This window comes from Gasterosteus aculeatus, chromosome 5, assembly GCF_964276395.1.
Source record: "Gasterosteus aculeatus chromosome 5, fGasAcu3.hap1.1, whole genome shotgun sequence".
Classification (NCBI taxonomy): Eukaryota; Metazoa; Chordata; class Actinopteri; order Perciformes; family Gasterosteidae; genus Gasterosteus; species Gasterosteus aculeatus.
The window spans coordinates 8,596,516-8,665,389 of record NC_135692.1 but is presented as its reverse complement, the minus strand read 5'-3'; the positions used below and the strand labels follow the sequence as shown (position 1 = coordinate 8,665,389).

At 44.9% G+C, this 68,874-nt stretch overlaps 7 protein-coding genes across 9 annotated transcripts in view; 5 read left to right on the top strand and 2 right to left on the bottom strand.

Annotated features, from left to right (window-relative positions):
- g6pc1a.2 (glucose-6-phosphatase catalytic subunit 1a, tandem duplicate 2) overlaps window positions 1-1,312 on the bottom strand; it is a 3,233-nt gene extending 1,921 nt beyond the window's left edge. Inside the window, exons 1-2 of the mRNA XM_040176461.2 lie at window positions 665-1,312; window positions 466-575 (exon numbers count right to left, since the gene is read on the bottom strand). Coding sequence (XP_040032395.2) covers window positions 466-575; window positions 665-894 — 340 coding nt within the window. The 5' untranslated portion in view covers window positions 895-1,312. The remainder of the gene's footprint in view (window positions 1-465; window positions 576-664) is intronic.
- Window positions 1,313-1,786: 474 nt separating this feature from the next.
- g6pc1a.1 (glucose-6-phosphatase catalytic subunit 1a, tandem duplicate 1) lies at window positions 1,787-4,300 on the top strand. The gene is made up of 5 exons (XM_040176460.2): window positions 1,787-2,082; window positions 2,171-2,280; window positions 2,904-3,009; window positions 3,091-3,206; window positions 3,355-4,300. The coding sequence occupies exons 1-5, from the start codon at window positions 1,787-1,789 to the stop codon at window positions 3,861-3,863; spliced, it is 1,137 nt and encodes a 378-aa protein (XP_040032394.2). The 3' UTR covers window positions 3,864-4,300.
- A 1,456-nt stretch (window positions 4,301-5,756) lies between these two features.
- psme3 (proteasome activator subunit 3) lies at window positions 5,757-9,906 on the bottom strand. Its single transcript, XM_040176462.2, has 10 exons — window positions 9,749-9,906; window positions 8,844-8,876; window positions 8,697-8,759; window positions 7,934-8,038; window positions 7,791-7,839; window positions 7,548-7,666; window positions 7,285-7,421; window positions 7,004-7,058; window positions 6,633-6,719; window positions 5,757-6,544 (listed from the first exon to the last, which is right to left on the bottom strand). The coding sequence occupies exons 1-10, from the start codon at window positions 9,788-9,790 to the stop codon at window positions 6,464-6,466; spliced, it is 771 nt and encodes a 256-aa protein (XP_040032396.1). The 5' UTR covers window positions 9,791-9,906; the 3' UTR covers window positions 5,757-6,463.
- A 129-nt stretch (window positions 9,907-10,035) lies between these two features.
- nbr1a (NBR1 autophagy cargo receptor a) lies at window positions 10,036-21,710 on the top strand. Its single transcript, XM_078103095.1, has 22 exons — window positions 10,036-10,177; window positions 10,479-10,541; window positions 11,074-11,092; window positions 11,224-11,246; window positions 11,549-11,731; window positions 11,951-12,028; window positions 12,113-12,336; window positions 12,810-12,929; window positions 13,234-13,515; window positions 13,838-13,997; window positions 14,442-14,690; window positions 16,019-16,165; window positions 16,268-16,343; window positions 16,514-16,624; window positions 16,738-16,908; window positions 17,005-17,160; window positions 18,085-18,227; window positions 18,366-18,829; window positions 19,004-19,089; window positions 19,277-19,364; window positions 19,579-19,678; window positions 20,112-21,710. Exons 1-22 carry the CDS (start codon window positions 10,076-10,078, stop codon window positions 20,298-20,300), a joined length of 3,234 nt encoding a protein of 1,077 aa, XP_077959221.1. The 5' UTR covers window positions 10,036-10,075; the 3' UTR covers window positions 20,301-21,710.
- On the top strand, window positions 21,710-30,818 carry tmem106a (transmembrane protein 106A). Of its 2 annotated transcripts, none has more exons than XM_040176893.2 (9): window positions 21,710-21,952; window positions 22,271-22,437; window positions 23,868-24,053; window positions 24,752-24,812; window positions 28,383-28,536; window positions 29,221-29,361; window positions 29,460-29,503; window positions 29,593-29,646; window positions 30,050-30,818. In XM_040176893.2, the coding sequence occupies exons 3-9, from the start codon at window positions 23,954-23,956 to the stop codon at window positions 30,156-30,158; spliced, it is 663 nt and encodes a 220-aa protein (XP_040032827.2). In that variant the 5' UTR covers window positions 21,710-21,952; window positions 22,271-22,437; window positions 23,868-23,953; the 3' UTR covers window positions 30,159-30,818. The 2 variants fall into 2 exon arrangements, with proteins under 2 accessions (XP_040032827.2, XP_077959220.1); XM_078103094.1 differs by having other exon boundaries at window positions 21,795-21,964.
- A 1,144-nt stretch (window positions 30,819-31,962) lies between these two features.
- On the top strand, window positions 31,963-34,414 carry arl4d (ADP-ribosylation factor-like 4D). 2 transcript variants are annotated; one of them, XM_040177335.2, is made up of 2 exons: window positions 31,963-32,171; window positions 33,018-34,414. In XM_040177335.2, the coding sequence occupies exon 2, from the start codon at window positions 33,147-33,149 to the stop codon at window positions 33,750-33,752; it is 606 nt and encodes a 201-aa protein (XP_040033269.1). In that variant the 5' UTR covers window positions 31,963-32,171; window positions 33,018-33,146; the 3' UTR covers window positions 33,753-34,414. The 2 variants fall into 2 exon arrangements, with proteins under 2 accessions (XP_040033269.1, XP_040033270.1); XM_040177336.2 differs by having other exon boundaries at window positions 32,036-32,175.
- A 15,359-nt stretch (window positions 34,415-49,773) lies between these two features.
- dusp3a (dual specificity phosphatase 3a) lies at window positions 49,774-59,082 on the top strand. The gene is made up of 3 exons (XM_078103093.1): window positions 49,774-50,152; window positions 56,210-56,442; window positions 58,281-59,082. The coding sequence occupies exons 1-3, from the start codon at window positions 49,977-49,979 to the stop codon at window positions 58,508-58,510; spliced, it is 639 nt and encodes a 212-aa protein (XP_077959219.1). The 5' UTR covers window positions 49,774-49,976; the 3' UTR covers window positions 58,511-59,082.
- Window positions 59,083-68,874: the final 9,792 nt, after the last annotated feature.

Below are 68,874 nucleotides of genomic sequence, written 5' to 3'. Positions count from 1 at the left end.
TACAAAACAAAATGCATGACGAAAAAAACTGTCTGGTTGGTTTCAGCTGTGTGTAAATTGTTAGAAGTTACATCAAATTTTAAATCCCTCAAATAGTCCAAAAAGGTTCATTATTTCTATTTCACGATAAAGCAGAGATTTAAGGGGAAAAAGGAACACAGTAGAGCTTTGTTTTTTCTTTCTTCCAAACTACCCAAATGTAAAGAAGGTACATAAAACGGTATATGATGTACTCTGAAGTCCTTACAATGATTAAATACTACTAAAACGTTTACACTCGTATTCCTTTATTTTTGAATGCAGGACTTTTACATTGTTCCACTGTTATCTAATGTTTTCGCTGCATCTTCCATCGCTGCTAACTGCCCGTGAGCCTCAGGTGTGGAAACAGGTTCAAAGGGGTTTACTTTGTGCCCACTTAAGTAGATTTATATGCCACCTGTGGGCCCATGTACGGCGTCTCACCTGGGCCGGTCTCACAGGTCATCGGGTACTGCTCGATGTGCGGGCGATCCCCGTCGGCGTAGTGAGCCGTCTCGTGGACCCACCAGTAAGGCCTCTCGCCGAACAGAATCCTGGAGAAGACCACGGAAACGTGCACTCCAGTTAGAGCTTTTCCATTATCGCCGATCCTTCCGCGGCTTCGGCCATTCAGCACACTCACCATTTGAACACCAGGTTGAGCCAGTCTCCGATCACGGCCACCCAGATGAGCTTGATGCCCACCGACGAGCGCAGATGAAACCACAGCGGGAAGAAGATGAAGAAGGTGTTCCTGAGGTCCGCCGCCCAGGACACCCAGAGGAACAAGCCCTGGGTGTCCGCGTAGTTGGTCTGCAGGTAGCGGGTGCTGCTCACCCCGAAACCCTGCGCGGCGTCCATGACGGCGTTCATCTTTAAAGAGAGAGAGAGAGAGAAACAGGGAGAGGGAGATCTCGGGCCTGGTGCCGCGCGACAAGAAAACAAGAGTGCTGCTTATCAGTGACACAGCTGGTTGGTTTTATACCCGAGGGACCCACCACCCAAACGCATGCTCACGCTGAGCTTTGGACCTTGCACATGTGCAATAAAACACCGGGAGTCATGAGAGTTTGGCCGGTTTGTCGCACAAACATGTTGAAAACACGGGTAGGAAAACAAGATGTGAATCGGCGTCTTTGTCCGGCGGACTGTGAGCGCAGAGGAAGTCAGTTGACCAACAAACCAAAACAGATTGGGATAAGGAATAACATTTGCTTTTCCCTGAACGGCGAAACGTATTTTTAAACAGCAGCTATGTCCCCTCTCTCTCAGTGCCTCCTTTTTCTCATGCATGAGTTATGTAATTGTGTTGTTTTGATGATTTGGTGGCGTTCGTTACATAAGGAGATCAATGATTAGATTAGCTTTGGAGACGCTGATAAAACAGACAAGTTACTGCTCTGTTGTGAGAAAAACAGCTTTGGCCGGGACGTCCCCAGAAGACCAGCTCATATTTGATCTCGCTTTGGGGACAGAATGTCGTCACAGGCCACACTGTCCCTGCGAGATTAGCCGGAATAATTGTGAGCCAAGATCAATGGATTTCACAAGTTGGAGCTCAGAACTGAAGCTCAGATTCCACTGATCAGATGATAATAATCATTTTTTTTTCCTAGAAGTCTCTCGTCTGTCAAAAGATGGCGGCAGCTGATTTCCGTAACGATGGATTTTAGCACAGTGGGCCTCAGGGGGGTGTAAAGGTTGAGGAACGTGTCCGCAACGCCACAAAGGCAAACAAATATGCTACAGCCTTGAGTAAAGTCCGATGGGGATCACACAGACGGGACTGGCTGGCCTGGGAGAGCTCGGCAGCAGAGGAACGGACCCGGAGGTTTGTGATATCATGGATCTCCTCCACAGCTGGGGGGTCGAGCTGGCGGTCCACCTGCAGGCCGCGTACGGCCGCTACGAGGGCCTCTTCGGCCTGGCCTCCACGGTGGCCGACCTGCACACCGCGTTCTTCTGCTTCTTCCCGGTCTGGTTCCACCTGCGGAGGGACGCGGCGCTCAGGCTCATCTGGGTGGCCGTCCTCGGCGACTGGCTCAACCTGGTGCTGAAATGGTAAAGACCAAAAAAACAAAAAGGCTGTTCGTCAAAAAGAAGAGTTGTTGTTTTTAGGGGTGTGTTTTCTCGGTGTTTCCGTCGGCAGGGTTCTGTTTGGGGAGCGGCCGTACTGGTGGGTCCACGAGACACGGTTTTACGGAGCGGAACCGGCCCCGTCGCTGCAGCAGTTCCCCATCACGTGTGAGACTGGACCAGGTACGGTTCATGGCTGCAGTGGATCACATGCCGAAGACGTGATTGATCCTGTTGTTATCTGTTCAGATCATTTGACGAGTGCTTGTGGCTTTTTTTGAATGAAGGTTATAAACTTCATCAATTTGCACTTGTGGAGATAAGCATCTTTTAAATTGGGGTGTAAATGCACAGTGTTTCCTTCTCTGTGTGGGATGTGGCTAAGTCCATTTAATGGAGTACTACACTTAAGTTCAAAGTTCAAATTTTACTCCACTGTGTTTCAGAGGGGAATATCAAATAATAACAAACTGTATCAATCAGCATCAATCTGCCAAGTTATATTTATTCATGTAGCACCTCTCAAACAAATAGATATTCTGGAATGGGGCCATTAATTTAAAAAAATGAATACATAACATGAACGAATACCACACTCAATAAATAGATAATGGTATAACAGTTTGAATATAGCAAAACAAAGTGAGACATAAAATACCTATAAAGAATAAATGCAATAAAGAAATATTGCATGAAATCAGACTTGATAATAAGCAATAAACTATAAAGCTATAAACTACCTGATAGCTGTAGCTGCTTGCTGGTTACCTCTGCAGAAGAAGGCTGATGTCTTAGGTCTGTTGCAGGAAGCCCTTCGGGTCATGCCATGGGGGCAGCCGGGGTCTGGTATGTGATGGTGACAGCGCTGCTCGCCATGGCAACAGAGAAGCGATGCCCTCCGCTGCTGTACAGGTGAGTCTGTGGGGAAAAGCCGTCATTCATCGCTGTGAAACATCGAGAGCAAAACTGTCATCGGTGTCTGCTCTCTGTCAGACTCCTGCAGGTAGGCATGTGGGTGCTTATGGGCCTGGTGGTGGTGGTGGTCTGCATGTCCAGGGTCTACATGGCCGCCCACTTCCCACACCAGGTGGTTGCCGGCGCCATTACAGGTCAGTCGGGGGTGAAGATGGATATTTATGTTGCGCATTTGGCTCCAATATCAGGGATGAGGTCGGGGTTATATATGCAATAAATAACATCAATCCCCGTAAAGCTGTTCCGGAGCTTCTGTCTGACTCCTCTCTGTTTTCATGTCAGGTGTTCTCGTCGCCGAGGCTGTCTCGAAGGAGAAATGGATCCTCAGCGCCGGCATGAAGAAGTACTTCCACACCACCCTCTTCCTGACCGCCTTCGCCGTCGGCTTCTACCTGGTCCTCAGGTCCGTGGGCGTGGAGCTGCTGTGGACCCTGGACAAAGCCCAGAAGTGGTGCGCGAGGCCCGAGTGGGTCCACCTGGACTCCACGCCCTTCGCCAGCCTCCTGCGCAACATGGGCACCCTGATGGGCCTGGGCCTGGGCCTCCACTCGCCCCTCCACGCCCAGAATGAGAAGAAGGAAACAAGCAGCGGCTTCAAGATGGGATGTATCATTGTCTCCTTGTTCCTGCTGCAGCTGTTGGATGGATGGACATTTTCTCATGAAAACCTCATGACTTTCTACCTCCTGTCGTTTGGTAAAAGCGCAGTTGCACTTTTCATCCCGACCGCGCTGGTTCCCTGCGTGCTCCACTGGATTTGCAAAGGAAAGAGAGAAGACAAGAACTTCTGATTTCACGAGTCAATTATGGGTTTAATTGTCTGTAGTGAGACATTTAAAGTTTCAGGAAAATGTGCCTGGAGTTATTGTGCTGGGCTGGATATCGGTCCTTTAAAAGGAATATGTACTGTAGTTGGGTTCAGGAAGCAGCTTATTGAGGCTGGTTCTGTCCAGAGTTCCTGTGATATCGCCAAACTTATATACATATGTGGAAGTTGATTTGTGATTCTTTAAGAGAGTTTGTGTTGGGAGTATTTTTAAATTGCCCTTTTTACAAATTGGTCTTTGCACGTATTAAAGACAGAAAACACAAGGTTTCAGAACACAAGCTGCAAGGATGACCCCTAAAAACTGGATATGAGTCAGATACTTTGCACCGAAGGACCCAAAATGTGTCAATGTCATTGTATGTTTGCTTTGTTTCGAGAATAAAGTATTGTTTAACACACGCTGCAGAGATTTAAGTATTTTGTAAAAGACATAAAATAGGTCGGTAAATACCCCTGTGGTGAATGTTTGGAGCATGTACGTATCTTTAAAAACGTCCCAAGGAGACAACTAAACTCTAGTGGTGTCATGTGACCTTTATAGCCTAAGGTTAAGCTTTCTACTTATGTCATGAATCCTGCTGCCACGCTTGACCTGTGTGGCACTTCAGGAAGCCTCAGATGCGTTGATTCTGTCACTTAATCACGTCTGTCTTTTCTGGTTTGCATTGGGGTTTTTAAAATTAAAAACTGTTTGCTTTCTGCAATGATTTAGATTACTAGATTTTTTTTCCAAAGGCGTGCTCAACTGTCTGTTTTCTCCAAATGTTCCGAACAGGAACACCCATCAAACATTAACCAGAGCACGCTCCCGTCACTCACAGCGACGCAGCCTCCCACCACGGCTTTCAAGAGAGACGGCACGCGGGCCAAAGGTCAGGAACACAACACATGCGTCACTTAAGGCGGCGCATTCTTCAGGGCACACATGAAAGCATGCTCATGACACCTGCAACGCTTCTGATTATTTCAGAAATTGAGTGTAATTGTTTGTTTTCGAATTATTTCATTCTTTTTTTCACATAAAAATGTAATTTTTACATGCACATTAAACATATTTTTGTCTACTTTTAGAGACGACCGTGCGGTCAATCAAAGTGGGAACGGTCACCATCGATGACGTAACATTTCCCAACTGCTGACCCCACGTCTCCTCTTTATCTCACAGGGCTCTCTGCGCTTATCTCGTGGAGCCGTATCTATGTGGTGCTGCTCTATGACGTCAGGCAGCATCGAGGGAGAGTAGGACATACGGGGGGGGGGGGGGGGGGTGAAATCTCACTATACAACTGCTGCAGGGACATTATGCAACGTTAAGCTGTTTACACAAGTTTACATATTTGTCCGTGGTTCTTTTTCTCGATCTAATTTTATCACCACGTTTTCCTCTGGAAAAAAACATTTTACATTCTGAGAAAGTGGCACGTTAGTGCTTCTTAAATGTTCTCGGATGTTCACACAAATACGTTTGGGGTCGCTAGAAAAAGGTTCTGCTGTGGTGCCGTCGGTCTGTCAAAAGTCTGCACGGATATCGAGGTGATCGTTTGGACTGGTTGAGCTTACAGGCAACAAAACCAATGACATTTTTATTTCATAGATCTATTCTAGCTTGTTTTTAGAATATTGTAGGTTATTATCGGTATTTCTTAATTGCTCTACAGAAGTTCAAAGATAAGATTTAATATATAGATAAGATATGATTTTTCTGGGGGTTTAACATTTGAAACGTTCCTATTTGTTCGTCTTTCTATACTACAGATACACAAAGACCATTTAGTACAGAAACATCTGCCCTCAAACACGTCAATATTCCTTTGATTAGCGAGTTTGAGTTTATGTACTGAATGACAGGTCGACGTTTTCAAATAATAGGAATTTTAATGCCTAAACACAATTGTACATAATGAATGCGTAAATCAACATCTGGATATTTGCATGAAAACACAAGCAACTTCTATCCAATATCCAAAAATGCCAGAAATAAATTCATTATCAAAAAGGTATTTTTTGAACAGAATGAATGAGGCGCTTTGGTGACTTACACATTTTCACTGAAAACGAGTAAGTCGCTGGATCTAAAAGCGTCTTGGTATTCATATGCAAGGACAACATTGTGTATGTATAGTAAAAACTAAGCGACGTTCCTCAAGATGAACGACTAATCTAAACATCCAGCGAAGTGGGAATGAAACAAACCACTTGACTGGATTATTGTCAAACAACTATAAAACAAACAATTTCACAGAGATCTCACGAAATGTTTAATTCAAAATAAATACTACATAGCGCTTATTAGACGCATGTGCGATCTATCTCGACATTTCCTTTAAAGGGGTTTTTAAAACGAGAAACACATTCATTTAAAACAAAACAAACATTATTGTACTGGGGGCCGGGTTGATTGTTCTGACGTTGGCGAATGTCTAGTTGTGGTCCGGAGGAAGCGGACCGGGCTGCTGCAGCTTAGAGGACACGGCGAGGGTGATGGAGTGACGAGGGGGTGATGGGGTGACGAGGGGGTGATGGGATGGGGTGGGGTTGGGGGGGTGAAGGCTGAGATAAGGATCAGTACAACGCGTCGGTGTTACTGCTTCGAGGTCTCTTGATCTTCTCGATGTTCTTCAGGATCATGTCGTGTAACGTTACCTTAACGGAGGAATAAAAGCGCATCGTAATCATGAGGAAATTACGGCTAAAGAAAGTTCATACTATGATTAAACATTTGATAACTTACGTATTGATTTCTGAGCTCAGAAACTATGATTTTCAGACTGATGTATTCCTTCTCATCAATCTCCGTCACTGTGCGCCGATAGTCCTCCTGATGAATTTCAAAAAATCAATGTCAGAAATGGATTCACTTAAATCTGCAGTGTGTTCTTTCTGCCTCTTGGAGTCTCTCAATCACAACAATAACAAAGCACCGGTGGCTCATCGGAGAAGTTGTAATTATTGTTAATACGTGGAGCTTTTTTCTCATTCTTTTTCAATTTGAGAGCTTGATTAGTAATTTTGTTATTATTTTTAGTAGCGACACATTTGTATTCTGTATTTTGTTCACAAAAGTATTTTCTACTTGATTCTTTTCAAATCATTTTCACTTACCACATGTGGATATTTAGCTATTTTAGAAACCAGCTTTGCCCTTGTGATGTAGTATCTAGAAGTAAAGAAGAAAAAGTTATATTCAAAAATCAAAATTTTAAATCCCTCGTTTCATTGTGCTTTGGTCAAAAAATTTTGTTTTACAGTTTCGAGAAGCTCCTTCGTATCCAAGAAAAATGTGTATTTCTTGCTGAAATATGAGTGGTGATAACCAGCCCTATAAGCTCTCTATTGTGCCTCATACTTTATTAATATATAAAATGGTTAAGACCTCTTCATACCTTGATATCTGGTCGAGGTAAGATGCTGCCTCTCCTTCAACTGTTCTGAGTTCAGCTACTGTCTCCTCCTGGATTGACACACCAAAGTTGTTGCCATCTTCTATCCTCGGGATGAGCAGCTGAACCCACATTTTGACCTGCAGAGGAGCAGAAGAACAACAAACGCCATTGTTCACCATACATTTATACATTATCTCACGCATCTGCAGGTGTAACGCCTGAAAGTAAAATAGCATCGGCGGATTGTGGAAGACGTTACTTACCGTGTTACACTTCTCTATTAATGTCCTGATCTCTGGTTTGACCTTCTCAATGAGATCAACGAGGCTTCCGTTGCTCTTCATCATCCCACCAGGCATGACAAAGACCTTGGTGCCGGTCACTTAGTGAAGAAGGTAAAGCAAATAGTAAGCACCAAGTATGTCAAAAGGAGCCAGGAGTCACGGCTATATCGAATCCGCCAATGAGTAGTAAGGAGGGTTCTACGTAAAAACCCTTTCACTCACCCTTGTCCTCTCCTCCTCCATCCTCGAGCTTTCTCTTTTTGGCATTTTGCTGTGAAACCAGATGAAAACAGGCTCAGACGACGCGTCCGCGGTATTCATCATAAACATTGAGGATTCAATTCAGCTGTACGATGGAGCCTCACCGCTTCTAGTCCGTCACTCAGGTTTGACAGCAAAATTGGGTCTGGCACCGTCAGGTTGATCTCCGAGTGGATCTCCTTCAGGTCAGCGACGTTTATGATTGGATCCTGAAAAACATCCAGGATATTAGCTGAACATTTAGAATTTACACATGAAACTCTTTCCTTTGAGAATATTAATAGAATAACTATAAACTGAAACTATCTATAAAAAGGTTTCTCAGGTAATTTATTTCATTGTAAGAGACTATAAAAGTCCATCCATCCATCCATCCATTGTCAAACCGCTTATCCTGCACACAGGGTCGCGGGGGGGCTGGAGTCCATCCCAGCCAACTTCGGGCGATAGACGATAGACAGGGGGCGATAGACAGGGTACATCCTGGATTGGTCGCCAGCCAATCGCAGGGCTACACAGAGACAGACAACCATTCACACTCACATTCACACATCTACGGGCAATTTAAAGTCCCCAATTAACCTGATCCCCAGAGCATGTCTTTGGACTGTGGGAGGAAGCCGGAGAACCCGGAGAGAACCCACGCAGACACGGGGAGAACATGCAGACTCCACACAGAAAGGCCACTGGGCGGAATCGAACCCAGGACCTTCTTGCTGTGAGGCGACAGTGCTAACCACCGCGCCACCGTGCCGCCCTATAAATAATGTCTGTACTATAAAAGTACAGACATTATTTATCAGACAGCACTTATTTATATATTTGAGACCATACATGTGTATTTAGACAGATGACCCCGTAACTGACCTTTAAGAAGTGATCAAGCTCCAGCAACTTCTTTGGGAAAAAACTCGCAACTAAATCTTCTGCCTAAAAGAAATGAAAATATTGAGTGGCTTGAAAAATAACAGTTGTGTGTGTGGCCACAATGTATTTGATTTGAGGAATACTTACTTCTGAAGTGATACGTTCCCTGAAAGCATCCACCTGCAAACGCAAAATACGTGCAACGATCAGACCAGTTACAACAGTCCATCTGTAAATGCACTCATTTAACGCTTTCTAAACGCAATCATATACTAACGTTAAAGTGGGTTTATTTAGTAGTGCTAGAAAATAACTGAGTAACATCTACACAAGTAAACTGAGTACTTCCTTTCTCTGTAACCTTATACTTGTATTCCACTGCTAATGGGCAAATATCAAACTTTTTACACCACAGTGTGTCTGATAGCTTCAGAAATTTTCCAGATTACGAGAACCATAAATATCTACAGCTTGGACGTACACAATGATGCAGCAGTAGTATTAATCCATAAATGTAATTTATTAGTGATACTAAACTTTATAGCCATTTTCATTAGGTACCGTTATGCAGTACTTTTAGTGGCATCGAAAATTGTTCAGTGAGTTAACTAGTGCTTTTATTTAAAGTAGCGTTAAAGTACATTAACATTACTTATGGTAATTCCCCATGGACTCTATACATGTAACGAGAATACGTGTTAGGAGCTTTATCATCAGGATCCGGGTGTAATAACGGTCGCAGGATGAATCGGCTAACGAGGTGCTAGGGCGGTTTTTGGGGGACATTGGTTCTTCCAATACGACTGTTATTTTTACACAAGACGTTGTAACGTTAAACTTCCCGTTACACCCACGTGACGCTTCGGGTTACTGTGCAGACGCACCTGCCGGCGCGTTTCACGCTGTTTCACGCGGCCGCACAAGCCGGTTCACCACCGTTAGCTAATGTTAGTTCACATCATGCTACAAAAACGTGGCTAGCGTGTTAGCAGGCAAAATGGCAACAGTGCTCCTTTTAACCTCAACCGGGGTTTCCAAAACAGAAACCTTACCTTGGTTTTAATTTCATTGTCCACCTTTAGAAGTGAAGACATCTTATGTGATCAAATAGGCGAAGAAAGGATTGTTCCAACAGTGTGGCTTATTTTAGCTGTCAGCCACACTTTGTGAGCTTAAAGATGACGTCGTTTACACGCGACAGGGAGAGGGAGGGGGAGGAGGAGATATAACCGATCCGACTGCGCACGCGCCGTGACGTCATCGTATTTTTCTAGACGCAGCTGACGATGTAAACAAGAAAAGACAGTCGAGGGCAGCGGGGATCAAATAGGCCGGCGTCACCGCAAATGACATCCGTTACCTGCGCATAAACGGCCGACATGGGGCTGCCTGTTACAATCAAAGTGAACTTCCGGGGCAACGTGAAGAGGTTTCTGGCTCAGGATCTGGACAAGCTGGAGTGGGAGTCCGTTGAAGCCTGGGTGAGCTGCCGCTAGCCGAGGGGCTAAACGCTGGCGCAGTTTGGTGAGAAGCAGGCCCGGACGTGGCCTGCACGCGTAAACAATAGAGCCGCCGCGCGACGCTCGCATGCTGTGGCGACGCCATGTACGCGACGTAGGGATCCTTTTGAGGATTCGGCAAACGCGACAGGGCCACAGTTTGCGATACTGTTCGTTCGTACAGTCGCTTTTTCCTCCGCGTGCCCGCAATGTGTGTTTTTGTATCACGCGCGAGCGGGACAAAAGTTCACGTCTGATATTAACTGTGGATTTGATATTTCAGATCAAAGCGTCTTTTGGAATCAACCACTTTCAAGTCAAATACTTCGATGAGGACAACGAGGAGGTAAGGGAGTGTGTTCAAATGTGTGTGCGTGTCTACCAATGGTTGGAATGTGACAAAGTACGTGTTGTGTACAATGTTTTAAAAATACACGTACTTTTTACACGTACATTTTTGTGTAAAGTGTGTTATTAGAGATGGATTTAATCATCAGTGTGTGTGTATATATATATATATATATATATATATATATATATATATATATATATATATATTATACACACAAAGACATCTATATTTACGTTTTGTGAACATACCAGAGTTGGCTAATGAGCGCCACAGAACAACACAAATATACAATACATTAAAAATAGCAGATATGTTTTATCTAAAACGTTGCACTTCTTCTCTATTATACGCAATCATTAACCATAATCCAGTAATATAATATGTGATATTATTCTAAATCTTACCATTCTTCACAATGAAGGAAAAATATCAGTACTATTTTAGTAAAAGTAATTCTTCCACAGTGTGTTTTGACATTTATTGCAAAATAATGGGGTTAATTAACTCATTCTCTCTCTTATTTCAGATTTGTATAAACAGTCAAGGTGAGGATACCACTTTGTTTATTATCACTGTTATAGCTGCTTAGAGAAAAAAAAGGAAAAAACACTGTGCAATACTTACAATAAAACAATGATCACCAAGAAACTCACTGTTGCATTTGTTTTCATTTCAGATGAATATGAAGAAGCCATCAAGGTACTGTGACACTTTCTAAATAGTTAAGACTAGATTAAACCCAACCGCACATAACAATATCACTACACAGGTGCAAATAGCAAGAATACGGGAAATGTTAAACGTTTAAGTGACATTAGTAAAAGTCAGTTATTAATTTAGATAGGAAACAAAACACTCTGTAAGCACAATACAAAATATATCTTTATACATCATGTTTACATGATGCATCCTGTGTGGGTCCTTTAGTACAAATGTGTACTTGTTCTGGTGTGGCTGCCTCCACATTTGTGTCGGTGTTTGACGCCCGCTTTCCCCCTCAGAGTGCCGAGAAGCAGGGGAACCAGTTGCACATGAACGTGTACAAGATGAAAGGTCAGGCCTGCGGAGGCCCGCCGAAGACTGAGGTGAAGGAGCTGAAGGGAGACCTGCGCCCTGCTCCACCTTATCCATCACGGGTCAAAACGGTGGACAAGGGCACACAGGTCACCCCAGAGAGAGAAGCTGTAAGGAACCACGCCAATTCTATTCTCCTTCTTCTTCCTCCTATAACCTCTCTTAGCATTCTGCTAGTATTTTGAATGCATTGGCTTAACTATGTAGTTACAGCCTCAAATCAAAGAGGACAGTTCACTGTTATTTTTACAGCAGTTGTTTTCTCAATTTGTGTGTAATTATTCAAAAGGTGCATGTTTTTGATGCCAGCCTGATGTGTTTGGACACAGGTCACAGTGAAGGACAACAAGGGGAACAAGCCAGAAGATGAACCACCTCCGATGTGGTTTAGGTCATACATGGATAAGGCAAGATTTAGAATGATATGTTTTTAGTTTGTGCACAATTCGGCCGCGTTTGGCTTCTAATAACATAAACTCTGGTTCTCATAGTTTAAAGATGAGGTGGTGAAAGAGGTGGTGGAGAGGATGTGCAGTGACTTCTCCGGCCAGTGTTGCACCCACAAGTCTTCTGACGGGCCCCTTGAGGCCAGCGCGGCGAGCAGCGGCCCTACAGGGCCCCGGCCAGGCCCCGCCACCTCAACTGGATCCCTCGGCTACACCCCAAACTGCAGCAGCTGCAACAAACTCACCTCGGAAGGGGCGTACAAGTGCAGGTAGAAACACGGCGGAATTCAATGGGAAAGGATCCAATGGAAGCGACGGGGCTTATATCAAATTCAGGGGGTTGACGGGCGGTTCAGAAGTGTGACGCTAATTCAATGTGAACCAGCATTCTCTCTGTCGACCATCAGGTTGTGTAGAAGTAAGGAAATGACTCCTCTCTTGATTTATTTCCTCAGTAAACATGAGTTTATGGTCTCAATCTCTAGTTTCAAGTCTTCTGACATACAGCGTGAGGATTATTTGGTAAATTGAGGTCCATTTAGAGTCAAACATACATATATATATATATATATATATATATATATATATATATATATATATATATATATTACACACATACATACAGTCTATGATAACAATTTGACCTGCGTGTCCTTCTTATGAGTTCGTTATCTGTTTATGTTCTTTGTCCTTTGAGCCGCCTCCTCAGCGTCACGCCTCACACAGCGTGTTTCCCTTCCAGTGTGTGCCCGTCCTGCATCCTGTGTGAGATGTGCAGACACAGCCATGACCCCAGCCACAACCTTGTGAGAACCAAGACACCTCTCTCCATCCCTGAGCATGGAATGTCGGGAGAGTTGAGGTAAACACCCCCCCCCCCCCCCACCCTCCAAGAACCGAGGATCAATCTCCCAACTTCTTGAAACTATAAGACATTTGTACTTTGCATCAGTGCCACCACCCCCCTCCCCCCCCTTCGTTTTGCTGTCACGTCTGCATAAAATGGAGCAAAACATAAATAAGAATAGATGCAAAGAAGGACTGCAGATATGTTTTAGAAGCTAGATTACTGTAATGCTGAATCATGCGTGTGTACCTGTTTTGTTCTTGGAAAATAAACTTTTGATAGTCAACAAATAGGTGTTCCTGATGACATTTCAAACCAGGTTCCCAAGGCGAGGAGACAGGACAGTGCGCAAGGCCGAGCGACAGCGCCTCAAAGCTGAAAGGAGGCAGCTAAGAGCTGAAGTGAAGGAAATCAAGAAGAAACTGAGACTGGAGAAGAGGGGGCTGCAGTGGAGCGGGCCCTCCACCTCAGGCAGAGGCAACCTGAGTAACGTGGCCTCCGCGTCCACGCAGGTCCCGGCAATGTCCCCCCCCGCCGCCTCAGAAACAGCCTCAGGTCCCGCCCCCGCCCCGGTCCCCGATCCCCAGGCCTCCAGTCCAGAGTAAGCGCCTCCTCGGAAGGGCGTCCGACAGTGCTGGGTACCTCGGACCCAGCATGGATGCAATAAAGTCTTTTTGTTTTTGTTTTTTTCAAGAAAAAGAAATCAAAAATATGCCATCTTTGTAATCTAGTCTGTATGAGTGTGTCGCTGGCTGCTCTGGGGTGGTGGAAAATGTTGGAACTACCTCAATGTGAAAACTGCTGCTGCAGCTGCTGCTTTAGAAAAAAAATGCTTTTCAGCTGCAAAAAATCTGGGGTCCTGCTTTTGGCTGTTATAAGAAACCAGGGCTATTTTCAACAATGCTCTGTACACTTGAAACTAGGGGTCCCGGGGTCTCGAACACGTCCTTGGTTTCCACTATGGCCGCCTTGTTTCTGGATGAAAATCTGCCGGACGGCACCCGTCTGGAGCCCGGAACCAAGTTCATCAAGTACTGGAAGATGAGGAACTCAGGCACTATCAGCTGGACCGCAGAGACCAAGGTACCCCCTCCCACCCGCCGAGAGGACAGCTCCACACTCTCTCTGCCGCCATCCCCCATCCCTCCCCCCTTACCCCCCCACTCCCCTGCTTCACTTCCACTCTGAGTCCCCACTCAGCTCATTGCCTACTTCTTCTCCTCTAACGCCAGCTACGATGTCTTACGCGGCCTAATACAACTAATGCCGCTTCTCTCCGGGATGTTTGTCATTTGAGTTCAGCTGCGTTTTGGTTTCAAGTCTTCGTCTTCATTCAAATGTGTGAGTGTATGATTTTGTGTGTGTGTGTGTGTGCGTGCGCGCGTGTTGATGTCCCTTGCCTCAAGCGATTTATTACTTTCCTGCCGTGTTATTTTGTCTGCACGTCTGTATTCCTACTTTTTTTTTTGTGTTTTGTGTGTGTGTGTGTGTGTGTGTGTGCGCGCGTGTGTGTGTACGTGCACCCAGCTAGTGTTCATGTGGGGAAACCTCGGCCTGGCGTCAGGGGACAGGAGGGAGGTGCCGGTCCCCTTGCTGCTGCCGGGACAAGTGGGCGTGGTCAGCGTGGCCTTCGCCGCTCCCGTGACGGAGGGGACGTACACCTCCCACTGGCGGCTGGCGCACTGCGGCTGTCAGTTCGGCCCGCGCGTCTGGTGCAGCATCGTGGTCGACGCCGGCGACGGCCGCGAGGCACTCGGGCATCAGAGCGAACGACCGGCAAGTCTTGATACCCGACGACACCCAGTACAGCCGCAGCGAGAGCCGCGACCGACTGCATCACAGCTTCATTACTGTTATTATTATTATTATTATTATTATTAAGTAGACTCACTCAAGTTCTGGACGCAAGTATAACCTGATCATTTTTATGCCGCTTTTATACTTCTACATTTCATCACGTACTGGTCAAAAAGAACTATTTAACCATCAACACACGGTGCACAACAGTCAAATCAACTCATTTATCTCTCGCTATAATGCAGAGGCAGAATTAAGGTTCATGCGACTTGAACTGGGTTTATTTAGCAGTGGTGGAAAGTTACCAAGGACATTTACACGAGTACTGTAGCTAAGCAGAAATTGGAGGTATGTACTACTTGATCTTTTCGCTTTCATTGAACTCTATACTTTTACTTTTACTCAAAGGGAGTTCTTTTTTTCCTTTACTTAGCAGAATAATATTTAACTTTACATAAGATTATTAAAATGTTTTCTTTTTTTAAAGTAGTTCTAAATGCAGAGACACATTGACTGTTCAAGTTGTGTTGGCTGTATAGAGACAAAGCTCACTACACCGGCCCCTTGATGAGCATCGATGGTTCAAGTAATCATCAAAATGACATCTGGCAACTTAAATTATGTCGAAACGTACAAATGAAAAGTAGAGCAGAAAGTAATTTTCATCATCCACTCAAGTATATAATTAAAAACTGTCTGAGGGGCTGAACTGAAAAAGTGAAATAATCCTGAATGTGCTTTAAACTGGGTGGAAGACTTTTGATACTCAAACGTTCCAGATGAGTTGAGTTTTTCTGCTCAATCATCTCGCAGCCCTACAGATTTATCTGTTGACCCCTTAAAATATACTGACCTCTTGCTTTAAAACCAGTGGACGACCAGCTGCAGCCGTCAAATTCTGCTCAGGAGACATTTAGTACATGACGAGTAGTCATTTTATACTTTGAGTACATCCTTTCTGCTGATTCCAGTTTTTAAAAATATTTCTATTGAAAGCATTTTCTGCAAAACCTTTTTTTAACATTGTATGGTCACTTGTAAGATAAGGATCAGAGTACTTCTTCCACCATGAATACTTACTTTAAAGTATCTAAATACCACGTGAAGATGGTAGCATTAGTTAGTCTGTGTGCTTCCTTGTTCCAGCGTAACAAAGGAAACATTTCATGTAAACTTGGATGTTTTGGGTTTGAAGAAATACTGCAATCCTTAAAGGGCCGCTTGTGTGTTACGCTTTAAATCATAACGGTGGATCTCCTTTCTGAGCGCTACTCATGATGCCATTCTTGTGTGCGCCGCAAAAGGAGGAGGAGGAGGAGGTGGGGGAGGAGAAGAAGGAGGTGGTGGTGGTGAAGGAGCAGGAGGGCAGCGCCCAGGACAGCGGCCCAGGTCTGCCGGTAGACCTGAACCACGAGGACTACTACTTCCCCTCCGTGGACCTGCTGACCGCACAGGTGCACGCTCGCAGATGTCGGGCTTCCCGGCACACGCAGAACTCGGCCAGTGCTCCCGAGGAACTGATCAGCGGTCATACTGCCTGTCTTCTGTTGTTTTAGGATCTGCTGTCGTTCGAATTGCTGGATATAAATATTGTGCAAGAGCTGGAGAAGGTTCCAAACAACACACCTGAGGGTAAGTGATACATCAGGCTTTAAACACCGGGAAGGAATTAGGCTGCAGGAACCTGCTGTTTAATCATTTTGCATCTGCCATGGATTATATAGGAAAGATTAATGCTACACACAAATAAAGATGAGCCCTTTCTGTGGTTCAAACACTGTGCGTGTCCACCTTCTTTTTAGACCTGACTCCCTGCATATCCCCTCTGCCCCATGATGCACCAGTTTTGGAGAAGGACATCACTGCGCGGATTAGAGAAGAAGCCGAGGTCACGGGGGTCAGGAATCTTTTTGGTAAGACCGCCTGAGGGTGCAGTGAGTGATACAACCGGCCAGATGTGAAGTGAGCTGCTGTTGGTCAAAGAAATGCCACCTAAATAAATCTACATATTTGATATGTTGTCTAGGAGTCAAAGTGAGGCAGCAGAGTGTGCCTGAGGGCCAGGAGGAGGACCGCGAGGAGGAGATCAGTGGAGCCCAGTTCCTCTGCGAGACGGTCATCCGCTCGCTGGCCTTGGAGGAGGCCCCCGATCACAGACCCCCTCGCAGGGCCCAGCACAGCCCCCACAAACCACAGGGTGAGGAGCCCCTAAACCTTTACGTTAGTACAGCACGGTGCGTTGTGATGGAAAGGTTGCAGTACGATGAGCTACGTCTTTTTTATGAATTTCCAGTGGTTTCCCGGGGCACCAGCTTCTGCTTCGAGAGGGCCTTCGAGGCTGAGAAGATGGAGACGGTGCAAGAAGGAAGCGAGGAGATCTGCGCCGTTAGACTTGAAAGTTCAGCTCCGCCTCTCGGCCGGGTCACCCAGGGAGATGAGATCAGGCCAGGTCAGAGGACCCTTCCAGGATGCTACTCTACCAGGATTTAAAAAAAAAATATTTCTCCATTTTTACCATTTTTTTTAACCATTTTTACCAGTATTTATTTCTGTTTTGTTGAACGAAACATATTTGAGAAAAACAGGCTTGACCTAAATCAGGGTTCCCGCGGGTCCTTAAAAAGTCTTAATGTCTTCAATTAAAATTCGGGTAATTAAGGTCTTAAATTGTCTTAAATTTCATGTAAAGTTGCTGTAGGTATTATTTTTTTTGCCGGTGCGCTTAATGACGCCGAGAAAGCACAGTGGCGCATCGTAAAACATCTAATAGTTGATTAATTTAGTATTGTGCGAAACGAGTCTCCGCAATTTAAAAGCTGTTTACGGTACGTCGGCTACAGACGCTGACGTCAGGCTGCGTGTCGCCATTACACGGTTGTCGGTGTGAGGATTGAAAACAACAATGAGGCAATGTGTAAACTATGCAAAAAGACCTTTTCATTAGGGACCACGGGGCTGAAAGCCGTCGAGTCGCACATGAAAGCACCAGCGATACGTTGCAGCAGCTAGCCATAGCGGGGCCAGGTTAATCCCTGCATTGTTTGCAGCACGACGTTACAAGTTCAGACGCCACCTCTCAAGTCGGCTGTAACAAGTGTGTGTTAAACAAGTTTTGATTTCCATTGTAGGAGGCAATAAATTGCGTATTCCAAAAAAATTGTGACATTTTGGGGTCTTAAATTATATTTTTTGAGGTCTTAAAAAGCATTCAATTTTACTTTTGAAATGGTGCAAGAACCCTGTAAATCGCTTCGTGAGAATCGTGGGAACCTCGATTGCGGTTGATTAAGTTACACTAACCTTTTGTGTCAATGAGTTGATTGCAGCTACCCCTGCAATTTTTCAATGTGCATTTTCTTGTTTTGACCTTCAGTTCTTCTGCTGGAACCAGCAAATGAAGACCTGCACATCAGTTCAGATCATGACATCGAGGAGGAAGAGGTCCTGGTCCCTGAGGACATGCACGACATGGAGCACAAAGAAGATGGTGGAACCAAAGGAGAAGAATGGGAGGAGGTGAAGTTTCAAACCCTTTATATACTAACTGGATAATACATTTATCAAGCAGCGATGAATGTTAGTTCCCCTCCACGGCAAAGATTGCTGATCGTGCTCCCGTAACGACGTCCACCATCTCCTCCTCATGTGTCTCAGGTCAGCAGCCAGACCTCCTCTGTCTCTTCTTGCGACGATTACATCATCGTCCTCCCGGATTGCTTCGACACCAGCCGGCCTCTGGGCGAGTCCATGTACAGCTCCGCCATGTCGCAGCCCGACGCCGACGCAGCCGAGGTGACCTCAGCCGACCTGGACGAGGAACAGCAGGACGAGGTGGAGGAGGAGGAGGAGGAGGAAGAGGAAGAGGAGGAGGAGGAGGAGGAGGAGTCAGTCTCCCAGGAGGCACCGCTGCGAGGGAGGCAGCAGGAGGCGGTCGACGCCAAGGATTCAGCTGCGGACTCGTGGCCTCCGCTTGTCCCGCCGAGCCACAGCAGCGTGAACCAGATGCTGTGTGCCTCCCAGACGCTGGACGCCGTGACGCTCACACCGGAAGTGGTTCCACCGCCGCCGCCGCCGCTGCCCGACCTCCCGCGACCCCCACCGGCCCTCTACTCACCCAGGTGAGATCCTCGAAGGGTCCCCGTGCATGGCGGAAAATATATGTATAATCACAAAATACAAAAAACATTTCAACCCGTCACTGCTTTGCTTTCAAAAGAGATTTACATCCTCTTTGATTCGCTGGATCTCCCCACTGCAACCGGCAAACGGGTTATTGTCATTATTCATTTCAGGTCTGAGGCACTGTACCTGTCTGAGGACCCCAGTCCTCCAGCCCGTGATCCATATGAGCCACACCAGCCAAGGGTCCACCTAAATGGTGAGTATCATCAGCAGCATTATTATGTCTGTTGTTTTTTCAGGTGCTACATAAAGGAAACGCATTTAGCCCCTTGTAGGGAGACAGGAAGTGAGATAGCATGCAGGATTTCTTCAATCTGCAGAATGCCCTGTTTCTCCTCCTCTCATATTACGCGTGTTTGTGTTATTTCCCCTTTTCTCTGCAGTGTCATCCGGTCTGTCCAGATCAGCGGGCTCAGCATCCAGTGCCTTTGAGACATATAACCCCAGACCCAGCAACGCTTTGCAGCCGAGGTGCATTACAGCAAGTGAAATGAACTTCCTGCTTTAGTGTCTCCTTCAGTTCCATCATCTTTTAATGCGGCAACCTGATCCGATATTACTCTAACAAAGAGTTTGTGTAACCAGCGCCAAGACATGCGTGTGAAATCATGTCTGTGCGTTTGGTTTTAAAAGAAGACATCCTGTTGCGTAACACCTAATAACCACATCCCTGTCTTTATACAAGGGGACAAGGAGGCATCACGGAGGGACTCGTCAAGGGGGCCCTCTCTGTGGCAGCGTCCGCGTACAAGGCTCTCTTCACTGGACCGAACTGCTCCATACAGGTACGTCCCACGGAAACCCTCCCTTCTGCACGTTAGAAACAGATCTAAAAAAAAAAATGCTGTTATATCGGCAAGTCAGGCTGGACGTCAGGCTGGAAAACATTAAAATCTATTTGGTTTGTACATATGTATTTACTATATATTTTTATTGCAATTAAGTCTATGCATTTCTGTATATAGTTTAAGAAGTAGTTTAGTTAAAGAAAATGCATACAGCGTGAATACATTTTCATCCATATGAATTCATTTATAAAGAGCGCTTCACTTCCTGCTGCTTTTAGAACCAGTTCCCTTTAAGACAATAAAAAGAAACGCGTCATGAAACCGTAAAGCCGGTTTCCAGTCCGACTGGTTTTGGTGAATTGGAAACATCTTCAACACAAAAGGCAAACATGCATCGACGTCATCATCACCCCCCCCCCTCCCTTTCCAGCGAGGCATCGACCCGGCCACCAGGCAGGACCCCTCCCTGATGGCCATGCTGCTTGAGATGGGCTTCAGAGACCAGCGGCTCAACCAGCAGCTGCTGAGGAAGCACGGCTACAGCCTGCTGCACACCGTCAACGAGCTGGTGCAGATGACCGAGGACGGCCACAACAAGGCGCTCAACGCGCTGCACTGAGGGGAGTAGTGGGGGGGGGGGGCATAATCTAAAGAGAACATTTACGTTAAAAACCTGCGCATCTCTCACCCTTTTCCAGTGTTTAGCTTTAGGTTTAATAATATGAAGGAGAGACAAAGAATTTATCGGTGCAACTGATTTACCAAAAGGGGGGGGGGGGCTGCTCTGTTTGGACCAAGAGTACAAAAGGAAATTAACAAAAGTTACAGAAAAGAACGAATGAATGGCTTCTTCTGCCTTTTTTTTTTTTTTAATTAGCTTTCACATTTTGACAAAAATGAACCACACCCACACAGCGCGCACACACACACACACACACACATACATGTAAATTAGTGTGAATAGTGGTTGAACCTGGGGGCCTCGGAGCCCTTTGTGTGGCAGCCGGAGCTACAAGTGTGTGCGTCTCAGCTCTTCATCTCCGTGTTCGTGTGGCTGTCGTTGCAGCTTCCCCTCGGCGCTGATATTAAAAAAAAAAATAATAATAACCGATTCTTCTGACAGGGCTTTGCTAGATTCTCCTCACAAATAGAGCAATGAAATATCAATATTGTTGAATGTCATGAAAAAAAAAAAAAAGGTTCCGAGCAGCCAGCTCTCCTCGTTGAGCTACTGGAGCCGCTTCGGGTGTCGAGGGGGGTCGGCAGCGAGAACAAACTAATATTTAAAAGGCGTTTCTTTTGATTTATCGTAGTGAAATCTACCCTTAACAATGCAATCTTTTTCTGTATCAGAGTACTGTTATTTTAGACGTTGACATGTGGAATGTATTCAAAAACCGTCCGAGCGGATCACCGCTTTCGGGACTTTCGGGATGTTTTCTACTGCTTTCTAGGAGACACCTGCATGACAGGTAGAGGCTGTAGAGGCTGTAGAGGTGAGTCGTGTTCTCGTGGTCTTAGCACAGTCGTGGTAGAAGATGTCCGCTTGGCGTCGCATCGCTCAACGCCCCCCCCCCCCCCCTTGCCCTCTCCCCCCGCCTGCATCTTCATTGTCTTCATTCAACTGAGAATCATTTACACACTAACCCAATCCGAGACGTCACAAACTAAACTACACATTCTTCACCCTCACAGTGAAACCAAGTCTTTTGATTTCATTAAACTGCCTTTATGATCATTACTTTACAGAAATATACACGTGGTGATTTGACATTTGTGGTGTGAGTGTGCAGATTCCAGTTAGTGTCTAGTTCTTTTTTTCTTTTCTTTTTTATTACTGGTGTGTTTGTGCGGTTGAGGATTATTTATAACCATGTTTTCCTCTGTTGCTTGTTCATCCTTTTTAAAGAATCATGCGCTAGAGAATAATTCTGAATATATATTACTATGCTTGTCCAATTATTCCTCTGGCAGAGTCTATACATTAAATTCCCTTCTATTGTCAATCCGCCAATAAACTATTTGCACAGCTCTGTCTCGCCTCTTCTCTGTTCTGTTAACGACAAATGTCACACTTCACACACGCGCCTTTATATGCGGTACAGCCTGTACCAGGTCGACTGAGTGGTGTCTAAAGTACACAGGTTGCACACCTTACGCTGCTGGCTGTGCTGCATTTTTCACGACGTTTGGTTACATTTTTTTATTTTTAACAACCCCGGCAAACGCTGAGGCTTTATTGCTCATCTGGACACTTCTAAGAAGAAGCACGTAAGTAAAAGTGTAAGTATTATAATCTAAGAATACTCTATTCTAAAGGTGCTTAATTGAAAATATTCCCAGAGTAAAAATAGGAATACCTTGATCAAACTATAATTTGTAAAGGCTATATTGGAGCATTTATTCAATGTGGAACACATTTCACGTGCTTTATTCCCGTATGCTTGACTCCTCTTCAGTTCTCCATAATTACAGTACAAATAAAATGCCTGATTAAGTGCACGAATACCATTCGGACATTTAAGCATCCTTTCATTGATTGCTGTGTCCGATCATCTGCGTGCTGATATCCAACTCCGTCACATCTAGTCGCGTCGGTGCTGCAGAAGGAAAGTTGCAGCTCTTCAGCCCAGAGAAACAGGAAGTGCGCCTCCCACCGCGTCTGCTGGCGGACCCTCGAGTTCGCATCGGCGCTAATTCCGCGTTTGTACCGTCGGATCGGAAAGAAGCTTCCGGTGCGGATGGTTCGCTTTTCGGTGAGTGAATTCTGCTGCGAGCGTGTTGCTGTTGTTGTTGTTGTTGTTGTTGTTGTTTGTGTCGCCGGATGTAAACATGTCGTCTGTGTCCACGCTGCTTGGAGAAGAAAGGGGGAAGGTTTGAGATCTAAAAGCTGATCGATGGTTACAATCCGCGGTTCAGATACTTCAATAAAGACCTGCAGCAGATGTCGCTCCGGTTAAAGTCCTTATAAAGCAGAAAGAAAGACCCGTTGTTCTGTTATTCTTATGTGGTTAAACTTTATTCCTGCATCGGTGTTAATGCGGCACTTTGTTACAGTAGCTGGTCTGAACTGCTAGTTTGATAACTCAATAATAATACATCATATTTAAAGAAATGTGTTTAGCTGCCATGATTAAATAAACAATAACTCCAATGTTCACGGTGGCTGCTGTAAACGCTCTTTTCCTTCATTTATTTGTTCTACTGAGTTCATCTCAGGTTTCATGAGCTCACGTTGTTGTGAAAGCAGAATGATTCAGTGCTTCTATTGGAAGAAAATACTCATTTCATCCAGAAGAGGCCAGACAACAGTGTTAAAGGAGAATATCCTGTATGTTTTTAAGAGAATATAGTTATAATTGTGTTAGTAGCCTAAACTCTTTCTAAGTTATTCAGAGAATCTAAATGTAAGGGAACAGCATTTTGAGAAAATCTTTAAATGCATCTTCTAATCTTGTGAAATGAAGTGTTGAAATCTATGACTGAGCACTTTTAGTCAAGTGCATAACCTTAGTACAAATGCAATGTACTTTATTAAGTTTCCCTACTATATGCTTCTACTTCAATACATTTCAGAGGTAAATATTGTCCTTTTCACTCTACTTCATCTATTTGGAACATGAATTGCGGTGCCACACAGTCGTATCCACATAAGTAAACTACTGTAATACTCGCAGGCAGAAGTGAAGAAGTGTAACATTATATAATAACTTTAACTTTAAAATGACTCATTCTTTTTAATGATACTTTTACTGAATTTACATTTTAAAATCAGGACTTTCAAGGGTAACGGAGTATAAACAATGACATTTCTACTTTTACTTAATGTAAAGACTTGTGCACTTCTTCCGGTTAGTCATCACACGTTCAGATGCAACAGAGCCACAAAACAAAGTAACTGGAGGTGTCTCCTCACACTGTGTGGACTTTGCTCACACCTCAACATGAAGCACAAGACTTTTATATGCCATTTAAAGGTTGTTGTAGAGCAGTCCTGTCTACTCGAGGTCGTTTGATCAAAAAAGAAATGCTCTACTGTGTTTTAATTGTTTTTCAACTTCAAGAATTCTTCGTCATACGTCAACGTGCAATATTTAAGGACATCTCTGCAGTGCTGCACAAGGTCTATACTCTAATTAGGCTGTTTGATGCATTTTACATTTCCTGTCCCGTTTTGGTTCTGCAGACGGGACTTTTCCTTTGGATGAAAGTATCATGGTTTCACCAGCGTAACGCAGCTGAAGCACAGAGGGACCAGATCTGACCTACGGGATGGAGACCGCGAGGACGCTGAATACGCCGTACGGCGCCATTAACAGACAATCGGCAGACAACTGCCCAACGTGTCGAGGCATCGGGACAATTCCCAGAGGTTTGTTGGGGGGTTTGTTGCATTAAAAAAATTATCTTAAGATTGCATTTTTAAGCAGCTTTAACGCCTTACCAAAAGGCAACTGATCAAAATCTTGTTTAAGCTATCGTGTAGAAAATGCAACATGACAAACTGACAATATGACGCATACACAATATGTTTAAACGTCAGTTGAATGCAAGTTTGATATGTAACAGGCTTAAGAACTTAAATGAGGTAAGAAAAAGCTAAATACGGGGTTTTGGTCACGGTTTGGGTTCATGTCCTGTTTTATTTTGTAGTTTCTTGCCTCTCCCTCGGTAACGTCACTTCCTGCCTTGTCCTGTCATCCCCTGTGATTGTCTGTCATGTCATGATTGTTTCCACCTGTGTCCAATCACCTGCACCTCCCTAGTGTATTTAAGCCATGTGTGACTGTTGACACTTGTCGTGTCATTGTTCAATGTTGGAAGTCCCTGTCCTCGTCCTCATTCCTGGTTCCTGTCTCCGTTTTTGCCCCTTGGCCTTTTGCTTTTGAAAACCCTTTTTGACTATTAAAGTCCCTTTTGGTTCCCAAAAAACTCTGCGTCTGAGTCCCACCTTCCCGGCCTTCCACGCACCCTGACAGGTTTATATCTGTACATATAGTTTATCTCTCTGAATTGTAAAAAAACAAAACTCCGGAAGGAGATCATTCTTCTCTTTTTCTGTATCGACAGTCCACGACCAGCTGGTGGCTGTAATACCGTGTAACGATGCGAGGCTGAAACCCAGACGCACGTAAGTGAGGAACATGCGCCCTATTACATTACATGTCATTTAGCAGACGCTTTCATCCAAAGCGAGTTACAATAAGTGCATTCATCCATAAAGAGACAAACTCGGAAGAACAAGAAAGTGCAATTTCCTCAAATAAGCCAATTTGCTATAGATGAGTGACGTTACAAGTACAATTTAAGTGCTACAATTTGTTAGTCTTTTAGTCGAGGGAGAGTCTGAAGAGGTGTGTCTTTAGTTTGCGGCGGAAGATGTGAAGGCTCTCTGCGGTCCTGATGTCTTCAGAGAGCTCGTTCCACCATTTCGGAGCAAGGACAGCAAAGGGGGGGAGGGACGAGCAGTTTTGCAGATGCAGAGTGTTGCTGACCTGCGAGGAGCGAGTTGCAGTAGCCCAGGCGGGAGCTGACAAGAGCCTGAATCAGTACCTGGGCTGCCTTCTGAGTGAGAAGAGGACGTATTCTCCTGATGTTGTAGAGCGTGTATCTACAGCATCGTGTTGTCGCAGTGATGTTGGGAGTCAGGGAAAGTTGGCTGTCGAGTGTCACGCCGAGTGGGCGAACTTCAGTAGTAAGAGGACAAGGTTCCGACACAGATCCCAGCCAGGTGACCCGGTAGTTGCGGCCGTCGAGGTAGGACGAGAGAAGGGAGAGAGCAGAGCCTGAGACACCAAGTTCCTGAAGGGAGGAAATAAGGACCTTGACAAATGCAGCAGAGAGGACCAGAAGGATGAGGAGAGCGAGGCGGCTCTAGCAGTGTGCAGCTCTGAGACAGCAAGCAGAGCAGTCTCTGTGGAATGGCCTTGAAGCCTGACTGATTATATACTGTGTATATATATAAAAATAAATCAAAATATCCTTGCAACCCCTGTTTTGGAACCACTTCTTTAGAGAACAAAAACATGTATAAAAGATGTTACAATGTAATATTAAAGCCAAAGTGTTCTAACAAGACATTACATTACATTACATTACATGTCATTTAGCTGACGCTTTTATCCAAAGCGACGTACAATAAGTGCATTCAACCATAGGGTACAAACTCAGGAGAACAAGAAACAAGAAAGTGAAATTTCCTCAAATAAGCCAATTTACAATTTGCTATAGATGAGTGACGTTACAAGTACAATTTAAGTGCTACAATTTGTTAGTCTTTAGTCGAGGTAGAGTCTGAAGAGGTGTGTCTTTAGTTTGCGGTGGAAGATGTGAAGGCTCTCTGCGGTCCTGATGTCTTCAGAGAGCTCGTTCCACCATTTCGGCGCAAGGACAGCGAAGAGTCGAGACCTAGTCGAGTGTTTTGCTCTCAGTGAGGGAGGGACGAGTAGTTTTGCAGATGCAGAGCGGAGAGTGCGGGTTGGGATGTAGGGTTTGACCATGTCCTGGATGTAAGCTGGACCCGATCCATTCACAGCATGGTACGTGAGCACCAATGTTTTGAACTGGATGCGGGCGGCCACCGGTAGCCAGTGAAGAGAGCGGAGGAGTGGAGTAGTGTGGGAGAATTTCGGAAGGTTGAAGACCAGTCGAGCTGCTGCATTCTGAATGAGCTGCAGAGGTCGAATGGCGGTGGCAGGGAGACCAGCCAGGAGGGAGTTGCAGTAGTCCAGGCGGGAGATGACAAGAGCCTGAATCAGTACCTGCGCTGCCTTCTGAGTGAGAAGGGGACGTATTCTCCTGATGTTGTAGAGCGTGTATCTACAGGATCGCGTTGTCGCGGCAATGTTGGGAGTCAGGGAGAGTTGGCTGTCGAGTGTGACGCCGAGGTTCTTAGCGGTCGAGGTGGGCGTTAGTACGGAGTTCCCAAAGTTGACTGTCAGGTCCTGGGTAAGCGAATCTTTTCCGGGAAAGAGAAGTAGTTCAGTCTTGTCGGGGTTGATTTTCAGATGGTGGGCGGACATCCACTGAGAGATGTCAGTTAGACAGGCAGAGATCCGAGCCGCCACCTGGGTGTCCGAGTGAGGGAAGGAGAGAATTAGTTGGGTGTCATCAGCATAGCTGTGGTAAGAGAAGCCATGCGAGCGAATGACAGCGCCAAGAGAGTTTGTGTAAAGCGAAAACAGGAGGGGACCCAGCACGGAACCCTGAGGAACTCCAGTAGTAAGAGGACAAGGTTCCGACACAGATCCTCGCCAGGTTACCCGGTAGGTGCGGCCATCGAGGTAGGACGAGAGAAGAGAGAGAGCAGAGCCTGTGACACCAAGTTCCTGAAGGGAGGAAATAAGGATCTGGTGGTTGACCGTGTCAAATGCAGCAGAGAGGTCCAGAAGGATGAGGACAGAGGAGAGAGAGGCGGCTCTAGCAGTGTGGAGTTGCTCAGAGACAGCAAGGAGAGCAGTCTCTGTAGAGTGGCCTGCCTTGAAACCTGACTGGTGGGGGTCAAGGAGGTTGTTACAGTGGAGATAAGAGGAGAGTTGATTAAAGATAGCACGTTCAAGGGTTTTGGACAAAAAGGGAAGAAGAGAGACCGGTCTGTAGTTGTTTTCTTCAGAAGGGTTGAGGGTGGGTTTCTTAAGGAGAGGGTTGACTCTTGCCTCCTTCAGAGAATTGGGAAAACAGCCAGATATCAGAGCGTTGTTGATGAGACAGGTGAGGAACGGAAGAAGGTCGGGTGCAATAGATTGTAGAAAATGTGATGGAATGGGGTCAAGAGGGCAGGTGGTCGGACGGGCAGAGGTTGCTAGGGTAAGAATTTGGTTGGGAGAGAGGGCGGTGAAAGAGGAAAGTGAGGGCGAAAGAGGCGAGGTCGGTGGGACGCGAGAAGTAGGAGGTGGGTTTGAGAAGGAGGAGCGTATGTCAGCTATTTTCTTGGTGAAGTAGTTGACAAAGTCTCCTGGAAGAAGGGTGGAGGGGGGAGGAGGGGTAGGGGGTTCGAGGAGATTGGAGAAGATCGAGAAGAGTTGTTTGGGGTTGGAGAATGAGGATTCGATTTTGGATTGGTAGAAAGCGCTTTTGGCAGCAGAGATAGAAGCAGAAAACGAGGAGAGGAGAGATTGAAATTCGAGCAGGTCCTCAGGTCGTTTATATTTACGCCATTTCCTTTCCGACGCTCGCATGGTGGCTCTCATGGCACGGACCGGTTGAGACAGCCACGGAGCCGGAGGGGATTTGCCAGTCCGTCGTGTCGTAAGAGGGCAGAGAGAGTCAAGAGAGGAGGAAAGAGTTGAGAGGAGAGACTCTGCAGCAGCGTTCGGATGCAAGAGTGAGAAGGAGTCAGTTGAAGGGAGAGCTGATAGAACAGAGGATGCCAGCGAGGAGGGAGAGAGGGAGCGAATATTGCGACGAGCCGGTATAGAGTTAGTCAATGAGGGAGGTTTGTTAGTTGTAGAGAGTGGAAGGGAGTAAGAGATGAAGAAGTGATCAGACACATGAAGTGGAGTTACAGAGAGGTTAGTGGTAGAGCAGTTTCTAGTAAAGATGTAGTCAAGGTGATTGCCGGCTTTGTGAGTAGGAGGAGAGGGACTGAGTGACAGAGCGAAGGAAGAGAGTAGGTGTAAGAGGTCAGGTGACTTCTCTGTCGGAATACGGAATTCCGGAAGACGGAATACGTTTTTCATTATGGCCCATGTTTGTGCCTCAGGAAGCTGTACGTGTGCATCTCCATGGTGGTGTGTCTCTTCCTGTGCTGCCTGATCCTCTTCTTCGTCTTCCCCCGGAGCGTCACCCTGGCGCCCGTGTCCGTGCTGTCCGTCATGGTGTACTTCACCCCGGATACCGTCGACATGGAGGTCACCGTGAGTCAGACGGCTGGCGTGGAAAGCTTTGCCCCGTCTCCGATGTCTTGTGACCGCTTTGCAGAGGAAGTATGGGCATGTGTTTTCGTGTCTATGGCACAGTAAGGAGGGGACCGGCACCTGCTGCAGTATTGTGCCCTTAAAAGCCCCCAAACAGAGGCTTCCTATTGCATGAACATGAGCTATAATAATAATAAATAGTGAGTTAGGAAAAACAAAAACAGTAAATCTATTACTGAGGAACTATAAACCCTGAAAACTGGATTATTGCTTTTTATGTCTCCACATCTTTCTCCATTGTTATATATATATTTCTATATTAATAAAAAAACTATATATATATATGTATTTTTTAAATCTTTTACATTTTTTTTATATATATATATATAATAGAAATATTATTTAGCGTGCTAGCTATTTCCCCCTTTGTCTACGCTAAGCTAAGCTAACAATTCCTTCATGGAAAATACATTTTCTTATTATTTAAAAAAACTAAATGAAGAGTAAAATAACAAAAACCGAAAATCTTCCTTAAGCATCCCATGTTTCGTGTGCTTGTCACAACACTGTGTCGCGTTCACATGACAGCTCGCAGTCACCTGAAGGGCAAAGTTCATTCTTAACGACGGGAAGGTGCGTTGGTGTGTTCACCTGACCGGGTGTGCGTTTCCCCCCCCCTCCCAGAATCTCATCAACGTCACCAACGAGAACTTCGTCCCGGTTCAGATCGTGGAGTTCAGCGTTCAGGGTCTGATCTCCAGGGCCGTGGTCGGCACATCCAAGATCACCAACATGACCACCATGCAAGCCCGCTCGGTGAAGTCGGTGAGTTTCACGTGGGAGGATTTGTGTTACGCAAAAAAAAATAATGAAAAAATACGCTGCTGATGCGTTTGCCCTAAAACCCATTTCTTTGTTTGCAGTACACCTTTAAAATTGACCTGCCTGTTACGGATAAAGGCCTAAAGTAAGTCAGAAATGACGCGAGGATGCAATACCATGTCCATCATTATTGTTTGTGCGTCCGAATTCATCTGCTGCGTTTGTCTGTTTCAGCGCCTACTGCAAGTCGAGCACCATCAAGATTCACACCTTATTTCTGGAGCTGCAGTAAGTGTCTCCTTGAAATGACTAACGGAGGAGGCGGCTTCTTCAAAGCACGTGTGACAAACCGCGAAGGCAAAACACAAGCTCTCCGAAGAAGAGGGTCAGATCTCGATATGTGAAATGTTTCTTTGAGGTGAAGCAACAGGCACGCAAGAGGTCTGTTTCTATGTTTAGACTTCACTCCAGAATAAGTGGCTTTTAACCACAAAATAAATTTGGCTTTCTAGTTATTACTTCTGTTTTGAGAGAGGAGGTATTTCTGCTTCCATCTTGTATAGCTTTTAAAATAAAGCACTCTGCAGAGCCACATTACTTAAGTCATTGTTTCTATTGATGAGTGCTGCTTTAAAACATTATGAAGACACGCAGTCCCTAATAAATGTCTTGTCGTCTTTGTCCTCCCCAGAATGACGATGAACATTTCCTATCTCTCTCACACCGAGCAGCTGTCTCTGGACACCTTTGAGTACATTGACTGTGGCACCAATTCAACGATCCCTCATCCTGTGAGATGATGAAATCCAGACGAAACACACTGAAGTCGGAGTGTGAATTAATGAATATTCGGCCCGAACATTCCCTGAATATATTTAATCGTCTGTGTGTGACTTTGTGAATGATAACCACCTTGAAAATGCATCTAATCCAGTGATTCGTGCATTTAATTGAAAGTTCTATATACAGGAGCCAGAAAATGATTATGGCGTCACACTGCTGCCGATCTTCTGAGTTTTGTTTCAATTTCCGTCTGTGTTTGCATTTCACATCCACGTGCATCACTAGAATTACTGCATGAGATAGCAGACATAAAGTTAGCACTGTTATCCCCGTTAGCTGCTAGCTGAGCCGTGTGGATATGGATGTACTCTGAATTCTACATTGAGCAGCTTTAAAAGAGACAAAAAACCTACAGAAACATTGAAAAAGGCTTTCATTTAATTTGAGTGGAAGAACACTTACTAGCAGCCAAATGTGCTAAATGTACTAAAGATACCAATTAGAAAATGCTCTTATGTATGTTGTTTTAGCATACCTTAAAACCATCACAATGCTATGATTAAAATATATTGATGTTTCAAATCCACTTGTAGGTTCAAAATGAATGATGTTGCTGTTATTTTCTTGAGATCTGCCTGTAAATCCGTATTACTTGATTAAACTGGCACTTGAGCTTATGTGTGTGTGTGAAATGTGCTGCGTCGGTTCGCTGGTATGCCTCTCATGTCTCATGCCGCACACTCAGTGCTCTACACTGTGGACTAAATCGATCCTCGTTGTGCAGTGAGTGGTACTGAGTCACTCGCCGCTGAGGGGGATGCGCGTCTCCAGCCCTTTTGCTACCGTGTGGGGAAAGTCCCAACAGTGTGCGCTCACTCAACACACCTCCCACATCACACGGGATCATCTCACGATAGTCCATTTTTAGTGGCACGTCGGCACAGATCACAAAGTGCTTTTCCAGTAAAACACTGAGCATAGAAAACAGCCCAGAAGAAGCCTTGTTTGGCTCCACCTCATGAGAGTGAACACAGGGTGGAGCTGCTGCTTTCCCAGACTGACAATGTAGACAGACTACGGTGTACTCAGCTCAACTAAACACTGGTATTAAATGGGGCAAATTACAGGATTGTCAACCTAGCAGGAAACACTAATGCATTTCTATCTTAAAGAATCATAGAAGAGCAATAATTACATGCAGAAAAAATATACATCCAAAAAGAAATATATCTATAGACTAATTTTACCAGCTTCAGAGGCAACTGTGTAAAAAGAAAAAAAATGTATACATGTATTATATATATACTCTATTTTTGACATCTGTAGTTTTGTGGAAGGAGGGCATAGCAAAATAAAAATGTCCTTGTACAGAGTAACCGTTTAAACTATACATATGACAATAAATGTCTTGAAACTTGAATTTTACTGAGACAGCTTTCTAATAAAAAAGGGCATTTAGAGTTATTTTACATTTGTGATAAGTATTAGTTAGATATACGTATTTATATATATATATATATATATATACGTAACATTACAATATATATAATATACTATATAATATAATATATAGTAATGGAACAAAGACTGTACTTGCTGTACTTTCTGATACTTAGTTGGTAGGAAACGTAATTATGATGTGTGATTATTGTCATTTGATAACATCCCCCTCAACATGACGTACACATTAATTCATCGACAAATATAGTTCAGTAGTAATATATACACATAGTGTAATAGGCCATCATTTGAGTTCATATTTGATGTTAATAATTTCAATTGAGGGACTTTCGACAAACTGCAGTTGCACTTCCCCGCAGCGCCGGAAGGGGGCGCGCAGACGCCGTCCAGGTGACCGTGACGTCACCAGGGCTGTGGGTGCCGCTGTGAGCTCGCGCCTCTCCGGAGCTGCTCAGTGCTGCTGCATGAGAAGAGGAGCGGATGTGACCGGCGGGACGAACATAATCTGTGGACCATGGACGCGTTTATTGCCTGTGGATAATGTTTCCGCTGCGCATTTGAAAAACAACGTATGTATGTATATGTATATATATTTTATTTTTATAGAGATGCACGCAAGAGGACATGTTTAACGTCTCGGTGATTTTATTATTTCATACGTGTGACCTGCTGTTTTCAATTAGTTGTTTTAATGGTGACCGGTTATCCCTTAAAGTTAACTTCAGGATCACGCGCGATATCTTGAAGTTATATTTATCCGTGTTAAAACGTCTCGCTAATAACATACGACACAAACCGGATTGTTCCGTGCAAGAGGGGAAGAACAACTAAAAATGGGGCTTTATTCCCAATAGAAACATTTTCATAAACAACCAAGTAACAAACACACGACATTGCGTCTGCATTAATAATAATATTTGAGGAATACTCTTACAGCAGAGCCAATAACTGATATCTCCCGGTATTCCGGCCACAGGCAGCTGTATGAGGATGTCAACAACAACCGGATTAGTGCTGCTGCACCAGATGGATACACGATAGTATCCATCCACCGCCTTTACATGTACGTTCCATGAGGAAAAGGCTTTTTAGGACTTGACCCCGGTCACCCCATCAGCAGTGGTTCGGCTCTGTTATGTGAATTTATCGTTTCACATGATGTGTACAAGTTCCCCGAGTACGCAACAAATAGGCTTAAAGCGATTAATGCACCCCGTTGATGAAAATTAAATCAAACACTTGTCAGATGTGCCTCTACTGATAATCATCATTAATTTAAATTCTTAAGGTGAGATTGTTAATTAGCAGCTGGCTTTGCAAACACACACACACACACACACACACACACACACACACACATGTAGCCCCCATTGTCTTCTCGTTAAGCATCAACTCTGTTTGCTTTTGATCTACAGCACCGTCTGATCCCTTCGGCCTCTGAGAACGAGGACCAAATGCCACTCGACTGAAAAAAAAAAAGAAAAGAGGATTAAAGCAGGAATCCGTCACCTCCCCCAAGTAGGTGTGAATTGCCGGCTGCCATCATGGGGAACCAGCTGACTGATATTGCTCCCAACACGTCCTTTCTGCCAAACTTCCAGTCCCTGCACGTGGTGGTCATCGGGCTCGACTCGGCCGGCAAAACCTCCCTGCTCTACCGGCTCAAGCTCAAGGAGTTTGTGAAGACCATCCCCACCAAGGGCTTCAACACGGAGAAGATCAAGGTGGCCGTCGGGGCCTCCAGAACCATCAACTTCCAGGTGTGGGACGTGGGCGGCCAGGAGAAGCTGCGCCCGCTGTGGAAGTCCTACACCCGGCGGACGGACGGGATGGTGTTCGTGGTGGACTCCACCGAGCTGGAGCGGATGGAGGAGGCCAAAGTGGAGCTCCACAAGATCACGCGCACCTCGGAGAACCAGGGGGTTCCGGTGCTCGTCCTGGCCAACAAACAGGACCAGGACTCAGCCTCCTCCGCGGGCGAGGTGGAGAAGCTGCTCTCCGTCCACGAACTGAGCACCTACACGCTGCACCACGTGCAGGGCTGCAGCGCCGTGGACGGCCGCGGGCTGCAGCCGGGCCTGGAGAAACTCTACGAGATGATACTTAAGAGGAAGAAGATGGTGAAGCACAACAAGAACAGAAAGAGATGAACTCCTCCTGGCTCCTGCCCGTGAAGATTTGATCCGCGGCCGAGACGCTTTGGAGCCTAATGGGTCCCTTCGTTTTAACGGGAGAGTGATTTGTGCCGACACAACAACAATTACACGCGGCTGCGTGTTCAGGAGAAATGGATATGCTCACAATAATTGAGAGTTAAGAGTTATTGGCATATTCTTCGTCCTGCAGCTGCCCAACATTTTATGATTTAAAAGGGATCTTGAGCAATTAGTCTTCACTAAGTGCTTTTTTACACCTGTTTTAGGGAATTATAGCAAGCTTTTCTGTTATCAGTAGGACTAATATTGAGTTTGTGTTTCCAGTCCCTATAATATATAAAACGTCCTTTTAATCCTTCACAAGCTTGCACAGGTTCTGTCCCACTGAACTGCCGTTTTCGTTCCACAGATGCTTCCCTGAAATATTTGTTGTGCTTGTGTTGGACGGAGGGACTTTTGTAAATGATGTTAAATGAAAGAGAGCTCGGTGGTGATGGAGCACCACCACATTTTAAATGTCCTTGCCATGGAACTGTAATCCCAAGTGCATTCCTTATGTGGCCACAGAGGTTAAGTTTCAGTTTCTATAATAACAATGTTTATACAAATTGTACATTTTTGTAACACAAAGACTTAATAAATCTACACACAGAACATCCATTGCTTTACTTGATAGTTGCTGGTTTTGATTTGAGTCAAATAGTGAGCCAAATTATTACAGATTCTGTGCTTAAAGAATGCTCTCATCAACATTTGAATATTAACAAAGTATCAAAAGATTGCATGTTGAACTAAGTTGCTACTTGTGATATTGTGCAACAAACAAGGTTCAATCTGCAGTCACACACTGCGGACCGGAATAACACACACACGCATACGTGTGTTATTATGTGCGTGTGCTCATGCTGCGTAGTCGTCCTGCTCTACATGATGATATAATGACTTGTTATCTTCTCAGAAGCCTCCAGCCGAGTTTAAGTTTGATGCCGGATGTCAAGACGTAAATGCATGCGCATACGATATGAAAAGACACGCACACGCACAGCATATTAACTCGTGCGACCTCACCGTCCTCCATCATCAGCGTCGCTGAGCTCATTAAAACTTTCAAGGATGTCTTTTGCAGAATCATCTTGACACAGCAGCTGGTCCCTGAATAAATTAGCATCACGATTGTTGGGGCTTTTTAAACAGCAGAAACCCACTGGGGTGCATGCAGGGGCCATCAGTTAAAAAGTGTAAGAGCAAGCGGATCAGGAGACAGAGTATTGCACACTTTGACTGACTGACTGGCTGCAGAGAAGGAAAGTGGAGCTGCATGTTTTCGCGTGTCCCTGTCACACTCCGTGTCCGTCTCCTGCCTCTTCTGCTTCAGGTGCAATTGCGGCTGACAGGAAATACGCAGCAGAGGGAATCCTTGGGGATTATGTGTCAGGGATTAGACGCCACGTAGCTAGGTGTATCCCTGGAGTCATGTGACATAATTCAGAGACAGGCTTAGTCAGCCAATTAACCCAAGGACACGGAACAATCCAGAGGCTTCTTCCCGTTTCCCCTCAGGAGGCCGGCGGAGCGGCCGCAAGGGGGAAGCAGCAGGAAAAGGTTACAGACATGACGATGAGGGTTAAACCTCACAGGGTACCGATGCTGCAATCCAATTCACTCCCACTTCTGATGGATTTCTACACGAGGCACAGCTTTGCTTTGAGCTAATGCTAGCATGTCAGCATGCTAACACGCTCACTATGACGATGCTAACATAGGCGGCAAAATCTAGAAGCTTTTACCTAAAAATCACTTGTCCTCCTTCAGCTAAAGGGCGGAGACGGGGGGGTTACGTGACCTTGGAGTTGCTTTATACATGCAGAATTGCAAAACATGCTAATTAAAAATCCAAAATAATAATTGTAATGTCTTTTCGCTGTGTGATGTTAACTTCCGGGTTGACCTACAAACATTGGCGTCGTCCCGGCCGCTCTATATTTAATCATAAACAAAGAAATGCTCACCCGTTGTTTGCATTTCCTGCTGAAATGATCATGAGTGTGTGTACTAAAATGTACCGGACGTCAACAAGCCTCAAGACATTTCACTCAAAACCCCCGATGCGTTCCTCGTGGTGGCAAAGTCATTTGGATTCATCCTCTGGGAACCATGAATGTGTGTGCAAAACGTCTTGTCATTACATCCAGTGGTCACTGGACTCACAGAGTCCCGTTACGCAAAAACACACATTTCAAAGATCAACTGAGGGGTGTAGAGTTTCTTCCTCATCTCAAAAACAAAAAGAAGAAAGAAAAAAAAAAAAACGTCCGGATAAACAACAAAAGAGCATTAACTCTCTCCTGCAGCCTCTTTATGGCTTCATGCCCTCGTGATGAAAAACATTAGCACCCTGGGCACAAATCCCTTTCAAACACGTCCAAACGAGGCCTAGCTATAATTTCTCCGTCGCCGTGGCAACCTGGTGTCAGCAGTCACTTAAGGGTGACCCGAGGAGGCAGCACCGGGGGTCAAATTGCTTTTCCGTGGCTGAATGTCCCATCGACGTGACGTTACTCCGCGGGCAGAGAGATTACATGAAGAAGCTCGGATCAATACGAGAATCCTGATATCTGTTTTTCTTTATCTCCCTCCATCCCTCTGACAATAATTCATTTTCCTTGCTGTTTTTGACATCCTATCTTTTGCACCGAAGGGAAAAATGTCTCAAATCTCCCTCCCTCTGTATCCTTCTAGGAAACCTTGTTGGGGGGGGGGGGCTGTTAGTACCGGTGTGAAGTGAAGGTCCTTTGTGGTTTCAAGAGCGACAATGTTTGTGGGCGGCTGCATTAGCTTTTATTCCTGAAGGGTCGTAAAGCTGCCACTTGGCCTTCGTTTAGAGCCCAGCGTGTTTTATTGAAAGGATGGCGAGGCACTGAGTGGGAAACTGAAGCTGGACTTTCACCACACAGAGTGAAGTCTTTCACCCTATTGGAGGGTGCAAGCGAAGAAACACCAAAGCTGTAATTCTTAGTTGTGAAAAAGACGATATCACAGCGGTTGTATGGAATCGCCTTCGGGCTGCACGAAAACACAGGTTGTATTACTATATTTAACACACGGGATGATTCATAGCTCTTGGGAGCCATGAGGAAATGATGGGGCTCATATTCATCCCTGATCTAATTTCAATGGCTAAACCTGCACCGTTGCAGGGAGGGGATGACAACATGACTTCATGGACGATTGCAACATGGACTCTCAAAGGGTCGAGATGAAATCCCTTTGGATTTCTCTCATTTCAGGCCTTCCGTCAATCCACGGTTCTCATGAGGTGACGCATGACGTGAGGCGCACCACAATCTTCACCACAATGACAAAAAAGAAAAGGATGTCGGCAACACAAAAGAAGGATGCGGAACATTGAGAGCAATTACAAAAAGTGGCCCCTGGCTGAAAAAAGATTTGCTGTGTCATTTCGTAACTTTTATTTTTCTTTCCATCCACGGTTCTACCACATTGTCTTCTCTCTTACTCTGGCAGTAAATAGCCTTGTGTCCTCCCACACCGCCACCCGCGATCTAAGTCCTCGTCCCACGCAAGGATTACCCAGAAAACCCATCTGGCTCTCGCCAGCTAGCGGGGGGACACACGATCGGAGCCCAGTAAAAAAAAAAACACCAGCTCCGGTTAATCCCGAGTATTACCGCGTTTAAACCCAGACGGGCCTCTGAGCTGCAACCCAGATAGCTTTGGCTCAGACATGCTGTGAGGGCTGCGCACAGATCGGGGCTGTTTATTTGTGTCCCACGGGCCAGTGGGCGACTCGAAATGTGCCGGTTGGGGAAATACCTTGCGTGAATTAATGGAATGGAATGATCTAATGTGATGGAGTGAGAAAAACATCCCTCCTTAGTGCACTGCGGTGTGTTTAGTGCTAACTCGTGTATTCCAGTGTCTAAACGAAGGCAGCATCAGTACAATGACTGCTTTGGAGTCCCGTGGCTTTGAAGTGAGCGCAGATTGTCTGACGGCAATATTAAAGTGGAAATATTCTAAATATAATGTACGCTTACATTTGTACGGATTTCTTTAGCTATCCACGGCACTACTTTGGTAGTTTCTCCAAGCAGGAGTTGTGTCGACCGCCTACACTATGGAAAAGCTCCCTCACGCAACCGCATTTTAAAAAAGGAGCCTTTGAACCTGGTGGAGGCATTGAACCACAGCGGCATCAGAAAGAAAAGCTGACTCCATCCGCCCGCAAAACCTTTAAGGTCATTCTCGCTCTCCCCACGTGGCTTTTTGTTGTCGCCGCGTCCCGCCTGGCAGATCAGGGATCAGAGCTCCATCACGCTGAGCCGGGGTTCTCCCCTGGATGCGGGAGCTGCTGATTGGCTGGCGTCCTTTTAACTCTTTTTCTAGTTCAGCGCTGTGCGCGGTCAGCGAGGACACGTGGGAGGGAAGCTGCACGTGAGCTGGGGAGCTCGTTGCACAGAAATAATCATCGTGGACCGGTCGTGCCGGGACGTTTTCTCCTCACTCCGCTTGTGCTGTCGTGCTTTCATGCGTGTCTGTTTCCTCCTTCTCTCTTGCTTCCTTCAAAATTGTTCCTTCGGGTTTTCTTCTAAAGTGAAAACGTGTGAGGACGTTTTTACTGACGCTTTGATGATCAGGTTGACTTTTGTATCGGGGATACAGCTCACTCTGGATTACGGTCCACTCACTTTTTCCACTGCTTTTGACTCATTCACACATTACTCACAGATTGGTTTCACTCCTGTAAAAATAGATACGAGCACTTCTTCTACTTCCTATCCACATTTTAGTATCTAATGCGCAGTTAACCTATAGGCATCGTTTAAGTTTGAACTGAAATGTTCTTTCGGGTCAAAATGGTCAAACTGAATGACCTGAAGTGTACTCGGTACAATGAATGCTCATTACCGTTGGGCCGGGAATCGCGGTTGTGAAGGGGAACCCATGCGGATCAGATCTGGTATTTGGGGCTTGATCTTCCAAACGAGGCGTCTCGGCAGTAAAATCCGAGTCCTCCAAGAACCTTCACAGCTGATTTGACAGCGAGTTCGTTCCCTCTAGGCGATGTGGTCATTCACTGGAATATTACATCAACCTTGATTCAAGTTTGCTGGCCGTAAAATGATTAGGCACGGCCGCCATTCGCTCATGTTTTGGCTCCAACTGCACTCTGCCAGCTCTTTTGAGAGGTCGGTGCCCCAGTTTGTGCTTCAAAGTAGTTGGTTATTAACAAAGGACGCCATGGGGCCAACAGACACACACACACACACGACTTTCAACTAAAAGACCTCAGTTTGACTCCACGTGTGACAACATGTGACAACAGTTTGTTGCGTTTCTTCTGTCCCTCGACATTAACATTACCAACATGTAAGTGAGCGTTGTTGTTGTTGTAAGCTTGTGTTTTTCACTGAAATTTTTTCATGACTTTGCTGCACATCAAGCTTTTGTCTAATTGCATGAATCCTGACCGCCTGTGAGCTGGTGTAGGTCCTTCCAGCGTTGCTTTAACGGTGTGCAAAATGATTAAGAAATGATGAATGAAACTGCGGGAGAAAAGGAACATGTCACGCTCTTCTTGTCAGTAACCATTTCCAAGGGCTGGCTCTCATTTTTAATACAGAGTTCATGGACTGACGTCTTTCTCTCGAATGTCAAAGCGAACATTTGAGCAGTGGAATCTGTTCTGTCGATGAAGCTGAGAGTTTAGGTAATAACTGCAAATCGCCAACTAACGAATGAAAGGGACATTTTTGAAAGCTTTGACACCCCCGAAACTATGTCGCACAAATTAACAAAGGTGCAGATGTTCCTCTGTTGGATTCCTTCTGCACCGAGGGGGTACTGTCCAAAAAAGAGAAAAGTATGAATTACCAAAGGGGAGTTAAGTTTAGCAGTGGAAATATTTTACCTGTGGGATATATACACTATACCTACTCCTGTAAGGACAGAATATATTGTCCTGTAGATCCTGAGAACTCATCAAACATCTTCTACGTTTCCACCTTTCCTTATGCGACGCCGCTGATAAAACCAAACATGCGGCCGTTCCCTCATTATTTTTTCCACATGGTGCAACACGGTGAAATGCAGCAGTATTGTTATTTTTGGTCAAACTCAATTGAGTGTGCAGCTTCATATATTTATATCACAATGACACCGAGGTGACATTGGGCTCTCTTGTCAATAGCCCGAGACACTCCCATCACTATAATAGGAGAGGAGAAGGGGGAAAGTAAATGGGAAGCCATTGTGCGAATGCTCTTTGTCTCACTCCGCACATTTAAATCCCCCTAAATGAAGCATCCACAGATCTGTAACTGTGCAGAGGAGATTGACTCAAACAGCTTCTGCTGGTTGTTCCAAACCTCAATGGAAACTCCGAGAGACAGTAAAAGAAAGAAAACGCCCCATTGAATTCAACTAAATACCCTGTCATTTAGTCAGGGGCAGGCTGCAATTTTTCTGGACATGCAAAGGATTGAAGAACCAAAAACCACTGGCTTTTACTTGAGTACAGTTCTTATTAAGTCAGCACAGGCCACAATCCGCCTCTCCATTCATTATTCACTAGCCGGGTCCGATCTGGCAACATACTGGGGCTGAGGATGTAACAGCTGTGTGGAAAACCCGCAGGAGGTCATTGGGGAAAAAAACACACAGAATATCTAAATATTTGTCTAGGAAAAAGAACAGGAATGAATTTCTGATTTCCACTTCCTCATCACAGTCGGCTCGCGGCGCAGAAGGTGAAGCGAGAGGTAGAAGTTGTGAGTCGTGTTGCTCGACGTGTTGCCTGGTGGTCTGTGCGTGCCGGGGAGATGACCAGCAATGACACGCGCTGCATATGCTCCCTTGACGGCTGCAGACACTGCAATGCAGAAACAGGGGGGGGAGGAAGAGGAAAGGTGGGGGAGCTATAGGGGAAGGGGGGCCATTACAGGTGCACGCCGACACCAATAACTCTCATTCTCTGGTGCAAAATAACAAACAGTACCCAACCTCACACCGGTTTATCAACAGTAATATCCAAGCAATATTCACATGCCGGGTGGAAATATATAAAGTAGATGAACATCATGAGGAGCAAAATGTCTCTAAAGCGCTGCAGCTTTTAACAAGCTTCTTTGGTATCGTTTGACAATTTCAAGTTGATTTATATTTTTGCGATTTCTCCATGAGTTACTTTTGTTTTGCACAGTTATTGTAAGTGAGAATATTCTTGTACATTGCCGCAATAATACAACAGAATCAAAGAGCACCGCAGTGGCATGTGAACAGCTAATTAAAAGCTTAAGCTTTCATCAACAATGAATGCATTTCAGACCAGTAGTAACAATAACCCATGTGCATAATATGCAATAGAACCAGTAGAAGAAGAAAAGAGATGCTGGGCCATTTTACTCTGATTATTATAATTATAATTGCTGGATGGGGCAAATTCATTTATTAATAGTTTCTAGCCTGAGTGCACCACAGACTGAATTTAATACACGGTTTTTAGGCCAATAGGAATACCAGCGTGTCCCCTGCGAGGCTCACGGCTTATAACTTGCCTTCAGGCAGGAATCAGGGCCGCTCTGGGAGCAAGTCAGTCTTTCACTCTGCAGCAAGAAACAAACATCAGGCTCGCGTTTTTTATCCCAGAAGTAGGTTGCTTCTTCTAATCTGCCCAGAAACAGTTATGCCGCGTGCATATGTACGTTATAGTAGTGTGTGTGTGTGTGTGTGTGTGTGTGGCGTTTGGTTGAGTGCAAGCACGCATACGTGTGCATGTTTGCATGTGCAGCCAACAGTGAGTGGGCTGAGGGGAATGGAGGAGGAGGAAGAGTGGGAAGAGGAGGAGGAGGCCAGTGGTAAAAGCTTCAACAAAAGCTAAAGATAGCACAGCGCTTGCAGGCACCCAATGAAGCTCGCATTTCTCTGTCAAGGTTACACACACACACACACACACACACACACACACACACACAGGGAAACATGAGACGCCGCTTTTTCAACCGGACAAGTAAAACAAATAAGCAGTTATTTTAGCGTTAACAGGATAATGTAAACTTTTGTCCATTATGCATAACAGCAATGTTCATATCAGACTCGTGCCAGGTCTTTAAAATTCCACAGAATATTAATGTTCCACAGAATATTAAAGCACCACCGACAAATAGTCTGCATTCACGTCGAATCAGGCAGGTGGTCGACGGCAAAGTGAATATTATGTTCAAAATAAGGTAAGATAAGGTGAGCGTTTTATGGCTATGTGCGTCATTAAAATATGATAAACAGAAAATAGTTGATAAATAATTTCATTTCATATATTATATATAAAATATAAAATATATAATATATACTTATGCCATTCGCATAGTGATAAATTGTCATTTCAGGCGACAATCTTTGAGGCTAAACGCTAAAGCACCTTAAACTTTTCCATGAAAGTTAATTCTACCGCAAACCTCCTGAATGGCCTCAATGTCACAGAGTCTCTGCATCTGAAGGGATAAAAAGTTGTCCAGGTGTTACCAGGTGACTGTGAAGGCCACGGCATATGATTTACATAACTTGAATCGTCCTTCATACCCTCATGCGCCCCCCCATTGTCTTATCAAGATTCACGTGACGTGTCATAGAAGCATCTAACATCTGTTTGAGTGTGTTCATCCGACACCCAGAGCCTGTAACCCCGCGTTGATTCATGATGCTGCAGAACGGAACACGGTGGCAGACAGCGATGGATCTCAACTTCACACTAACGCCAAGACAGCCACGTTTTCCAAGACTTCCAGGAACGCCACATAGGTTGCCAGGCGGCGGCGTGAGGGTCTTTGGATTTATGTCATCAGTGTTTCCTCACACTTCCCCCTCAGTGAAAAGGGCATCGTGAGCAGACTCTAATTGACCACTTTTGGCGCACCAAACCTGCCAAACGTGAGGATTAAGTGTTAAATTACCCTTCGGTCACATGATGACACGTCTCGCCAACTCGGTCCAGCTCACTCTTTAGTCTAAAGATAGAGGTGAAGTCATGCAGAGCTCAATCACACAGGCCTGAAGCCTTTGGAAGATTTGTGGCTTTTTCTCTGGGGATAAAACGGTTACACATCATTAGATGATTAAACCTCAGCTTACCACCGACACACTTTCCGCGTCGTGGTTTCCTGATGCTTGGCTTGGACTACGTGGCGTCGGCCGACCCAGCAAGCGTGGGGGAAAAATGAGCGTGTGGTGTTTTCTGCCATGTCAGAATGGTTTTGCCATCTCTCAACTTTTAAGCCATGAAATCTTCATTAAACTTGTAACCCATTTTGACCCCTAGTCAAGCCCTCAAGCACACATTGGATAATTATAGCGAACCATTGGCCGGCTCCCAAAAACTATCCGCCTCGCTTCCAGAGACTCCAATCCGATCGTATTCCAGCTGGTTTTGTAGATTTGGAGCTTTATTACATTTCTGCCTCCAGGTCATGTGGTGGTTTCTTTTTTCACTGTGTTTTGTAGCTTCTGTTTTTATCTTTTCAACCTGTCTTCACTAATTAATCAGTTTGACTTCAAAACACACATAGTAGACCCTTATGTCCAATTGTCTTCAAAATCACTGTTGTTTTTCCGATACTATGTCATATTTATTGAGGGAATGAAGTGAGTGACGGTGTGGACGCCATGGTAACGCAGAGCGAGAAGGAGTAGCAGCGGGAGGCGGGGCTTAGCGAAGGATCCATAACTACATTCACTTGGGACGATTTCACCCTATATAGTGAGAATAAAAGTTATGTGTCTAAATGACATAGAATGTGACCAGTACCTAAAGGTAATAAGAGAACAAACAGACTGTACAAAGAATGACCTTTTGTTTCAAAGGGTGGACATTTCGCTAAATGCTTTCATTTACTTTCTAACAGAGCGTTAGATGAGATTGATACCGCTCTCATTGCTGACGGTAAATAGAAAATAGTGAGCCGGACATTTAGTTCTTAGACAACAGGCAATGAAAATCAAAAAGTTGGGTGTTTAACATGTTTCTCTAAACTTTCGACAGCGACAGGCCTCATATCAGTCCTCTCATCCAAAGCGCCAGAAGAAAAGCAAACCACTTATCATCTTTGCCTCACAGAGCAAACCTGTGCGACCAATGAGCTCGTTGGTGATTCATACGTCCAACCAGAGTGGCAGTAAAAAGTGGGTCATGTAGTCGTGGATCGACTGGCTCCTGTGAACCAAGATGATCTGTTTGATGTGAAAACAGCTCAGTCATTGTGATGCAACGTGATCCAGCAGGCTTACACAAGAACTGCTCCACGGATACATGAAATCTCTTATCTGTCACGGGTTGCGCATCCGCCGCGAGGACCGGTCCCTCCTTCCGCTCCCCGGACTCCTTTTTCCCTGGAGGTCATTATTTGATTACAGATTACCTGAGACAACAGACAAGGTGGCCGCGGGTATCACATTGTTCCCCCCCACGGCTCCCTGTTGCTGGAACAACACTGAGCCGGTTCACGGCTCTACAAAAAGGCCTTTATGTGGAAAGCAAGGCCACGAGTCGCACTTTAGGAAAAAGTGTCCTCAAACAAGCCGCTCCGATTGCAAGACTGAGGTTTTGTTGTGTTGGGCCGTGTTCGTGGTTACTCGGGTTTCCCACATGTTGATGGGTCATGCTTGTGATTGTTGTAATTCGGTTCAGGGATTGAAACCTTATTTTAGTGAATTGTGGACGTGTGTTATGAAAGTGTAAATTTGGACGGAGGAGAATTCGGTCGGGGTTGTAGAAGAAAGCTGAAGTTGGTTTTTAGAGGTTTTAGAGATGTAATATGAAGGACCCTGCTAAATAATGCATCCATGTCCCTGGATTTATAATGTGAATAATTTAGATGATTGGAGAGGAAAATGGAAAGAAGGCTTATGTGGTCGCTCATTCATCTTAGAAAAGTATGAACAAGTTTGAGAATCATAGCCAAAGATGAACAAATAAACCCTTCCTTTAAATCTAAAATATATAAATGGACCATGAAACAGAAACCCACAGCTTTCTCCACAAACGAAGGCGAGAGGTTTCTCTTTGAACCAAACTCATCTGCGTGTTTACAAGTCGCATGAGAAACAAAGCCGGCTGAAAACGACCTTCTCTGATAGAAAAACACCCACAGTCAAGACCTTTTTTCCCCACGACTGTGAGATTAATGTCGGCACAGAGCGACCACCCGGGAGGGGTCAGGTGGGCCAGAATCACAGGAAACCTCCGACCGACGGAGCAGACGGAAAACACACACACATTAAACCCTTTGCACAGCTTTACGCTGTCTTATGTTTTATCAAGGTGACCAGTCAAGCAGATGGTTCTATCCATCAAACTTCACAATTGTTGCCCCTTCCTGCTCCTTTTAGAAATTCTAATTCTAATCCTGTGACATAAGACAAACAACCTTCTACTGAGTGGCTGCAAAAGCTCCGAGCTAACCCTGGACCGCGTGGGGGGGGGGGGGGGGGTTGTTCACTGGGCATGAAAAGGACCTCTGATTGATTGAGACGCACTGATTCCGGTATGAAAAGAGCCCGGGGCTAAAAAAAGGCACCACGTGCAGATATGCATTACAATAGAGGAAGCATGTAGGGGAGGGGCCGCCTTTGAACGACGAGGGTACAGCACACGCAGAGGCCATCTGGGTGATTCAAAGCCAGGGGCTGCCGTTGGGCATTGAATCGTGCTCCTCAAATCAAGAACAGGAGCTGTAGTGACTGTAAGCTCTCTCAACGTTGAGGGGGAGTCCAGAAGAGGCGCTGACCCGTTGTAAGTGTAGACCTCTACTGGTGGGTGTGATCCTGTAGAGGGAACGGCGTCTAAAGGAAACTCGTGTTTTGGTGTTTCACCCACACGTGTTTTGAAGAAGCCTGCGGTCTCTTGGCTTGAGAAAGGTATTAAATGCAAATGCATCTTCCCACTGATGTGCACGAGCAAAAAGGACCGTCCCGCATGAACATGCACGTGGCATGGTGATAGTGGGCCCTTATTCAAATGCACTCAAGATGCAAAACAAAAAACCTCTTTACCAGTCAGAGCTTCTTTGAGCTCCCAGGGGGGGAGAAAAATTGGACAATGAGTACAAGGGTTCTTTTTCTTTATATAAAAAGAAAAATCCTGAGAAATTTGAAGCAGAAAAGAAGCATAGTTCCCTGCAATCCTTTTCTACTAGGATGGGGGGGAAATGGTTTAAAGAAATCATTGCAAACATTAGAAGCTGCAAGCAACATTGTTCTTTGAATCTTTTTTGTGACTTTAATTTTACCTGGTGATATTTATTCTCCCAACATATTTTGATTTTCATTTCTATGACAAATCTCGATCTAATGTGTATATGTATACAGCTAGCTGCATGACATTTTGTATGTATATGTAATATATGATATATGATAAAATGCCTTCCTCTTGAAACCCAACAGATAATCTGCCCTTTTGAATTTTGGCTGAATTTCTCTCGTTTTTCTGTTCATTGTCGGCCGCTGTACTTTAAGGAAATATAGGGAATTGATCAGATCAACTTGGTTTTACGCTTGAACTTTGTCGGTGCTCGGTCCCTAATCAACCAACGCAACTAGGGCCTAATGTCATAACCGTCCTGGTGAATTTGCCTGCATTTTGTAACAGAAAAACAGACACATTTTCAGAGCAAAAAGTACCACAATCTGCATTTTGCCCAACGGTCGTTGCTGTTCTCGGCCAACACAGACCTTGTCTCCTAATCGGATGAAAAAAAGCTAGTATCAGATATTCGTCTGTCCCTTCAAATCCGATTTGAGGGCGCCGTGTACCTCGCTGCCCGTCACTGATGGCTGGTTTTGCAGAAGGACGCAGGTGGTGCTCGTCCAATTAACCGGCCGTGCAGCCTCACGATGCAGAATGACGGGAAACTGTCAATAAAAATGCTGCTTAATCATTGTTAAGTGTTGACCTCTCTCAGCCAGATGGGGCTAGTGTTGCCCCCCTCTCACCCTCATAATTCACCTATTTGGCATTTTTATGTTACGTTATTGCTAAAGGGCCTGATGCCGTCCATTGCTTAATAGCAGAACACTGACTAGTTGGATTGTAGTGCAAAAACTAAGCTGCATCTGTTTACTCAACTCAATGCACGAGGTACAAGGTGGCTATTTTGAGGCTAACACAACATACTATTAACTTGACTGGTGGCTAAACCTCGCTCCACCGTAGTTACTGTTGCCAGGCTCCCTTTCATGACATTGTTCATGGTGACTTTATTTAAAGAATGAAAATAAAAAGCAGGACTGCTAATAAACTCCACACCATTAGAATGTGGGGCTTTAAAAATAAAATCTAGCGTCAATATTGTGCTAATTGGAAGTTATGCAGCGTTATGTATGAAGCTTTTTAAGAAGCATTAACAGCCAACAGTTAAGCTCTTTTGTTTTGTTTATTTTAAGAAAACTTAAATGATGAGCAGTCTGCTGAACAGTTTGTAGGTTGAAGTGCAAAAATACCAATGAAATAATGGACCTTAACTGTAACATTTTACTTAAGCATCCTTTGTGAAGGAAAGGCCTCAGTATCATGATCCATGCAACCAGCAAACCTCTTGCCTGTGTTATAATGGACACACACACACACACACACACACACACACACACACACACACACACACACACACAGGTGTGTGCGCTACAGGGATCTCAAATGGTTGTATCCACAAGATTCTGTTGTTGCCATGGTGCTGCACTGCATCTCCTTGAATCGCCATGGAAACACAAAAAAATTATGACTGGCGTGGTGCTGGAAGTGAAGTGGGTCAAGAGCCCCACACGAATCCAATCCGGTGGAAGCAAATTCACGTGTTCATCCGACCCAGGTCAAGTTCTACAAGTTCTACAAGGAAACAAACCGGCGGGGGGATTACATTTACTGTACACGACATTTTGAAAAAAAGTTGATCAAATGTCTTTTATAAACCTCCGTCCCTGTGCTACAGAGAACAGCTTCCACACCCCGAGTTCAGATTTAAACCTCAGAAGTGAAATACACCTCAGTACGATCGTTTCTCAGTCCTTGCCTATTGTTTTAATTGCTGTCTGGTTCAGTAGACCCTCACTATGCCTCCTAAAATCCCAATTCATAACATGTTAAAATGTCAGTGAGTTTGATGGAAATGAGTCTCCATCTTGTGGTGGTACGTGTTATAGTTTTCACTTTGCAGGGTGGGAGCCATTTTTTTAATAACACACAATCACAGCAGTGAGACCACAATCCAAACATCCCGCAATGAGCCTAATAGTGCGTCACATGCATGTCGGCTGCTTTCAGATTTGCATTAATCTCCCAACACATCTGCGTTAACCACAGCTAGATATTGTTTTTCCATCAACCAGTCAGCGGTACCATGCACCAACACGATGAATGAAAGCTTTAATCAAAGCTTGTGCTGACATCTAGAGGTTGGAGGAGTTGACACATAGAAATAGAAATATTTACTACAGTAGTAAAATAATAAGAATAGTGTACTACTTAGAACATTTATGTAAATATGTGTAAAACTGCAACATTCCCCTCTGAAATGTAATGGATTAGTAATATAAAGTAGCATAGAATGTGTCTAAGACTGAAGCAAGTATGCAGGAGGGTATTTTCTGCATATCTGAACTATAGCAATTAAATGAGTTGATTCATATATTAACATGAACGTCTTTAATGTGTGACATTTGCTCCATTAAAGTTAAGATATATGCCCAGTTTTAAGAAGATAAACACACAACAATTGTGACCACTTGTTGATGCGCATGGTAAAAAGCACTGAAATTAAAAAATATATAATCACACATGAGCCGCTGCTGCGCAAAGCAGGAACTTGTGGAGAGGCCGCCTACTCATGACGTAAGATCTATTGCCTTACGAAACCCTGACGCGGCGTGGGCCCAACATTAGGATGTTACGAGCAGCGCTTGAAGGCAGCACGCAATCCTCCGGTGTCTCCTCTGACCTCCTCGGGTCCTGCTCTCTTCTCCCGAGTGTCTGACCGCCGGCGGGGTGTGTCTGCTGGAGATGCTGGTGGAGGGAGGCGACTGCGTCAAGCGAGCAGTAATCAGGCAGAACAAAACCGGAAAATGCACAAATCCAGCTTCAGTATAAAAGCACCACAACTCCGGTTTCTTTTTGCCCCTGTTTTTCAATCAGAACCATTCTATCGCAGGGGCGTGCAGGGGAGTGACCGGTAGGAAGTCGGGAGGACAGAGTCAGTCAGTGGAGGACACGGGCTCTGTTAACGAGCCAGACTGCTGACAGGAAGAAACTATTTGTGTGGCATGAGGTCTTGGGGTCCTGATGGACCTCAGCCTCCTGCCAGGTGGAATGACACAAACCTGTTTTTGTCCGGAGTGTGAGGGGTCATATGCAATCTTTCTAGCTCGCTTTAGGGTCCTTGAGGGGCGGCAGATTGCAGCCAATCCCCCTTTCTGCAGAGCGGATGGCACGCTGCAGTCGGCCCTTGTCCTTGTCCTTGGCTGTGGCTGCAGCGTACCAGACGGTGATAGAGGAGCTTCAGCTGCACTGCTGGAAGATATGGGAGCAAGTGCTAAACACCAGCTCCCGCTTGAGGTTCTGGGTAATGATGGAGCCCAGGAAACGGAAGGATTCCACAGCGATGACGTGGGAGTCAGACAGGGTGATGGGGGCTGCGTTCTTCCTGAAATCTACCATCTCCACTGTGGAAGATAGTGGATAGAAGATGTTGTGTGTTTCAACTCTGATATGTGTAAAACAGACAGCCAAAGTCATAGGGAGATTTTGTTTTTTAATTTAGTGGATATGAGGAACCAATAAGGTTACAGAGCAAATTGAGGGCTAGCTGAGTAAATGTTCTTCTGAGCACTTGGATTAAAATATCTCCCTATTGTTGACCTTTTACTTTTACTCTGAAAACTCAGACCGGAAGTACACCGTAAAACTACCCCGTACTTAACGTCAAGGGGCGGGGGGGAGCAGAAGCGGTAAATAAATAAATTAAAAACCCTCCCGCCTCTCTACCAGACACCTTGCAAGGCAGCCCAGACAAGAAGACATCTCGCGAAAAGGTCAAAGGCAAAGAAAGAAAAAAATGCACCTGAACCACCGCGCGAGGCTCACGCGCCCCGAGCAGGTGTCCATCCAACATTAGTTCGGGAGGAAAAAGAGGGCGAGGAAGAACAAGAAGAGCAGGAGGAATGAAGAAACACCTGAGCCCTACCAAGCAGCAGCCGGTGGCGGCCGCGGCGGCTGCCGCCGGTACCGAGGTGACCGTTAAACAACTCAACGAGCTCCTTTCCGACGGCAGCGGCTTCTACAACCTCCCGACGCAGCACTTCAACGAGGTCTTCCCGCGGGTCTACGTCGGCAACGCGTGAGTCATTTCTCAGCCGCCACTCATGCGTTCACCGTAGACTCCTCGCGGAGGCCGACAGGTGTGACAAATGGCAACAGTGTCGCGCGCGTGCGCTCAGGGAGCACGCGCATCAGCGAGGGCTTGTTTATTTGTCTTAATTGTCTTAATTAGGTGTCTCCTCTACCATCATCATCATCATCATCATCATGGAGGGAAGCGACCGCCTGTTGTGTTCGTCACGCCGTGCTGTCGTCCGCAGGCACGCACAGGTGCGTCGCGTAACTGGTCCGATGGAGATCATCGCATTCGATAAAGCACAATGAACGAGCCCGGATGCACATATGAAAAGAAAAAGGGGGGACGGACACAACTAGGGGGGGGGCGCGCGCAACCCCCCATCGATTACTCGCTCCATCATTAGCGCGTCGAGCTGCTCCCCTTCCCCACCCGCTGCAACAAAAATCACCACAACAACAACAACCAAAGAGAAATAGGTTAAAAAAGGGGGGGGGGGGGGGGGGGGGCAGGGTATTTTCATTCATAATCTGCTTCAGGAAAAAAGGGTTAAAAACCCTGACCGGCTGGGTTCTTGCGGGACAAACACGGGGCGCGTTTGTTTTGTAGTCGTGAAGTGAAGATGCTTCATTCAGTGACTCGTGAAGCGTCGTGAGCTCCTTTATGACGTCAATGCAAATCAAGCGCGTTTTTTAGAGAAACACACATTGTGAATTCAATTAAACAAAAGTGTGTAGAGATAAAAACCTGATAAGATCTGCCTTTTATTTTCTTTCTTGTCTAATCTTATCAATATCAGCCTAGCTATTGTGACGTTTCCTTTATTCATGGGTGAAATCAAGAAAATAATAAACAGATTCAATTTAAAGTGATTTTTAGTTATTTATTAATTTATCCCTCAACGTGATAATACAAAAAGTCTACGTCCCTAAAATTAAGCTCAAGGACCTCCTATTAAATTTTGAAATACAGTTTGTATTGATATTTGAAATCTGAGGAAATACGATAAACACTTTAATTATTTTTTTGAGTCAAAGATTAATGACATTGTCTGTAAAGATTTAGGACAACAATAAAAGAAAAAAGGCCCAGGTGACGTTATGCAAGGTGTTGTTTTTACTATATTCAGTTTACTAAAAAAAAACATAATAAAGACATCTAAATAGCTGGTGCTGTGCGGTTTAATTGCAGCCCTGTCCTCTATAGCATGCAGTGAAATGAGTCGCGCACACAAACCCATACGAACAAATGCATATACTGGCAGAGGAGGAACCATACATCTACATTTGGTTGACTAGGTTCTATTGGCTTTGTGATGAACATGCTGACTCTTCAGGAATTTGTGGTATTGTGTGAAAGTTGTCACGGGAAGCGGGGAAGGCAGGACTCAAACGCAGAGTTTCAAAAACAAAAAGACTTTAATGGTCAACAATTCCAAAAGCAAAAAGGCCAAGGGGAAAAACCGCAGACAGGAACCAAGAACACTCTGACATGGGCATTCATTACATTCAACAACAAGAGACACACATGGCTTAAATACACTAGGGAGGTGCAGGTGATTGGACACAGGTGGAAACAATCATTACAGGCAAACAATCACAGGGGATGACAGGACAAGGCAGGAAGTGACGTTACCCAGAGAGAGGCAAGAAACTACAAAATAAAACCGGACATGAACCCAAACCGTGACAAAAGTATAAGTACACAACAGTTCTGGGTTCTTACGCTCAGTACACATAGTAAGAAGAAGGAGATGTATGCAGATTACCACGTGTGCAAATTTGTTTAAGAAGTGAATATTTAAGAAAGTATTCTCTGCTTTATGGTCTGTTTGACTCTAAATGGACCATCATTTATAAAATAAATAGGAGTCGCCCCCTGGGGGATATTAGATAGAAGGCAGGTTCAAGGCACTTTTCTCTCTAAATTATTTTCTGTGGGTCAAATTGGACTAATGGCCCACATTCACTCAGATACTGACTTTTTTTTTTTTTTTTAAGAAATCAAAAAGCTTTTGGCAAGTGAGAATTAATCATTGCAAGAGAATCTTTTTTGATTACATATTTTCTGAAAACGTATGTTTTGAAATGCAAAAGAAAAATGATCCAAGAATCAGTTGAATTTGAGAAATCTACAGGCGTAGATGCATCAAAAACAAAGACACGAAAAAAAAAGTTTTCTTGTGGTATTTGTACCTTAACTCAGGCATTGTAATGTGTGTACATTATATAGCAAATTAGTCTCTTCTGCAACCTGAAAATAAAATCCAATGTGTCCAATTGGTCTGTAAAGCCATGTACAAAAAAGAAGCCACAGGACACATGATACTAGCAATAAAAGCTTCTCGTTAGACAACGTAGTCATGGATGCCCCCGAGAAACGTAGTGTCTGCAGGCACTCATTTGGCTGAATGAGCCAAGTCTCCGGGCGAAGTGCAGTCGCCTGCTGGGCCGAAGCTCATCAGACACCCCGGAGAGTCTGATCTGCCTTCAGCTTTAGTTTTTTTGGATTTCAGATAAAGAGAATGTCCTTCTTTTGTAATCGTTTGAAGCAGCATTAGTCCTCCCTGTACGGTGGAGGTAATTAGCAAAGTATTTTATTATTACAGTACATCATAGGCAGTCCAGACAAGTCGAAAGGGCAGCGTGATGAAATGTGATATAACAAGTGGCTCATGCAGAGAGAGGTGGTATTGATTGTTGTTGAAAGCCTGAACCTCCACCACTGGGACCCAATATGCCTTTCCTGCTGATGTATCCTGTATATTCGTCTTCTTACAATTGAATTTGTGTAGCTGGCCAACATGAAAACAAACACACCCATTAACACAATTATATGTAATGTAGGCCTATATGTGGTGGTATGTGGTGCATCCGTTCACTGACGGGAAGAAATAGCTTTATCCTTGTAAGTGTTCATTAACGTTTCCCATCATGGGACCCCCGCCCCCCTCAGGGACTTGGGCCCATGACCTATTTTAAGCTTCAATCCACGCTTTAAAAACAACCAGGAAGAAGTGTAATTTAGGATTGTTCACCTAATAATATACATTATACATCCGTGTTGAAAAAGACCATCAGAACTTTCTCCCATAAGCCACATTGTTTACTAACATTTCCCCTGCTCGACCACCATTACTACGTAGTAAACAAGTCATGGTCACTTCGCCAACACCTACTTCAATGTTTAGAAGCAGGTTTTATGAGTTTAACATTTTTGCTTATACTGCGTAACGTTAGACAACAACGTGTAGGAGTAAAGTTCTCCACTAGCTAACGTCAGCCCAACATGAAAAAAGTAGAGTTAGCTCAGTTAACGAGCCTCAGCTAGCGTTGACTCAGTTAACGCAGCTCAGCTAGCGGCTCAGCTAGCGGCTCAGCTGGCGGTAGCTCAGTTAACGAGCCTCAGCTAGCGTTGGATCAGTTAACGCGGCTCAGCTGGCGGTAGCTCAGTTAACGCAGATCAGCTAACGTTAGCCAACGATGTGAGAGCCGTCTAGGTTTTCAGGAAGAACGTGAGCAGTCTTTAGTTGCTTAACTGGCTTAACATGAAACAAAATGGGCCGTTTCTGGTCTGCATGCACAATGACGGCTCATTCAAAATCCAAATCAGTGCCATACTCAAACCTTTCAGTTGTCCTGTATGGTAGGTTTGTTTTATTTTATCACATTACAGATTATATCCCCATTGTACACGCTCTTTGAGAATAGTAACAAAGCAATACGTCATCCAAAACAGACATCTGGAAAAACAACAACAGTAGAATATTGCGTTTTAAAAATGCTGATCCATGGCCATTTTTCATGAACCGGTCAGTAAAGTGTCCCCGTCCCTCAAATGGATTAAGAGTGTATTTTCCACAACTCAAACCCCTTACACTGTTTCTAGATTGGTCGCAGTCAGCACAAATGAAACCACCCGCGTGCAGCTCAGGGACACACTTAAGGTGGGGTTTGTTTGCTTTGAGGAATGCTTTGGCTCTTTGTGATTTCGGTCTTTAATAATGGATGTTGTGCAGATCCCGGGGTGCAGGAGGCTGGGACGGGGGGGGGGGCAGGTTAAGTGTGAAAAGTGCTGCTTGTGTACAGTGGCCTCTCCCTACATGTACACACGATGCAACAATGTGAGTGGTGGCAGGGAGGATTTCACTTTTTTTTTAATTAGTTCTTTGAAGCCACAGCCCCCCCGGGAGACGTCCAGGGTCACCTAGCATCGCCCCAGCAGCCTCATATTTACTGTGAGAAGACTCCGTAATAAAAAGCACACAGTGCTGTCAGGGCGAGCATGTTACAAGAAGACGGATCACTCTTGAGTCTAGACGATGGAGGAGCAGGTGGACCGGCGTTGATCCAATACCAGCACCAGAAATGCCTCCAGTACTTCCTAGAACGATGGATCAGGGCCGATCAGACATGTTTTGTACCATATGGGTTTGAAGGAGATTTTTACACTGCATTTATTAAGTTTAATACCTGTTTTAAGCTGCTACGTTCAAGTCTGTATCAGAAAGGAAAAATTTCATTATGTCAAAACTGAAAAAGGTTTTCTTGCATCTTCAAAGTAATAACTCCTCTCTGTTCCTGTTTTGCACCAGTGAAAGTGGCATTCTGAATGAAAGACAAACTCGCATCTCTTCTGTTCTCCGCAGAGCAACAGTATATTGGAGGTTTTCTTCGCCGTTAAACAACGTAAATTCAGCACAGCTAATTGGTGGCACTAAACGTCCCATAAACATCCAATCCAACGTATACAAAAGAGGCTTTTTATCCAGAATCAATGGACAATGCCTCGGGACAGGTTGTAGCAGTGGACGCAGGCATCCGGCCAACGGGCCGAGGCTGCACAAAAATCCTGAGCGTATTCCTAATGGCTTGTTTGCTTCCTCACAATGTGCAGCAGAGTGGGAAAGCGGCAGATTTGTTGTTTCCTGGATGCTCATGAGATGGATGTCAAGTTCTTTGTATGGCACCTGAAAATGGTTGGGATGGAAGAACGTTTGGGTGCACAACATTCCTTATATTTATATAACTATGTCTTTGGAGTTGTGGATTATTTGTCAAACACTTGCTTTCCAATTTACAAGAAAACCAAACACTGTCGTAGGGGAACGAACAGGTGATCATGATCGGAGTGATTAGGTCACACGCTGAGGTCAGGTGAACCTCGATGAATCAGAACACCTGTGAGGGAGTTTAACTCATCACTTCAGGCCACGGGGACTTCTAAAGGAAACTTTTTGAATTACATTTTCTAGATTAAATTCTAAATAAAATTAATTACAATTTCTTTTCAGCTTTAAGTTCAGCTTAAATTGTTTTTTACAAAATTCTCAGTAGTCGCATCGTAATCGGTCGCTTTCTTTCTCCTGCGTCCATTATGTTCATCAGTTGTAGTAATTATAGCTTTGCAACCTCTCTGTATCTCTAAAGTTCTCGGACTATTTGGCAAACGTTAAAGCAGAAGAACAAACACCTTCACCACTTTTACAGGAGAAGAACAGGTGAATCAGGACAGAGTAATTAAGAGATCTGACCCTACTTGAATAAACAAGAACACCTGCGTCGACTACAGGGACTTTTAAAAAGGACAATTCCTTTTTAATCACATTTTCTAAATGAAATTATGAACAAAACCAATACAAATAAGTATTTTATGTCTTTGACACCATGGAGAGACTTTGTGTTTCAAAGCAGCAGCAGCAGATCTACGGTGTGTGTCAAGCTGTGATTCGTCCAGCGCCGCGTTCAATAACACACACACACACACACACACACACAGCGACTGTGAAAAGATGCAACCCACATTTTCAAAATATCACTTTGAAATGAAAAGTGCTGACACTCAGCTGAACGTGTCGGGGGTTGTTATCGGTCGTGTTGTTTGTCTGAGACGTCTTGTTCTGCCGCTGTACACTCATCGCTTTGTGTTGTCAGCAAACACAAACACCAGGTTCCGTATCGCCACCCAGAGGCCCGCTGTCGGTACCTCGTGACGATGCGGCAGGCTTGTCTCAGTGATTCAAACGAATCAATTTCCCCTTTGTTTTCCTCTGCTTCCTAGGTTCGTGGCCCACAATGCGATGCGTCTGCAGAAGCTCGGGGTGACGCACGTCCTCAACGTGGCAGAGGGCACCTCCTTCATGCACGTCAACACCAGCGTGGAGTTCTACGCCGGCACGGGCATCACGTACCACGGCATCCAGGCCAACGACACGGAGCACTTCCACCTCGGGGCCTTCTTCGAGGAGGGGGCCGATTTCATCGAGAAGGCCCTGGCGCACAACAACGGCAAAGGTGGGTTCATCCGGAGCCGTGGACATCTTTCTCCTCAACGTTGCCGCCCTTAAAAAGAAACCAGTTGTGGTACATTATTATTATTATTATTATTAGCGGAGTCAAATGTTGAGAGTGTATGTTCGCCAAGCATCAGCATGCAAGTGCTAACGGGGAGTCCGCTCAACAAAAGGAGATCAGAGAGGAACACGGGCCGATCTCTCTTGAGTAGCAGTTCAAAGTAATTGGTCTTCACAAGTTGAATCCAGAATTAAAAAAGGGAAAAAAAGCCGTCCTTTACCGGTTAACCCTCAACACAGTGAGGCGAACGCAGGGGGAGACAATCATTCGAGGCTAAATCCGACGCACCTCCGAGCCCTGCTCCATTTTCCTTTATCGGATCAGGTCCCAGTGGAAATCCACCTCATTGTGTTCGACGTGTTACAACAGGAGGTGTAACACTGAGAAAACAAAAGAATGGCACATTGAGACGAATGTAGGCGTCATAAAGTGACCGTGATGGCGACTTCAGGACAGCGTCTCCTGCAGTCATTCTTTCACAAGCCAACAGTGTGCTGAACCCGTTTTTGTTTCATGACGTGGATTAATTGTCTGCACTGTAACGCAGTGCAACGACTAGTGATGAAGGAGGGGGGGGCAATACAAAGCCTCGTTTTGATGTAGTTTGACCTTCAATGCTATTGGCCGACATTACTCCTCACTCTCATCCCAACCCCCCCCCCCCCCCTTCTCTCCTGGCAGCAAACTGGAAAGGTCAAAGGTCGTTTGAAGGGATTTTAATGAGGAATGCGTTGATGTTACTGTGTCTTACAGTCGTTTACAGCTGCTGAGGCTTGAGAGGAACCAAACACCTCGGCACACTTCTCCTCTGACGCTCCTGCGATTTTTCATTAATTCGGCTCTGTTTGTCAGTTTTAGGCCAATCGATCACGGAAAAAGGTCGAGCAGAAAGACATTTTTAACAACTGTCTGCCGGGCCCCAAGGCTTTGACTGTCTAGAATCATAACACCCTTTTCTGCTAGTTTTCAATATAAGTGAGCCAGATACAGTGGAATGGACATTGATCCGCGGGATTAGGTATCGACGAGGTTGTTTTCTTGGCAGAGGTCTTCTCCTTCTTCTGGGTGGAGTAAAGAGGAGGAGAGGAACATGAAGGAGATTACGCCACGGAGGTGTTGAGTTAAAAACGTGCAGAACCGGACGTATCCCGTGCACACAATCGATGACCCTGAACAAAGGGATCGTCTTTGTACAGCGGAGCTCAGGTCTTGTATTTGCATCTTCTGGCGCGAAAGATGCTTGGCGAGGCAACTTTTTTTTTTCTTTTTCCTCCTGTTTAATGTTTAACTGTTTAACTTCGAGACTTAAAGTAAAAACATGTGAAGCACAAATCCTCAGTGGGGCTTTCCTCATTTCTCTGTTGTACTTCAAAGAGACGGTGAAATCAAACAAACATTTTACACAAATGTGTATTTCTGAAATTGTATTACATGTATTTTCCTGAAAATGTGTTGAATGTTGCTAATGACTCACCTGGAGGTTGGTTGAGTTTACATACATGTATCCAGTCCAATGTGTAGAACACACAAAACCACACTTAGCATACGGATCAACATGAGGGGTCAGAGGGGTTTTCTCCTGTTTGAGTAAGATTTGGTTAAAAATAACATGGACAAGCTGTTTTAGGAAATGATTGAACATTTTTCTCGTAGCAACAGAACACAAACGTTGTGTTGACTCTGGCGTTCACTGCCACTGCATGCTTTAAAACCGTGGATGACCCCACGCACACAGACCCACCGATCCCCTCGCTCTATCCTCTGTGTGTGTCCTCCAGGGAAAGTGTACGTTCACTGCAGGGAAGGCTACAGCCGCTCGCCCACCATGGTCGTCGCCTACCTCATGCTGCGCCACAAGATGGACGCCCGCCTGGCGGTGGCCACCGTGAGGCACAAGCGAGAGATCGCCCCCAACGTCGGCTTCCTGCGCCAACTTTGCCAACTCAACGAGAAGCTGGCGAAGGAGGGCAAGCTGAACGGGGAGGTGGGCAAACTAAAGACCAAATGAGGCGCGAGGCTCCTCCCCCTCCCCCCTCCAACCTGACCTCCAACCTGACTAAACCAGCGCCCGTGTGATACCCCAGAGGGTATTCAGGAACACAAACATACAAGCATTTACCTGTGTGTGTGACATGATTACGTCATGCACACACACACACACACACACACACACAGCGTTTCTCATCTTTGCTCTGTAAGGGGACCCCTCATTCCTGCTCCTACTGAGATACCCCCCCCCCCCCCCCACACACACACACACACACACCACACAGATGTGCAGACGTACCTTAAAGCATTCCTTCAATTCCCCCCAGATGGTGAAAACTTTGCCCGGATTTTTAAGATTTCCTCAAATAGAAGATTATAGCACAAGCATTCCATAGTTTTCCACTGCCGGGAAAGTCGGCGAGGGGGGTGATTCCAAGTAAAGCTCTTTGGAAAATTGTGGACGGCCAGACATGACGCAGGCGAAACAAGCCAGGGGGTAAAATGTGAATCCCATAACATTCCATGAAAACTGAAGAAAAACTGCCCCCCCAGAATTTGGTTTTCCGTCTCAATCCATAAAAAAATAAGAAATCGGCGTGGCGGTCCGCTCCGCGTCCTTCAGTTTGACGGTGGCAGCGACCTCAAAGGTCGAAGCTGACAAAAAATAACGAGCCGCCGATGTGACGGAATGTTCAGAGTCAAAAGTGTCATTGAGCTCTATCAGCTTAAACACAAGACAAATCTGAATTTTGGCAACTACATTTCCTCTTGAAAATAAGCTTCAATTAAGCTAATTAACAGCATTTAATTTCCAAAGTGGCATTTGAAATGTATTATTATTTAAAAGTTATTAGAATTTCATCTTCTGTTCTCTGGATGCAAAGAAGAGGTTCAGTCCTGTTGTTTGTTATAACAGACCGACAGAACAATTTTAATTAAAGCTAATTGGCGTAATTTCTGGAGCAGGACCACGCCTCCAACACGCCTATTCCGGTATCCCCGTGGAGACGTCCCTAACCCTCGTCCCGTCCCGTCGACGCATTCCAAACCCCACCGTACGACTTACATTCCCATTCCGTTGGTGGCGAGGTCCTTGCTAGTGAATGAGCCACGCTATGCTTAAGTGTACTTCTACATTTATAGTTTTATACGTGTACATAAGGGAGTTTTAGGCTGTGAAGGCAGATGCAGATCACCTACATCCACCACTGTACCTGAACGTTACACAAGACTTGTCTGACCTCCGTTGTTACAAAGTCACCGACCTGCTGGTCGAAGTCTTCCCACAGCTCATTTTGTCCAGTCAGCAAAAGTTCAAATGTTTGTGCCCCGAAAACCTCACTGGCCTCTGATCTCACGTCCCACAATGCAACACACTTAACGGTGAGAAACAACTGGTTAGTTCAAGGCAACAAAACTAACAAACATTTTGGATTATGGAAGTAATCAGGTGAAAACGTACCAACGTACCTTCATTCAACCACTGACAAAACAATTGTATGAAGTTTAACCACCGGCCTCAGCGCTGTTTTTCTATCGTCACGTACAGGCCAAACTATTTTGTTGGTTTTTTTGGAGCTGATTTCCCCCCCGTTTACCACACTGTGGCGTTTTTCAAACTAGAGGCCGTTGGCACCATCAACACAGTTTGTCAGGTCCACACACACACATACACACGCACGTCTCACTCATCAGCGTGTGTGTTTGTTACGCACACGCGGGGTCAAGTCACAGTTATCTGTTCGTATTGTACTAAAGCATTGCAATATATGTCAATACCCCCCCCCCCCCCCCCCGTCTCCCCCACATCAGATATATAGAATGTAACCACAACTAAATATGAGACTGCAGTCGTTACGTATAAGCGGCGGTAGTTTGAAATATGTACCTTTATGACTTGGCGTTATTCTGTAAGCTTAACTTAAAGGTTTTTAAAAAGCTACACGTCGCTACTCGGGGAGAGTTTGGGAGATTTGAGGCAGAAAGTCGGAGCTCAGAAAAGACGTCCGCGGTTCAGATTCCAACAAACGTCCTCGTCAGCATGAACTAGAGAGGAGAGCGGAAAGTAGCTCGTCTCAGTAATGGCACTATATATTCCTCCTTTGATATATCTGTATACATATGAGTACAAACGTGTATACTGTATATACATATTTAAGTGTTGACATATATGAATGTATGAGCAATGTGTCTATAACGTGTAGTTATCGTCAGTGCGTCTTGAGTCCTTATATATCATGTTATATTTGTATATGCTCCTCCATTCTTTCTGTTCCCCGGTCGGTCACATGTGCATTCACACTCCAATAGAATGTACATGAAATGTTGTGATGTTTCTTATCACAATTGGGTTTCCATGGTAACTTGGGTCACGGCGTACAGCGAGGGGCAGGTGGCAGCATCAGGTGGATACGGGTCGTCGTCGCGTCCGTTCATTCGGTGCCGCAGAACATTTTTCTTTGAGGAAAAATATTCTTGATTTTTGCATGAGAACAAATTATCCTGCTATATTTTTTTTTGTCTCAATGTGATATTTAAAGCTGCAAAAAAGCTTTAATTTTTCAATCACAAACATTCACCTTTCCACGTCTTCATTTGGCTTTTAGATTATAAGACTTATTGTAAGCCCACTGAGCAGTTGTACCAAACGGTAAAAAAAAGAATAAATGGTTCATAATTTGTGGTTTGCTAATAACGTGATGTGAGTAATGACAAAGAAAAGGGTTTTTAGAGAGAATTGTTTTGAATGGCACAGAATTTTCTGCCGGAGGTAAAAGAGCTCAGCTGTTTTGTTTTTAAATTTTACAATTCTCCCACATTGAGATTTTCTTAATATCTTTGTTTTTTTATGTTTAACGACAATGAAAAACATCCCCTTTGGCTCTGGGAAATTCTGACGTTCATTACCACACAAGTGTCAGGAAAGTGAGCCAGCGAGGAAAATAAAAGCTGACTCAATAATTAGATCAATACATCTAATAAAATAACATGTTAAAACATGCATTGCAATGTCAACTGCCGCTGCGACCTTTGACATTGGAATGCATGTTTGTTATTTAAGGATTACTGAATCTGAGCAGGGAATATTATTTCATCACGTCATGCACTTGATTTCACTCCTCTCGCCTCTTGCTTGATTTAGTGCACGTGTCTCACTGTCTCGTCCCACCGCCTCCTCATAAACCCCCGAACCACACAGCATCATTACACACGAGAGACCAACTTGTGTTGTACAAAAAGGCCCCACGCCTGATTTCTGACTCTATTTACAAGACAAGACAAAAGAAAGCGTCCGTGATCCAAACTTCTTAATCGCGTGGAGCTTTTTTTACAGCTCGGGTTGGTGTTTTGGTTTAAAGACGCTAAGAGGAACTTTCAGTTTGTGTCGTTTTTTATTGGTCTCTACAAAGTGTTTTTCCCAGAACCAGAGTAAAAAACCTGCCATTCTACTGCAGATGTCATCTGATTTCCCAGCCCTGAGGCCGAGCGTTGAGAATACATATATAGAAATAGAACATCTTCTCTCTGTTGGTCCTATAGATGCATTTGTGCCACAATGAGACCATTTCATAGCCAGTCCAGTTCGTCACATTAACTTCACCGAGTGAGCGCGTTAGCTGGCGACAATGATCCGTGGTCCACTTTAAGGAGAAGCCCGTCTGTGTCCATCATCCATGGCAACCGACGCGTTTCAACGAGGTACCCAGGATGCATTCGTCCAAAAGCCACCAGTTAAACCAAAACACCCGACGGCTGAACTCCGGCTGAACCGCTGTTGGAATTATCGATTGAGCGTTCTGAAGCTCGTCTGGACGGGGAAAGAAGAAAACATCTTCTCGCCGCCACGTGCTCGTTAAACAGGTCAACTTCTTTGACGTTCGTTACATCCAACCACAACCCTGTAATGTCAAGGTGTTTTAGTTTTTTTAAACAAGGTACCAGCATCGTTTTGTGGTTTATAGTCCGGGTACGAAACTTTACGTAGTATCCAGAATATTGAATGTGAAATGCTATTGATGTGATGATATATACTGAGTATGTAACACTGAGGCAGCGTGAATTGCTGCATTTTACCATCTTCACCAGCCTACTTGATTACAAGTTGGCCATTGTGGGATGTTGGATCCAGTGGATCGAGGGATCCATCTCTTTCTCCTCAAAGTTGAATTTCTTTTTAGATGTGTCCCCTTGCAAAGACCGGTTGGTTATTTAATATTTGCTTTCTCTGCTCATTAAGGCCCTTTTTGTCTGCGCAGTAGCAGATCCTGACAGCAACCTACTGCTGCTGCCTTCGCACCGATCGCAGTGCGTCATTATCCGCGTTGCTTCTGACTGAGTCACTTTTGATGGTACCTGGACCAGATGGTAATAGTTCATTCAGGAGGAGAGGGAGGACGATCAAATCCTTCGACCAGAGCCCAGAAAGTAGTTTCCGTAAAAAGATTACGACTTTCGGGCCCCTGTGGCAAATCTCAGCCATCTGCGCTGAAGTAGACAAAAAACCGACTTAAGACGTTTACACCTTCGGTAACTGACATCCTCCACCGCGGAGACTCACGACCCTTTGTGTGACCTCCAACCATCTGGTGCTGCTGAGAGCGCTCAGAACGAACACCGGAAAATACGCGAAGGCGCCGTGTGGGCCGGGTGACGAGCACAGCGGCCATCTTCTGCTTTCCCTTTGAAAGCAGAGAGGAGTTTTGGCACAAATGAGCCCACTGCCCCCCCCCCCCTCCCCTCCCCTCTCCCCCCTCTCCCAACCGGAGTCCCCCCCTCGGTTCTCTGGTGATCATGTGCTGCAGAGGTAGCATTGTTGTGATGTTGGTTTGGCTGTTTCTTTTTTGGGGGGGGGGGGTATAGCAACCTATATGTGTTTGTTACCGTCACCAACATCTGGAGGAACAAAGCTGCCCACCCAAAGCCTTACAGAGGAGATCGATTCTTTAGATAGTTTGTCCGGTTGGTGTGTCTCACTTCACAGAAGAGACTGCAACCTTACAGGTTGAGACGTTGTTGAAGTGCACTTGATTTTAAATTGTAATGTTACTTTTCTTACCTTGGAGAAGTCCCGTCTTTCTTATGTTTAAGAAATAAATGGCTGACAACATCTGATCATGAGTGGTTTCTTATTTCAAAATGTATGTCATTTGTTTTGTGCACAACATGAGAAAACCGTACCAGAAAAATATTTTTTTATATCTCCAATTCTGATAAAATACTCCTTAGGTGAGTTAAACAAAAGTCTGTTTAAAAAACTATGTTATATTCTATCAGCCCTCAAAGATTTCAATACAACCTAATTATAATGTTGGTGTTGATTAGTTTGGCTACTTACAACGTAAGACGTCGTTCTGCCAAGGACTATAATCTACAAAGATCTCTTTAATATATATATATTATAGATTATATATATATATATATATATATATATATATATATATATAAATATACAATTGTAAAAGAATAACCATGACACTGGAGGGACACACAGTACACTTGCTGTGCTGCAGATGCACAACTTCACCAGCAGGTGGCGGCAAACCTCCATTTACACACAGCACAAAAAAAAGGGGAACAGATAATGGAGGCTAGAAGGTCAAGGGAGGGAGGGGGGGGGTGACCTTGAGAGTCTGATAAAGAGAAAAAAAGAGTAATCCAAATCTCCCTGCGCATCGATGACATTTCATGTTTATTTAGAGGGACTCCTGGTCACCCGGGGGGGGGGGGGGGGGGGCAAACCGCTCCGTCTGCACTGGCCTTTTCCAGTCGGTCCTCCAGTCCACGGCCTCCTCGCACAAGCAATTATTGCAGAGCAGCTGTGTGGTCCCTCAAAGGCCTCCTGTAAGGTCCAGGGGACCTTCTCCCCTGCTGAAGTCAAACAATCTCCACAAATTGAGAATTCTAAAGCAAGAAAGCAGCCATTTGGGGGGTTTTTCAGCCTCAGAAGCGGCCAATTTGCGCACATACATTTCTTATATTCAGGGTGCAGAGATACGCCAGGTTCAGGGTCCACGTGGGAGAATCGATTGGCTGGAGCAACATGGAGGGATTATGTGTTGGTTACAGGTCCCTCCGTGACGCTAACTTGAACGAATCCCAGACGCTTGTTTCTGAAATCTCATCAATACCGACGTGTGATGAAGTGCTATTTATTTCTGCTGTGTGAAGCAGAGTTTCTACTTTCCTTTCTGTTTGCCGAATGGAAATGTTTGCAACTGAAAGCTGGAATAAAACCTCTTGCGTTCAGCCACATTAGCTGGTAACACTTTAATTTTTGACTCCGACAAAGGTTTGGATTCAAGACGGATTTGTTTATTTTTTCATTTTAAAGGGATGACAAATTCTGTCTTTTTCCTTTTGGTGTGCACTGACTCATTCATGGTCGCTCCTCAATTCTATCGAGTAGCCCACGCTCGATTCTTGTTTACGGGGGAAATGATTCATTGGTGAGAAACAGGACGTCCAATCAGTTGCACATATTTCTTTTGGCCTTGATGAATTTCTTTTTCCCATAATCTCACTAAATAACGTTATCAGTCGCCTTTGAACCTTTTTACTGCCGGTTGACTCACTCGTCATGTTTCCCTCCAGCTTCATAAAGTCAAGCGAGCTGCTTTTACAACTTCCAACGTCACTCCCCTTATCCTCCATGTGTTTGGGTTCATCAAACTACTTAAAGATGATTGCAGTCCTCAAATACGCGTTTCCTATAATCCTCCACAGCTTTTTTTCCTGGTATCGGCCGCCCAGCTTTCGTCTTTGTCCTCAATTTTGATGCCTCTATGAAATAGAAAGCACATGATGCTCCCCTTGAATGGTCGTAATGTCCCACACTCGCAGTCGGAGGATCGAGAGGCAGCGGGGCGAAGACGCACATCTGTGGTGCAGCGCTAATTATTGGGGAATATTGAGGGGGGAGGGAGAAGGAGAGAGAATGGGAGCTCCTCAGATCCTCTTCCAAGCGTCTGTGCCCTCGGTGGTGTTGCTTGTTTCATCTCCGTCCCTCCGCTGTTTTACTGCACTTGCTGTGCTGCATTCTGATCCCTCGGGTCCCGTGTTTAAGCGCCAAAACCCGCACACGCAGCTAGGAGCACGAGGCCGCCATGTTGTTTTCCCGCAACGCGGCTTTAACAAGTGATTCTCTGACAGAAGTCAGCTTATTTCCTTTCCACGCACTCCGGTTTTAACGAGGGGGAAACACTTGATTGCCGTGAGAAGAGCAATATCTTAAGTTTTGTGACATTCGGTAGTTCTTTTAGCTTCAAAACGGACCCAATAACAAAATGACGTACTGGCTCAACCGTTAGCGCTTTTAAATATCAGCTCATTAGAAGCGACGCGGCGGCCTGGCCTCCTCGCCGTTGTGGTGTTTGAGTGATGCATTTTATTTAATCAGCTGCAGATGTGCTGCACAACTCAATAAGCGTCACCTGCTCAGAGTTAACTGCCTCATATTCATAAGTAGAAGCTTCACACTGAAGCATGTTGCATGATGTATATATTGCAATGCCATTGATGAGTCGGCCTCGAAAGCATGGTTTAGGTTTTTAGTTTTTACAACTTCCCGTTCAAAACCAGACTTAAAAATATGAGAAAATGTACGCGCACAACTGCAAAACATGATGTATTCAGACTTCGCATTGAGTTGCGAGGTCTGAATACACAATGTTGTCTCAGCTCTACCGAGACGGTGATCGTTTTTCTACAAAGCACCCAACGCTGTGAAGAAAAGGTGCAGAAAAACTCACGTGACCAGCCGAGGTACGCCTCTGCATCTAATGTGCTTTTATTGGATTAATATTCTCACACGCTTGTTATCTTGTGTTATTTAAAGGGGTGAATCTCCCTGAACCTCACAGGGTTTTCTGGGAAGCCTTCGTGCTGATGCAGCACCAGGTTTTTCATTCACAACCCGAACATAAATCACAGCGGCCTCTGCTCATATTTGGACGAGCGGATCTTTGTTTTTGTTTCAACTTTCAAAGTCGGTCGTCACTTGGCACCTTGTGTGACATAAAGCTGTACCGTGTGTTGTAACAAGCGTGAGTTACAGCCGGGCTGAGGGACGACCTGAGCTCTGTACAGACGTAAAGACCAAGCCCACTGGATTCAGAGCTCGACAGTGTGGGGAGCCTGTAGCTTAGCTTAGCTTAGCATAAAGAAAACGTTTGTTTCTTTGTTTGGTCATGTCAATATAAATATACCTTTGTATAAAGCCACAAATGAAACAAAAGTTCATCTGTGAGCTCTCGGTGTGTATCTATTTTCACCTTTTTAAGAAAGCCGGCTAGCTGTTCCCCTCCGTTCGCTGTCTTTATGCTAAGCACAAAAGCGTTAGCTCTAAAACAGGGATATAAGAAGAAGAAGTGGGTAATTGCATAATGTTTACAAAGGCCACAGTATAATGTGTACAGTACATACACATTAGTGCTTGTTGGGAGTCTGCTTTGTGTTTATGGTTAAGAAGTGTAACAGAATAGACTTTTTAGGAATGCAATTTATGTCTTTTCTGTCATTTTCACACTTAGCAAAGTCACCCGGGCCCACGGGCCGTATATTTGACACCCCTGCTTTAGCCTATGTGACAGCTTTTTTATCCTCTAACAGTGTGTTGATGTTGTATCTATAAACCATGACTTTGTCCTCCACTGAAATGTGTTCCAGTGGTTAATGGAGGATATTAGATGCTTTATTTATGCTCTCAATATAAAATGTAGCTCCTTTTCAAATATGCAGTAATTAATGTACCAAAGAAAAGGAGCTCAGAGACATAAGCAATATTTTTTTGTGTGTGTGTGTCGTGAATAATTTGTCGGGTAATTCCTCTCCCTGCTAAGAATAACCCCTGCAGCCGGCTGTCTGGTGGCGAGCGGTGTGCCGAGAGACTCGAGGTGGTCAGAGGACGGCTAAGCGTGGTCTCTGAGGTCCAGGATAGTTTCAACGGGCACACTTTCTATTTTGATGATTCACTAAAAAAAGCCCCAAAGACAAACACGAGGGAATGGCCAGAGTGTAATTTATAACCGCCAGGGTTAAAACCTTTGCTTTTTGTGCGCAGAAACCACATACGAGTGAAAGAGCAAGCCCAGTTTGGAGTTTGAGGCTCATCAAGTCCTGCGGTCACCTCCCAGTGACCTCCTGCTCTCCTGGAGAAACCCAGCGTGGCCGCCAGCAGACCCATGAACCTCCAGTTAGACGTCAGCATCCATGACCAAGAGCCGTGACCCGTTCCAATTCCGCGTCCACGGCTCCGTTTTCGCCCGGTGCATGAAAACAACAAGTGTTGCTTTTTGTCCTCATCGCGCAGCTGCACAAGTGATGAATCATCGTTCTGTCTGAGCTGCTGGAGATGTACAAAGTGATACAGAGCAGACAACAGTGTGAGACGGGGTCAAGGATCTTTCCGGATTCTTCTCTCAACGTCCAACACCGTTGATATATTCTCTTTGACATTCTGTGTCGTATTCAAAATTATAGTGAAATTTAAGGTTGTTTTAGTTTAAGAGAGAAAGCGTAATTTCTTCATCATGACGGGCTCGAAAGTGGGAATACGTGTAGTGCAGTTACATGTGAAACAGCGTGCCGCTGTAAATATATCCAGATGTGCAGCCACTTAAAATGTAGATATGATACGATCTCCATTTCGAATGCACAAACACCGATAAATATCTGTGTGTCATACACGTGATAACAGATTTTCCACAATGGTCTGCTTTGTAACTTCATCCGTGCTCTTAGCGTAGATTTGTCCCGACAGAAGAGATCTTGTTCTTTTGAAGTTTGATTTGTGCGTAGTAATTGGTCCAGATTGTTCTTATGTAAACAGTGTAAGACAGCTCTTCAAATGGAACAAACCACACTGAAGCATCAGGACATTCGTAACTGATCCACATCTGAGAGGAACACACCAGCAAATATTCAAAATATGCATTTATTTTTTACCAATTCTCAACTCCAGGGTGCATAAATATACAATGTGTGGTTTTTATCCAGACTTTGCTGCCCTCAGCTTCGTTCAGATCTCGTAATGAGCAACACATGTAGTTGAGGAATTATCTTATACTGCCTTATACTCAAAATGTTTCAAAAACCGATGCGTTGCTGAGGTGGAAGTTGGTGAGTCGGTAAAAGTGAAATGTAACAAAGTGCAAAGAGAAAAAGACTTAGTGAATAAATCATGAAGCAACTTAATAGTCCACTGGAGAGACTAAAAAATGAGGGCAGACCAAAGACTCCACATCAGCAACGAGGAGGCGTCACACATCAGTAGTTAACGTTCCAGCAGCACAAAGAGGAACAAGCTCACAACACAACGGAAACTGTTTCCAACTAAAAAGTGATGCACACAGAAACTTTGCAGTCGGCCACCGGCCCCAAAGGTTT

Bases quoted from the DNA above. Each gene is read 5' to 3' on its own strand.
- arl4d (XM_040177335.2), top strand. From the start codon at position 33,147: ATGGGGAACCAGCTGACTGATATTGCTCCCAACACGTCCTTTCTGCCA.
- psme3 (XM_040176462.2), bottom strand. From the start codon at position 9,790: ATGTCTTCACTTCTAAAGGTGGACAATGAAATTAAAACCAAG. The intron at 8,877-9,748 runs GTAAGGTTTCTG...TTGCGTTTGCAG, and splicing joins ACAATGAAATTAAAACCAAG to GTGGATGCTTTCAGGGAACG. The intron at 8,039-8,696 runs GTCAGTTACGGG...GATGTTTTTCAG, and splicing joins AGCTTGATCACTTCTTAAAG to GATCCAATCATAAACGTCGC.
- tmem106a (XM_040176893.2), top strand. From the start codon at position 23,954: ATGGAGACCGCGAGGACGCTGAATACGCCGTACGGCGCCATTAACAGA. The intron at 29,504-29,592 runs GTAAGTCAGAAA...TGTCTGTTTCAG, and splicing joins GTTACGGATAAAGGCCTAAA to CGCCTACTGCAAGTCGAGCA. The intron at 29,647-30,049 runs GTAAGTGTCTCC...TGTCCTCCCCAG, and splicing joins ACCTTATTTCTGGAGCTGCA to AATGACGATGAACATTTCCT.
- dusp3a (XM_078103093.1), top strand. From the start codon at position 49,977: ATGAAGAAACACCTGAGCCCTACCAAGCAGCAGCCGGTGGCGGCCGCG. The intron at 50,153-56,209 runs GTGAGTCATTTC...TCTGCTTCCTAG, and splicing joins CGGGTCTACGTCGGCAACGC to GTTCGTGGCCCACAATGCGA. The intron at 56,443-58,280 runs GTGGGTTCATCC...TGTGTCCTCCAG, and splicing joins GGCGCACAACAACGGCAAAG to GGAAAGTGTACGTTCACTGC.
- g6pc1a.1 (XM_040176460.2), top strand. From the start codon at position 1,787: ATGGGGATCACACAGACGGGACTGGCTGGCCTGGGAGAGCTCGGCAGC. The intron at 2,083-2,170 runs GTAAAGACCAAA...TTCCGTCGGCAG, and splicing joins CTCAACCTGGTGCTGAAATG to GGTTCTGTTTGGGGAGCGGC. The intron at 2,281-2,903 runs GTACGGTTCATG...GGTCTGTTGCAG, and splicing joins CACGTGTGAGACTGGACCAG to GAAGCCCTTCGGGTCATGCC.
- nbr1a (XM_078103095.1), top strand. From the start codon at position 10,076: ATGGGGCTGCCTGTTACAATCAAAGTGAACTTCCGGGGCAACGTGAAG. The intron at 12,337-12,809 runs GTAGAAACACGG...TTTCCCTTCCAG, and splicing joins GAAGGGGCGTACAAGTGCAG to TGTGTGCCCGTCCTGCATCC. The intron at 13,998-14,441 runs GTACCCCCTCCC...ACGTGCACCCAG, and splicing joins GCTGGACCGCAGAGACCAAG to CTAGTGTTCATGTGGGGAAA.